A 72089-nucleotide genomic window follows, 5' to 3' on the forward strand; every position below is an offset into this window, starting at 1 on the left:
TCTCCACCTCTATTTGATCTCAAGCACTTCAAACTCTTACCTGTTTCCTTCTCCACTCTAGCCAAATACCAATTAATTTTTTTTTTTTTAAATCAAATTTTTGTATAAGAAACATTACAGTCATCATTCTAGAGAAGACATCAAAAAATAAGATAAAGTACTTATCTCCACAATAACTTTGCACTCCAATCCTGGCCACATAAATCAGTATGCACTAATTCCAAAATATCATCAGAAGAAAAAGTTTTTCTCTTAAAACTAGACTTAGTCATCTTTCCCAATTGACATTGTTTGCACATGACCTTATCTAGTTTACTCAATCTTGGTAACCCTCTTACTTTTTTTTTCTTGTTGATTTGAATCAAATTGTCAAAATCTACATGACACAACCTCTTATATCATAGCCAGACATCTTCATATTGTACAAATAAGCATGTATCTTTCTAGATAGAACAAATTACCTATTGTTTTCTCTCCACTTCCAATTAGGTCACCAATAGCATCATAGATCTTTGCCTTCATGTTTAGAAATTCAACCATGTAACCATAATTGATCAACTGTGCCACACTAAACAAGTTATATGATAGTGACCAATTCAAGAGATAAACAAAAAAAATATAATAAGAGTTCAATTTTCCAATGATTAAGAAGATGGAATCCAAATTATCAGGTGTGTATGAAGCATTAAAGTTGAAGGCGCAACTATGTTCAAAGTGGAAAAGAAACATGGACATGTAAAAGAAAGGATCAAAAATTGGAATAAGGAAGTCTTTGGAGACATAGTCTAAATGAAAGTGGAAACCCAAAATGATATTAAAATTATGTAGGATCAAGTTTAAGAAGAGGGCTACACTGAATGTCTAATAAATTCTAAGAATGTCATTCTAGTCAAGTACCACAATATAACATCTAAAGAGTAAATATTATGAAGGAAAAGATCAACAGATTTATGGTTGAAGGCCGAAATAGTGAATATTTCCATATGATAGCTCTTAAACATAAGGTAACAAATAGAATAAATAACATTCAACGTGATAGAGAAAAGTTAGATAAGGATCAGGATATCAAGGAAGAAATGTTGGGGTATTTTCCAATCTTCTATCAATTGACAATAATTTAAACTCTCTTGATCAAAATGATCTTATCACTTCTATTCCTTCTAGAATTGATGATATTTTGAATAAATCTCTTAGTTATATCCTATCCTCCAAAGTAATTAAGGAAGCAACCTTCTCATTTGAAGGAGAGAAGTCCCCTGGGTTGGGCAGTTTCCCTATGCTCTAAAGTTCTAACTTTGAGGTTGTTGGCTCTTCTCCCTAAAATTATCTATGTCCAACAAATAGGTTTTGTTATTAGAAGAAAAAATTGGGATTCAATCATTACTGTCCATGAGAACATCCACTCACTTGAAGTCTCAAACAAATAGGGTTTTTTAATGAAATTGGATTTGTCAAAATCTTACGATAGATTTGATTGGGGATTTTTGTGCAAAGTTTTAAAGGTTTTTGGTTTTGGTTTCATTCAGAAATTTATTAAATTATTTTTTTCTACTTCATCTACTATTGTGTTGGTGAATGGCATGTCTTCTAATTTCTTCAAAGCTTCATGTAGTATCAAAAAATGTGACACCATTTCTCCTATCTTTTTTATATCATGGTGGAACCTTTGGGCAGATGTATTGGAAGATTTTCTCAGGATGAAAAGATTTAGGGTCTCCAAAAATTTTCTAATTTTTCTCCTTATTCTCGCAAGCAGTTTTTTGATGACACTATCGTGATGCGAATGGATTTTGTTAAAGAGGCAAAAAAATTTAAGATTTCTCTTTCTTCCTATACTTAATTCTATGGGCCAACTTATCGATTGGACCAAAAGTTCCATTTTCTTTATCAATAATCTAGAAGAGAGACAAAAAAGAATACCTAAAATCCTTGATTGTAAGATTGATTTTTTTTCCTTTTTCCTATCTTGGTCTCCCATTAGGGCTCAAGTCTTTTAATTCTTTTTGAAATTCTATTATTGATAAAATTAATAGCAAGTTGACTGGTTAGAAAGGAGCCCTTTTAAGTCAAGCTGGGAAAATCCAACTTTTGAAGTCTATTCAAGCTGGGAAAATCCAACTTTTGAAGTCTATTCACCAAAATCCAAATATACTTAAGGATGTGAATCCTTCTCTTCCTCCTATTAATTAAAATCCAATTTCCTATTTTACTAGATTGAGTATTAATGATAATATGTTCTGCAATCACAATTTTGGTGGAATGTTCTTTGTTTCCTCTAATTTATCTATGAATTTTAAGGGCTTTGAGAGTTCATTTTGGTCTAAAGCTTGGATTAACTCTCTAATTCCTAAAATAAATATCTTTTACTAGTTGTTCTTTCAAAATAAGGCATTGACTACTGATAATTTATGCAAGAAATGCTTTACTCTTCCTAATCGATCATGGGCAATATATATATTTTCGTCATTTTTTAAATCAAATATGTTTTGATTTCTATTCTTTAGCCCAAATAGCCCTATGTGGAAAAATATTACTTATTTTTGCCTTAATGAAATTCATGAATCCTTTTGATGAGTTTGCTATGTCTGCTCATTGCTCGGGATGCTCTATTCAACAACCTTGGAAGAACATTTCAATCCACATTAAGGGTACAGTAGTGTCTCGTTCCATTTGTTAAAACAATTTTCAAGTTTTAAGGTAAGTGTACATTTCAAGCCTCAAGGTCAGTTTGCTTCAGGAAATTTATGTCTTTTCTAGTCTTGGGTCTAACAAATTTTGCCAACTGTAAGCTTATTAGATTTTGTCATTCATATAAATATCATGCAAGTTTATAACCAATCCCTAGAGTCTAGTGAACCATCATTAGTTTTATTATTCATCTCAAAACCCCAATCGATCATTATAGGGATTTTAATGTATTCTAATAATATTTACATGTCGAAGAGATTCGATCTCATTCAAGGGTATCTCTAATGGCCAGTCTGTAGAGACTATTACTATGTGAAAGAATCAAGTTTCTCTAACAGCTAGTCTATAAAGACAAGGGTATCTCGTTCAAGGGTATGTCTAACGACCAATCTATAAAGACATCGAAGATGTGTAGAAATAATAGAAATCTGGTTCCTTATCAAGTGCGATTTCCCTTGCCTTTTATTTGCAAAAATGAAAAATGGTCATTGCATGCCCACTCATCTTGCTTGAAAAAATTAATTAAACATTCTTACCTTGATGTACTTAACTATGGAGAGCCCAATGGAGTATTTATAATATTTCTATCAATCACTTACAATATTAATGTAACCCTAAGAGACAAACAAAAAATCCCTCTAGGATGAGCTGTTATCACTTTGTTGAAGCATGCATTACTAAAAATTAGGTTAAACTTCAATACTAAGTCCTATTGTGTTTAACTCCCCTTAGGAGACCAATAAGATAGCAATTCAGATTGAACAATCAATACAACATTACTATTTAACAAGTATTGAAATGTAACTCATTAAGATTCAATAAATGGGACTATCAATCAAAGTAAACATTTAAGTTTAATCAAAGGAACAAGATAAATGAAAGAAGAATGATATCACCAAAAAATCAAATGAGCATGTCAAATCTCTGTATTGCTTTCAAAATTGTTCACCACAAAAGTTTGTGTTGCTGGTGCATATAGTTAACAACAAAATCCATGATCAGAAGAATCCCTTCTCAATTGACAAAAATATAAAATATGATCGTGAATGTCTCCTTCTCTAATTTTGGGCCACATATAAATAGACACCAAAATAGGGTACAAATCTAAAAAGTTGTGACTCTTTGAAACAATGTGACTTTGCATTAAATTTTTAACATAATGAATATGTTAATCCTCGGGGTATGCTTTGATATTCTTCCTTATGTATTTGATGTTTGTAATTTCCTTCCGCATAGGATTATCATCAATTTATATTATGCTCCTTTGATTTCCCTTTGAATTCTCTCGATAGTTGCTTTATAATAAATAAACCCTACATACACAAAATACCTTAATGAGAGATTTTTAATAAAGTTAATTAAATTAGGGTTTACATTGGATTCATATTTTTTCAAAAATCTCTCTCTCGTATATTAGAAACATTTAACCTTCATTAATGGTTTATGGAGAATATAGCAAGATTTTAATACTGACTTTCCAACTTTAGGGTAAAATACATAATTTTGATAATGAAACATTACACTAAAAATGATTTTGAAAGTACTTAATTTAATATTACAAGAGACATATTTTATTCCATATGCATTTCATACTTCACAAACTTTAGGGTAATAGAAATATCTATCCTCTTTACAAAGAGATGTAAATATAATACATTGAAACAACTCTTCACTTTCAATCATATATTTTTAAAGATTTGCCTTTAAAAACTCATCTCAAGAAATACATTTAAAAATATCCTTTTGTAATACAAAAAATATTTTTAGGGCAAACTTAATTTTTAAGAATAAACATATATTACCCTAAAAATGAATTTCATTATGTCAAATAACTCAAAAAACATTAATGATCCCCTTTAATTTACTTCAAAAACAAAATATTGCAAATATAACTTTCCTATCTAACTACCATTCTCGAAGAATATAATAGAACAATTGGTAAGGGTAGGGAGTAGTTAGGATAAGAAAGAGGATCGGTTCGAGAGGTCAAGTGTTGAACTCCCTCTCCCCTTCCTTTTTCGCTAAAACCAATTTTATGTATTGAAAAGGGAATAATAATAAATGCATTTAAACATTTAAACATTTTCATTTCTAACTTTACCTTTAATGAATTTTACCCTAATAATCTTATGCATGACAAGGGTAAATGCTATTTTTTAATAATAATTTTTAAAATTTTAAAATATAAAATATAAATTCAAATAAAATAATCAAATTTTATCATAAAAAGGTACATCCTTTTCAAATTTGACACTCAAATTTTTGGGTGTCAATAGTGGCTCTAATTGGGGACGTGTGTCCATGCCTGGGCATAGCGAGAATCCAACAATCTCTGGAAGAAGACCACAAAAGCATCAAAAACTTTTAAGAATATGTAAATTTTTAAATAATTAGGGAAAATAAATAAAAACCATTACAGGGAGAAAAATGTTATCATGGGGTCACCCGCTCCACAAAAATAGAGCCCAAGCCTCTCCCATGGGACCCCTACCTAACAAACACCTCTCACGAAGTCTGCCAAAGGCAGGGACTAGTGCTGCATGCGGCCCTTGTTTTCAAAGCCCACTAATGATTCATAATCATTATAGGATGGGATCCCATGAACTAGAAACACCATGGCCCGAGTTCATCATGCCAAATGTGCAGAGATATGGACACTTGCATCTCCAATCACTGAAATTGAGTTCTACGGCTTACTTTGGAAGAATATTAATGGCATTCCTCATCAAACCTAGCAAAGAAAATCCTTTATGAACATATGGTTTGATTGGTAATCATAAGGATCCAGATAAACCATGTTTGTGTGTTATCACGAAAAAAGTGGCTTGGGTATTCTGTCAAACATGGAGAGTTTTACAAACCATTTGACAAATTCTCAATATAGTTTAAAATCTTCAGTATGTGCCGAGCAGAGAATCCCTCCAAAAGAGCACAGAGTAGTTGGGTAGAGATACAATTAAAGATCTATTCATTCATAGCCATTATAGGGGCAGGGCAAGCCAATGAAGCTAGTGTAATTTAAAGATAGGCATGAGACACTTCTATCTAAAATATGTTGTCATCTTTATAAACAAATGGAAAGAGATTATGAAGTTGGAGGCCTGATAAATTAATAAAAGGAGTTTGGCCTTGGAAAATAGGACAGTTCCTCACCATGCCCGATAAAAAAGATTATCTGACACAATGTAAATAAGAAAAATGATTAGGTTGCCAAAGGGAATGAGATTTAATGTTATCTTGATTAGTAATTGCTTCTCTTTCAAGAATCAGTTATCGACAACCGAAAGAGAAAAAGAGATTATTTAAAGAATAATTTCCAATGCAAAGGGTTTTTTTCTAATTTTACGGTGGACAGTCTTGGGGCTGCCACGGAAGACGGGGAGATTTATTTTGGTTTTCTATACTTTGATTAGATTTGCAAAGATAAGATAATCTTGTGGTCATTCTGATATGTATTTAAAATGTAGGAATTTAATATGTCAGATTTTGAAGTTTGGGTATGAATTTCTTAGACTGATGTTGATTATGTAGTCATTTTTGTCACATTTTAAATGCATCTTTTGTATTGTCATTTATTTTTCGTAAAACAAAGAAATACTTTCTTCCATTTTCTCTACAATACAAAGGATTGGCTAGGTAGTCTTATGGCTGCTTATTCATCTTTCTTCTTCCATTCAGTTTTAATTGCATTCATTTCATGTCTATGAATGAATTTCAGAAAACCTTAGTATCTTTAGGTTAAAGATACATCCTATCATTCAATTCATTGTAAATCTTTCAACGAAGGAGTTGTACCTCTCCATTCAGAGGAGAGTTATCAACCAATGATAACTCATCCAATTGTTAGTTATGTTTGTTCTTCCTTCTGGACATTTAAGAGTCAAGTTATTTCATTATTGTTGAAGGACAAATCTATTTACTAACAACATAAATGACACTTACACCCATGTGAAAGGTAGTTCCAACATAGATGTGAACAGGCTTAAGAAACTTGAAGGAGGCTTAATAAATTCTTGTTTGATGGGAAGGGTTTGATGTTGTGACTAGATAAAAAGAAGGCCCAAAAAATAAGGTAGGGAGTTTCATCAAAGTAATAGTTGTAGACTTAGTCATGGATGCCAAGGGAGATGAGTGAGCATGTAAGGAACACTTACCTTTTCCATGAAAAAAGGAAAGGAATTTTTATGAGGATGCAAAGCTCTAAGGGAATGAAAGCCTTAAAATTCAATAGAATGGGTGTCTTTCCTTTGTATTACTAGGTAGAGTTACAAGAACAAGATGCACTGCAAGAGATTCCAATGGTCTTTGAAAGTTGAGGAAGTTTCCTATAAGAAACACAATTACCTTTAGTCCTCTACAAAGATGGAATATAGGGTGAAGCAAATTACATAGTAGGGGTGGGATTAGATGTAGGAATAGAAGCAGTAGGGGCCAAGTGCTATAAGTTTAACTGAAAACTCCCCAATTTTATACATATTATATGCTTTGAATAATAGATCTTCTTGGAGAAGCAAGGGCCCTATTGGAGCATGCTAGACATGACCAAGAAGGAATATCCCATAGGATAATATCTAATATCCTAGATGGTGTATACAATAACCTCATCGTCCATAACTTTAATAAATTATGCATGGCCAAGAGGACCACTCTTATAGATAGTAGCCATGGGATGTTTGAATTCAGGTGGAAGAGGACCAACTTGAGAATAATAACAAATCTTATAGGTACTCTTGTGGGTCCTATAGGGATTGTCAAGGTGGGTGGAATAGATAGTTGATTATGCATAAGGATGGTTTATTTACACTCATCATATCTCTCCTAATAAAGAACATTCTTAAAAAGGACTTCCTCCATGATGAAATTAAATTTGTAAGCAAGATAAATAATAAAATCTAAGATAACTTCCATTAATCCTCATAGGGATGTGTTGTGGGGAAGGCTCTCCATGGTTAAGTACATCAAGGTAAGAATGTTTAATTAATTTTTTTCAAGCAAGATGAGTGGGCATGCAATGACCACTTTTCATTTTTGTAAATAAAAGGCAAGGGATGTTTACAGGGATGAGAAGTTTGAAGGGAGGGTGAGCCTTAGACTTCAACAGAACTAGTGTCTTTCCCTTTTATGTGCTAGGCAGAGTTACAAAAGCAAGATGCACTTCTAGAGAATGTGTGGTTTTTCACTTTATTCTTCAAAGTGACATCCCATTTAGGTGTTTTCTTCAAAATAACATCTCATTTATTATTTGTAAGCACAATATTAATTGAGATAGTTTTAAATAAAATTATAGATATGAATTAGCATAAATATTTGAGTTTGTAGATTTTTTTAGGAGTGAAAAAAAACACTTCTAATTTTTTTACTTCTTCATGTAAGAATTTTTAAATAGGTTCTATAATTTTGTATCATATAAAAAATGTTGTAGGTAAATTTTTTTAAAATTTAGAAGAGTGATGGTGTTCTTTTCTTCTCAATTTAAATGAATGTACAGATAAATTAGTTACTATGCAAATAAGATAACATTTATAAATTAAATTTAAAAAATAATAATTTGATATAAAGTTTGATATAGTAATAGTACACAAACAATACATGAAATGAGCACTTTATTGATATTTCTCTAAAGATAGATATGGCAGGTATACCATGTTGTTTATTAGAATAAGTGAGGAAGTACCCAAACCCTTATAGGTTAGAGTTCAAAACCATTAAAAATGGGGCTTGTAGATCAAGCCACCGAAACACCATGAAACAAGTAGTCTATAATAAGTGCATACAATAAACACCTTAGTAAATTTAGGATACAACTATTAAGGAGAACAAGATTGAACAAATAAAGTAAAATAAGAAGCATTAGAGCTCAAAAAGATAAAATTAAATCAAGTTATACATGTAGTTCAAATCTATTATGCAATCAATGTTGATTGAAGTTTCTTAATTGCAAACTTTTTTTGGTTAGAACTATTATATCTCTCAAATGATTGAAAGTTAAATCTTTGCATTTATCTTCTTCAAGTATGTGAACATGCTATCTTTTATTTGATTTGAATTTTTATTTATATAAGTATCTAATATAGAAATAATATTATTTCAAAAATATTTGATTTGGTAGAAAATCATTTCAAACATGCATATGATATTTCACTAATCAAAATCTTGAACATCAGCAAAAATTGAACATTGACAAACTATGACAACAACCAAAACAAATATCTTGAAATAGTCCTCCACTTGTATTTATTTACTATGTTGAATGTTTTCTTTTAAAATTCATTAATGAACTATCTTTAATAATTATTTTTAGTTTCTCTTCATTTTGAAAACTACGAGTAAGAAAATATGACATTCTTACATTTGATCTATGTATATAAATAACTAACTCTCACATTTATACATGCATAGAGATAATATTTTTTAATATTAAGATATCTAATATAATCTTTAATCAGGGTAAACTTTAAGAAACCTCCTTCCAAGAAAAAATATAAATTATTGGCAAATTTTTCATTATTTTGAAAAATGAAATTATTTCTATTGGCAAATGTCTTATTTTTTTTATTTTGACAATTATTTATGTTGGTGATTATTTTGGAATCATAATTTTTATATAGAAAATATTAGCCAATCTCAAGAAAGTTTATTAATCACCATGGAACATTTTTTACTTGATGGATTATTATGAGGATCATTACATTATATTTTAAATCAATAGTGAAAACTAAATATTGATGACATATCCTTGAAGTAATAATAATTATGATAATTATTGGTGAAATAATTATAATTTCTCCAAAAATATATAATATTTAAGAGAATCTAATATAATCATTTATTGAATATGGTGGCGAAACTTTGAGCTTAAATTTTAAAATAAATTATTAGGTGATTTTAAATATTTTAGAACTAAATTTTATAAAAATGTGACGATTTAAGTTTCCTTAAATTTTAGATTATTAGCCAAAATTTTCTAAAATTAAAAAATTTACGAATATTAGCCACTAAAGATTTCCTTGCTTATAATAAAAAACTATAACACTTCAATAAATTTTGTACTTCAAAACAAATAACAACGATACACTAGAAATGATTAAGCCATATCACAAATTTCTAAAGAGGACACTAACAAAAGTCCAACAATGATTAACTAAAAATACATAAAGTTTTAAATATAAAACCTCATTTATTATTATTATTTTTATTACAATACCAAATATTAACAAAAAAATTTCAAAGATTCTCTGTTGAAACAAACCTTTAAAAAAAGTCTATGCTGTTAACAATTTTTCCTGTGACATTAAAGCCAAATAAAAGCGCCAGCCGTATCATGTATAAAAATATCCCTACTCTACTTTTCACCATGAATCGAAATGGCAGCTTCCCTTACAATATTACTCCCGCCCTGATCAAAGTTACCCTTTTACGGATGTGGATCTGTTGAAGAACTTTCTTCTTCTGCTGCTTCTTCTGTTACAGGAATTCCCACTTCTGCAGTAAAAACAGGGGGCTGTAAATTCTCATCAGATTCATTTTCAACACTGGCTCTGCAAATCGGGCAAGTAGAATGAGAAGAAAACCACATATCAATACAATCCGAATGAAATCTATGGTCACAAACGGGCAGCAGCCTGCCCGTTTCCTCTCCCTGAAATTCACAGAGGCAAACGGCACAGTGTAAACCGTCTTTGAAATTATCCGGGCTGTAGACAAAAACTGGCAGAGCGTCTAATTTGTGCTTACACAGCCCTTCACTCGTCGCCGTAAAAAAGTAATCTTGTTCGTTCCCGGCACTCCGGCTGCCGATTCTCCGTTGATGGCGTGAGCTGTTTGAGTAGAAGCGCATATAAACATAGCGGGCAAAGTAATAATCCCATTTCACAGGCAAGAGTGGAAATTTAAATATGAAATTCAAATTAACTGCAGCTGTCGCTGTCACTGGCCAACTGCAGCTGTCAGTATCCCCGGGGAGAGTTAAAACAACTGTAATAGAAAACGGAAAAGGGACAAACTGCTAGATGGGCCCACACCAGCCACCTAAGCGGTCAAAGCATAGTGTGTGATGTTTAAGGGTGGCCATATATTTGGCAAGCCTTCTAGACTATTACTTTTCCATCGATGGGATTACTTTCTGATCATGTTGCATAATGTTGAAAGGCCCACACTGGTCCTTGATTAAACTGAATGTTGTTGAATGCCAAGAATGCATTTCACGCCGCGTGGAGGTTCTTCTCCGTTGTTCTTCTATATCCGCACTTGTGAGGTGCCTGCCGGATGTGTGGGTGAAATATCTTTCCCTTAAGATTTCTTAATTCTTCTATTTCATGTCCAACGCGCCTTATGATGGGCTGGTCTGAATGACTACCCAGCTTTAAACTCCCCTGGGCCACACATCATCTGTGCTTGGGGCGCAATTGAAGATGTAGTTATTAGTTCCATTTTTTTCAACTACATGTTCCCCAAATTGACTCTTGGAGTTGGGAGTTTCCTTCTATTCACTCCTTTGACTAAATTTAAACTTCTCCCAGATTTCACTTGCTCGGGATTCCCTTCACGAGTGATGCAGATATCTATTAAGAGCGCAAATTGTATGCCTATTGCAGATTTTCTGTTTTGTGAATGTTCCCTAGCTTATAGCCTTATGCATTTTAGTGATTCTCCTGACTGCCTTCCTGACAAAACTGTGAATGCCTTAACCACTGTCTCTACTTGGGTGCATTTTGGAGGCCACTGCCGACTTTCCTTTTATCATTATGAGTTATATCTAGACATCAATCTGGAAAATATATGTTGGTATTGACAACAGATCATTCCCCTTCCCTTTATATTCTTCAACATCTTCTAATTTTCATCTTTCTCTTCACTGGGAATCAATGCGCCCTTTCAGATTTTGAATATCTCCATGCCTTATTTCCAGACTTAGCATATTTTTTAAACTTTTACTTTGTATACTCCGACACAGTTACAGTCCTCCATTAGTCACCTACCAAGGCATGGTTCTCCCTAAGGATTTCAACCTCGAAATTCAAAATCAAGAAACATTTCGAAATTGGAAACTTGCAGGTCAAGTCACAGAACTTGACTCTGAATCCAACTAAATTTAACCACTTCTCAAGCAGAAATAAAAGGGATCCCTGAAAATGAGATCTAGAGCTACAAAGGCAAAACAAACCAGGGGTGAGCGGACAAAAGGTAGGGGTCCCATTTATTATGGGAAATGTGTGGTAAAGATTACAACACTACCATTCAAACATTATATACCGAACATATAACTAGAAGGGAAATGTAATAATTAGAAAATTAAAATCAGATAATTGGTAACCAAGTTATCTTGTTCTATGCTGCTCATTTCAGCAGCTTGATTACTTTGTACTCAATTTATGAGGTGCTTACGAACAACGTGACATAACTTTCAGAGTAATATAATTCAAAAATCCAGCTTAGAACCTACCTACATTTGCTAATTCCGAAATGATAGGACAGTCTCACTTCCAAATGCAAGCACATTTCTCAAAGACCTAATCACATCAGAAAAATAACTCAAATAAAATGCAAGACCTGCCAAAGAATTTAAGTAATCTTATTTTGCCGCAGAAAAACTTTTCGGTATTGGATACGATATTAACTCAGTTGAAGCTGATCTTAGTTAAGGCTCTAAACTTTCATAGGAATATACGTCTTTAATGTAAAGTCAGGGGACAGAATTCTCCCCGCACCCAAAGTAAATAAACAGGCATTGAACTATGATGTTAGATCTAAATATAACTGATATTCTTCCACAAAGATTACATTTGACTGAGAAATTGTACAAAGGTCTGATGAACCCAACCACTAAACAATGGTTTTCAAAAATACCTGAAGAACATTTTAAAAACAAAAGCAAAGGCATAAATATGATAATGGTTTCACAAATTGCAAAAGTTGACATTGGACAAATCCTGTTAATGTGTAGTCATTGATATGTTTGATGTGCCCTGAAGTTACATCAATGAAGATGACGTGGGTTTTAGAGGTTGAGATGAAGTTACAAGAATGGGTAGTCTGTGTAGCCAATAACAGGATCAGGAATGTAGAAAGTTTCCCTATTGTATTTGTTGAGAGGAGCATTCAGCTCAAACCTTCTAGGCAGATCTGGATTTGCAAGAAAAAATCGACCATAAACTACCAGATCTGCTTTACCACTTTCAATTGCCGCATTGCCATCTTCTCTATCATAACCTCCTGCAACAAGAAATGATCCCTGGAATGCCTTCCTCATTGGTAGGAGACTTTTTTCCGTAGGGAAAGACTCTAGGGAAGTTACCATTCTGGGTTCTATATAATGAGCATACAAGATCTTGTATCTATTTAAAGCCTCTGCCATGTGAAGTCCCAGGGCTTCTGGATTTGAGTCTCCAAATCCTAAATTACCTCTAAATGGAGATAACCGGATCCCAACTCGATCTGCTCCTATTTCATTTGCCACCGCTTCAACAACCTCAAGAGCAAATCTGCAACGGTTTTCTAGAGTACCACCATAACAATCAGTGCGGTCGTTTATGCTGTCTTTCAAAAATTGGTCAATAAGTCCATAGGCCCCATGAATTTCAACACCATCAAAACCTGTTGCAGGTCAAAAGAGCAGATCCTAGTTAGCTCTTCTACAGGAAAATCATTAACGCAAACTTGGCCCTGTGTGGTGTCTGCAACTGCAAAGGGTAAATGTCAATTTCCATTTAAATAAAAACCAAACATGTAACATCTTTCCAGCCTTAATAACGAAAACAAATATTAGTGGGCCACGAAAGCACTCTGATTTGAATATTGATTTGTAAAACAATTGACAAATGTTTACCTGCAGCCCTGGCATTTCTAGCAGCAGTGCAGAAGTGCTCAACAATTTGTGGAATTTCATTTGTTGTGAGAGCTCGAGGAGGTGAAAAATCTACAAGGTCCTTCCCATTGGGTACGAGAGTTTGTCCTGACATTTTTTTGCTTGTTGAGGAGATGGGAGGCTGTCCATTGGGTTGATAGTCTGCAATGTGCATTTGCATCCCTATATGTAGTCACCTCTAGGCACTATTGAAAAAAATGAAACATTGAAGTTGGCTGGAAACAGGAATTTTGAAATGATCTAAAATGGATAAAAACTTAGGAGTATTAGCTTGTAAAAGGTAAAAGTGAGCACTTACCCACATGCGAATCCCTTCCAGTATGCCAAATTTGACAGAAGAAAATAGCTCCTTTGTCGTGCACAGCATTCGCAATAGGCTTCCATGCCTCCACCTGCTCCTTGCTCCATATTCCAGGTGTATGTGGATAGCTATTAATACAAGAAAATCATTCATGGGAAATATTTAGATAAGAAAAATTGAATGAATTAATGATTTGCAGTGTTACCCTTGAGCAGTGGGAGAGATGCCAGTGGCTTCTGCAATGAGGAGGCCTCCAGGGCTTGCTCTTTGGGCATAGTAAAGAACTGCATGAGGCTGGGGCATGCAATCATAAGATCTATGTCGAGATAAAGGTGCCAAAACCACCCTGCAAATGCAAATGCCACTCACAATCAATAATTTCAAGGATCTAACATTAATTATAATTATAAAAGATTTCTTAGAGTGACATAAATACCTGTGAGACAAAGTGAAAGGACCCAATTGATAGGGTGTTAACAAGGGGATAGGACAAGTAAGAGATTGAGATATGTTCTCTTCTATCTCTTGATTCTGTTCATAGTTTTCAACCATATTCATGCTACCAGCCCAAATGATGGTTATTAATGTAAATCAAGGACCAGGGTGCAGTTAGTCCCTGTGGAAGAGTACAAAAGTGTATTCAAATTTCAATCAAAATACTCGTCTAACTTTTTTGAAATATAATTACATTTGTGCATAAACTTTACTGAATTCTTTCCTTGAAAACATTTGGATGAGTTGTCTGAAATACTTAGTGTAAGAAGCGTAAGATTTCCACAGTACATATTAGTCATCAAGAATGCCTACAGATATAACTGTGCTTAAGTTTTTGTAGACACATTTCATATTATATTCCATGGTCCATTATTGGGACAGAGAAAAGAATGATCAATAGATCATCTTGATGATAGATCATGAACCATGATCCAAAATGTTTCAAAAAAAATTCAGAAAAGTTATCCAGAATCATTCTTGATCATATTCAACGTAGGTAATTTGAAAAGGATAAAATAACTGCTATTTTTTTAAGTAGAGAGAATGTTGTAACAATTCATATTCATCATATTCTGTTGCACTAGGCAATGTGATCATATGCATCATTCTTAATAACTAAGTATCTATGTTCCACAACATATCCAGGACGGGGACAGCAGAATATATACAGAACAGGAGTGCATGGGTGTGGATGTCTATATATGTGTGTGTAAACTCAGACATTTTCAAGTTAAATTATACATGACATTAAAATTCAAGTTTAGGCAACCGTATAATGGATCAAGCTTGTTGCAACTGTTAATGTTTGTAGCTGCAGGAGACATTTTTCATACCTGTGATGGGCTTTTTTGTTTTCCTTGTTGCTATTAACTTGTTCTCAAGCTTTGTCAGATCGATTATGGTTGTTCTCTTCTTGATCTCTATTTCATTCAGTATGGTCTTTGCCTTAGCTCAAACGAGATTAATGCATCAGCACTCTGTATTCCTTCTTCCTATGCCGTCTATGTTCTTATGGCTTCAGAGATGGAATACTTTTCTTCATTACCGTCTCTGTCATTATGAAGCATTACTGGGTTATAACCCTTGAGGTATTTATCGTATTTTCTGGCAGTTGTATTGCATTCATCTTCCTTTATGATTGACTTATATTGCTTATATTAGAGACTTATTAAAAGGGGAAATATCAGAGCAGTTGATGGAATGCAAATAGACATGCTCTCTAACTGCTGTCAAGTTTTTTATGACTCAACAGATGGTGACTCCTTGTCTACCTTCAGTTATGGTTTTTCATTACCCTGTAAAGCATATTCAGATCAGCTTTCATTTGTGGAGATATGGGACATTATTTTCGGAGCGATGGAAGCTGTTATTTGAGCTGCTCCTTGTTTTTATGATATCTGTCTTCTGTATGTGTGGCTGTGAATTTTACAGACTTTAGAACCATTTGCTCTTTGTATTTTCTTGGTATAGACAGTGATACATGATCTGTGTAAGATCATTTGTAATCTCTGAGATTCACATTGGGTTAATTAAATTGTAGATTCTAAATGCTTGTATTGTTTTCAGCTTCTATTATTGATTGTCATGAGTTAACAATCTCAGAGTTATTTTGATCATCTGTATTATCTTGAGAACTCTGTATTCAGTTTTCAGTGAGAACTCTGTATTCAGTTTTCAGTGTTCAATAAAGAATCTTTTCGGACGTGGCTGGGTTTTTTTTCCTTGGGTAGGAGGGTCTTGCCAAGGAAAATCTCCGTGTCTTTTTGTTCTTATGCTCTGTTTAAGGTATCTGCTGTTGGATTTCTTCTATTCTGGTTCGTAACTTTAACATGGTATCAGAGCCAGATTAGGCAAGATGCATTCTTAATTGTGAATGATTATTTTTAGTAGTTGCTATACCTATGACATTTTCTGCTGAGAACAAGAGAGTATTAATCATGTACTGAGGTCAATCAAAAACTGGAGAACCAAGGTTGTATGTTGAATCAGATCATCATGCTCCTCTATATATTAAAAAAGGGAAAGAGCAGATGCTTTGCTTGGACTTTGGACAAGCTGGGCAGTAATTTCTTTCCCTGTGACTGAGCGTGTTAGTAAAGGAGTTGAAGTTAGTTTGACTATTTTGGCATTGCTGAAAGGAAGAGATGCTTAAAATATCCAAGGAGATCAAAAGCCTCAGACTTGAGCTCCTTGGCGGGAAAGATATGAAGATCGAAATCTGAAAGGGCATTGCTAAATTGATCAATAATAAAGAGATTAGTATTTTACTATGTTACCCCAAGTTTCCGGACGGGAACAGCAGGCGAAGGCAGGACGTGTTTTTGGGATGGCAAAATTTTGCCGATTTTGGGGACGAGGGATGGCAAACGGGGACGGCTATATATATATATATATATATAGGGAAAATCTGAAAATATAAACTATATAGGGAAATTTGCATATATACATTACATTCATATGAAGACATGGATAAACCATGCTATTTAAACATCATCGAACCTTACTTACAACATTTCAACAATCAAACTCAATGCTCAATATGCTATAATGCATTCATAATTTGGAACTATTGTAAATGTAAGATGTAATATTAAAATAATAACATAAAACTTTGATTATACCCAAGAACATAATTTAGAATTCATTTTCAATAGTAACATGAACAATAACCCACCTTCCAAATTGAAACACACTACTATCATTTAATTCTGAAACTACACCTTCAATTCATTGTAAGTGGACTAATATTATTATTAATACAAAAAGGTTCTCTATTCAGTTCTGATCATGATATAGGTTTGTTACAGTAATACGGTATCTTGATGCAACTTAAATATTCACGAATCACAATATCTTCCACGAAGGACTCAGATCAAACCCAGACCAACCTAACACTGATGTAATGCCAGAAAATGACATAAGGACGCATGTTCTAGGTCTATAATGCACTTTTCAGACTTTCCCAGCACCTTGCGAACAGTCTGCTATATAATTATGAGTATGTAGTGCGACTATAACAGCAATATTAATTCTATGATTCCTAACATAATGTTGCCAAATACTAATCAGAGGGCCCTAAATAGCAGGAATTAACTACTAAACAGTAATAAGCATGTTAGGGTGAACTTGGAAGGATGGGCCCACTTTAAAATCAAAAAATATATATTTTCTGAGCATTGATGTTGTCTATAAAATCGAAAACACTCAGTCGTCCCAAGGACTTCCAAGGCACCCCCAACCGTCCCCAGGACGTACGGACGTCCCCGAAAACATTTCCCAAAGTCCCCAAGTTTATGGAACGTTTCTTGGCAATTTTCAAAAAAGGGGATGGAGGGGCGTCCCATACCCATCCCCCCGTCCCCAAGAAGTCCCCACTTCTGAAACGTGGCCTTTTTGGGTGGGGATGCGTCCCCGGGGTATGTAGGTATTTATGATTATACCTTTGGATAGTGATTATGAATTTTATGTAGTTGATTCATGCAATGACACTGAGAATAGTATATCATGTATGCTTTTAGCATTGATCTATATTTATTTCACTCATGGGAGCAGCCATGGTTTGCATCATGTTGAGTGAATCTATGATGCTATCACGTTGAGAGAATCCATGATAAATTTTTGGTTTCCTTCACAATGGGTGTAGCCATCCTTTACAATGGGTGTAGCCATTGTGATTGTCATGCTGAGATACTCCATGACATGAGAATCTGGTAAAATATCTCCTTTGCTAAAAGGGAGTATTAATGTTTGTAGTTGCAGGAGACAGTTTCCATATCTACGATGGGCTTGTTGTTTTCCTTGTTCACATTAACTTGCTCTCAAGCTTTGTCAGATCGATTATGATTGTTCTCTTCTTGATCTCTATTTCATTCAATATGGTCTTTGCCTTAGCTGATATGTGATTAATGAAGCAACACTCTGTATTCTGTTTTCCTGTGTTGTCTTTGTTCTAATAGCTTTGGAGGTGGAATACTTTTATTTATTACTGTCTCTGTCATTATGAAGCATTATCTTATAATCTTTGAGGTATTTATCGCATTTGTTGGCAACAGTCGTGTTGTATTCATCTTCCTTCATGATCGAATTATATGGTTATATTAGAGACTTATTCAAAGGGGAAATAGCAGAGCAGTTGATGGAATAAAAATAGACATGCACTGTAACTGCCACTGAGTAGTTATGACTCAATGGATGGTGACTCCTTGTCTACCTTCAGTTATGGTTTTTCAGTGCCATGTGAAGCATATTTGGATCGGCTTTCTTTTGTGAAGATATGTAACATCACTTTAGGAGCAACGGAAGCTGTTATTTGGGATGCTCCTTGCTTTAACAATATTTGTCTTTTGTATCTGTGTGTTTTGCTTAGACTTTAGAATCTTTTGCTTTGTATTATTCTTGGTATAGACGGTGATGCATGATCTGCGTAAGATAATTTGTAATCTGTGAGATTCACATGGTGTTAGTTAATTTGTACATGCTAAGCAAGTTATGGTTGTATTGTTTTCAGCTTCTATTATCAATTATTATGAGTTAACAATCTCAGAGTTGTTTTGATCATCTATATTAGCCTGAGTTATCGATTCCGATGCCGATGCAGATGCGGATGCGATAATCAGATGCATAGATGCACAATTTTTTGTATTTTTTTTTGGATGTGTCTATATGTGTGTGCGCGCGCACGCATGTAAAGAAATGCAAGAAATATACAAAAATAAACCATTCCATGTATAATATTTCACCATTGATAGTTCAACTTCAAACTTCACAAACATAAATATACAAATTGATATAATTAATTACTAAATTACTCAAATTCAAGATTCCAGTGCAATTTGAATTACAAAATCAAAACTTAGTTCATGATTTAATGCTGATCAATCAAGAGTCAACACTCAAAATTCACTAATCAGATTCAGATTCACTAGGCAAACAAAATGAGAAGAATGAACAAAGAATGGCCCCTTTTAGTCTCATTTTAGGGTTTTGGAGCCAAAAGGAGCAAAAAAAGAATAAAATAAAACAATAAAGCACATGCAAAAAAGTGAGTCATTTTGGTCATTGGAAAAGCATCTGGGCCAGTGGATGCTCTCTGATGCATCCGGATGCTTCCTAAATGTGCCTAGGAAGCTCATTCCAGGCCTGTGGATGCTTGTGGAGGCATTGTGAGCACCTCCACAAGCATCCACTGGTCTAGAATGAGCTTCCTGGGCGCAACCGGGCAGCATCCAAAAACATCCATGCACTAGAATGCATTAGTATCAACATCCGGTGGTTTTGGGAGAGAATCGGTATCTAAGGTATTAGCTTGAGAACTTTGTATTCAGTTTTGAGTATTGAATAAAAGATCTTTTCAGGTGTGACTGGGTTTTTCCCTCGAGTAGGAGGTTTTCCCCGGGATAAATCTGTCTTTTTGTTCTTGTGCTCTCTTTAAGATATTTTCTCTCTGGTTTTGCTATTCTGGTTCATAACATTAACAGCAGCACCTTCTTGATTCATATCTAGCAGCAATATATATTGAAAAATATTAGAAATATGTGATTCCATAGTTCAATGTTTTCATTATGTTGTATAACAAGAGACCCAAAGCCACAAAATAAAAAAATAAAATATTCATTTATTGAAGAATTAATCAAGACCGAGAACGGTAGAGAACTTGGTCTCCAACGTGGTATGCTTTGTCTTCTCTTTTGAAAAATCCAGTACAAGAGTGTCAATCAACAAAATAGGACTAAATTCCAACTTATAGCCATGTTAAGGTCTTGATGGATCCAAGGTTGAAGAAGATCTATAGAAATTTTGATCAACATCATAGCATTTTGTCTACTCTCTCAAATAGACCCAAGGTAAAGTAGTGTCCAACAAAATAGGACCAATTTTTATTTACCAACTGAGGCCTTGGAGAATGAGATGTTTCAGGCAAATAGCCTTGTTGCTTCTAACCCTGGTTATATTCCCTACAAAGGAGTTACAGGTTGAAAGTGATGACTGTCTATAGATTATCCTAGCTAAGGACCCAAAGGTTGATGACATAGCCATTGAAGGATTTAGCTCTAATCTATTGATGTTCCATTGGATGATTCCCACATATATTTAATCTTTTTTGCTTTAAGATTTAGTAATTTGATAGTCCCCCTTTCAATTTGTAATTGTGAGCCATTCAAAAATATTTTCATATGATCATTATGAATATTTTTCATTTCCATCTACGTTTGTACTTCAAAATGTTAATTGTGAAACATTTTAATATGTGGGTTATTTTTTTTTGAAGCTGAATGGTCATTCTATATTTACTATTTAATATTTATATTTATATATATATATATATTTTAAATATTATTTCTTCAATTTTCTATCTTCAATAACCCATCTTCCATTTTTTTAATGGTGTAACAGTATTTGTCCCCACATCCTAGAAACTATGCTCATGGAGTGTCCACTAGTTTTCCTAAGCCAATTGGAAATAAATTTGCAGATTTAACCTAAGTTACCGGTTCAGGTCCAGGGACGGGTTTGGGTACAAGAGCCCAGTACGTGGGTATGTGAAATTTATTTTTCGGGGTTGGGTACATGTGTGTGTGTGTGTGTGTGTGTGTGTGTGTGTGTGTGTGTGTATTATATATTAAAAAAATTTAAAATAGAAATATACAGAATTCTAAAACTAAATCATTTCATAGTATGATGCTTGATCATTGATCTATGATCGTGATTCTAATGAAAATCATTACATTGAATTACTTAATAACAAAATGAAAATGTAGTTCATGAAACATGATTCGATGTTCATCAATCATCATAGGGATTATCAAAAAAAATCATCGTCTATGGAATTCTCAGTGACTGCATATTATGACATTTTAGGGTTCGGAATAAAATATAATTTAAAAAATATTTTAAACTCAAGTTTAGGCCCAATAATTCTAGGTCGTGGGTTCTCACAGGTTCACCCAGGTACTTAATGGCGTCTCCCAGGTACTCAATGGGTGTGTCGGGTTCATGCTGGGTGCGCACAGGTTGTGCGCCCAACACTGTAGCTATTCATGGGTTCTGTGGAATTTTCAGCAGCCGCATATTACAACATTTTAGGGTTAGGAATAAAATATAATTAAAAAATGTTTTTAAATCAAGTTTGGGCCCACTTTTTTAATTCTGGGTCATGGGTTCTCTCAGGTACTCAGTGGGTGAGCCCAGGTTCGTGTTGGGCACGCACCAAGCACAAACCCACAGACAAACCTATACCAAGTTCGCACCCAAACACAGTTTGAGGGCTCAAGGTGCAAACCCGGTAACTTAGGATTTAACCAACAATGAGGTATTAAGAAGTCAATTAATGGCTAAGGCACTTGCTAATTTGTGACAGGTCAGTTGATACTATATAATGGTACAGATACCATGTAATACACAACTACACATAAGCTTGCAAGACAATTAAGTCAAGCAGGGTTAGATTAGTTAAGGGCTTCTGTCCAGCATATCTGCAGTAGTGAGCAATTTCTGCAATCTGCAGATGATCCAAAAAAATCTGGAAAGCCAGAAATACAGAATTACATATAATAGGACTCACGAAAGCCACACACCAAAACAAGGAAGAAGGGGTCTGGGAAATCTGAAAATAAAAAGCATTTATGAAGAAATCTAGGAAAATTCCATTGGTAAAAGCTGAGAGAATTAAATGTCAGATTTACTAATAATATATCAGTTTTTTATCTTCCAAATATCATATTGCACGAAATCCCAAACAAGGCAAACAAATTTCAATGCAATTAGGATGAGTGGATTGTAAGATGGATTTGCAAAATCCAATAAGAAAACAGAAAGAGTTCAAATTTATTTTCTGTTCATTGTGTCATAGTTCATTTACAAATTATTTACATTCAGTTCACACTCCAGCAATATTTGACAAAAAAATTGGAAGAGGCTTTCCTCTTACAAATTATTTATGGTGTGCCATATTAAGGTATCAACTTTACACTACCCATAAACAACCTCCTTCAATGAGCAAAACATGAATATCATCAATAACCATGTAGTTCATATGGTTTTAACTTTAAGCCTTCTAATCTGTAAACATATGATCACAATCATCCTGATGCTGGAATTTCAGGCTCGTCTAAAGAGGGAGATCATTATGAGGGGTTTATTCTTGCAGATCTAGAGATCGAATCATCGAGCACCTTGAGTTGGAACAACTTGGTATATAGATTCTCCATGAGAATCCATCAAAGGTGATTCAAATGAGTTGGGTCCACACCAAAAAGAAAAATCTCACAACAAGAGGTTCAACTCAATATATAAGATAACTTGGAGTTTATTGACAATCTCAATATCATTATGGACTGAGAAGCAACTTTCTATAAAGAAGCTAAGGATATTATAGCGTGGAGACAAGCTACACAAAATGAGTATGATGCTCTCTTGAAAAAGCCACATATGGGAGTTGGTTGCATCTTTCGAAAACAAATATAAAGCGGATGGTTCACTTGACAAACATTAAGCCTGACTTGTTGCAAAAGGTTAGGCTAGAAAAGAGGGCATATATACTATAATGAAACTTTTGCACCTCTAGTAAAATGGACTATTATTCATGCTTTGTTGGCTCTTGCAGCTCAAAATGGGTGGAAAGTTCATCGAATGGATATCAAAACTGCATCCTTGAATGGTGATTTCAAAGAAACAGCATATATGACTCAACCTGAAGGCTAAGCAATCAATGGTAAAGAATACTAGTTATACAAGATTGTAAGATCATTGTATGATTTAAAACAACCCCCCTGCTTTGTATGAAAAACTTATCGAAGATCTCTTGAAGTTGAATCTTGAGCTTTTGAATTTGATGAGGTGATTCTTTTTGTTAAAATTTTGATGGCACTGTTATCCATCTTGTTGTTTATGGGGATAATTTATTTAGCATTGTTAATAATGAGAATTATATTCACAATTGAAGCAAGGGTTTAACTGTAACATGACTGATTTGGACCCATCTTCATTACTACTTCAGTATTGAGGTGATTCAAAAACCAACGAATATCTTCATCACAAAACAAAAATATATTGGTGAACTTCCCATTAAGTTTGGCATGGCTAACAGAAAATCCCATACTCATAGTATTGATATGGAGCAAAATTTGAACCTCATATAGAGCAAAATTTGAGCCTTTCATCAAATGACACTAGTGCATTGGTTGATGCAACTACATATGATCAATTTGTTGGCAGTCCGATTTATGCTAGAACTACTGTTCCAGATGTTTCTTTATTTGTTGGCGTTCTCTCTAGATTAACGCAACAACTTTGAGAAACTTATTGGTTAGCGGCCAAACAGGTTCTTTGATGTCTATAAGGCACTCAAAACTGCAGATTCAACTACTCCAAGACAATACACTTGTCTTTTCTCAAATTTTCAGATTCAGATTATGCAAGTGACTTGGAAGATGGAAAATCTACATTTGGTTTCTTAATACATCTTGCATCTGTTGTCATTTCTCGTTAGTTTAAAAAGCAACCAGTAGCATCCCTATACTCTACAGAAGCCTGAACATAGCGCGGCCTCTGAAGCAACTCAGAAAATCTTATGGCTTCAAAGAATTCCTGAAGTTTTCCAGAAAAAAGAAGTTCTATCCACACCACTCTTTCTTAACAATCAGTCTGCGATCGAAATGGATAAAAATTATGTCTTTCATGATCGAAATGGATAAACAACAAATTTCATTTGACCATATGAAAGATGATAGGTGTAAAGCCCAAATATTGTCCCACTGCAGATCAGCCCTAAGATATTCCTTCCAAAGCACTGGCAGAGAAAAGTTCGTAAAATTACGAGAAACAAGATTTAACTTCAAAGTAAGGGAGCTAGTATTAATGTATTATCGTCGGGTTTTATTTACATTAATTTATTTTTCTGTCTTTTTTTGTTAGGTTTGGCAGTTTTTGTAAGACAGTTTAACTGTTCTATCGCTGCCCTCTCATTTTTATGTATTATTCTTTTTTACAATGAATAATATGCAGTTCCTCTCTGTCATTTCCATTCTACATAAAATCCTGGCCTCACAAAAGAAACCTTCACATACAACTGAAATATGCTGCAGGATATCGTCACAGGATAGTGTGAGAAGCAACAATGGTTCGATATTTATAAACCCTTCCCAAAGTTAATGTTATATAAATATTTCAGCCTCATGAAATCAACGGTCCAAATTGTTTAGCCGCTGCAGGCAAAGTAGTCTTTAATTTTTCACATAGAAAAGCCATTAATTGCCCATCGTTAGTATAGGCTAAAGATCCTAATAGTTGTTTGGACGTTCAGCCCTCACATATAAAAATCAAACGTTCAAATACCAAAAATTAAAATTATGAAGACCGTGAAATATTACCGAGTGACAGAAATGCCAGAGCAAGAGACCAAAACACATAAAAGTATTCACCACAGCGTGAGCTGTCTAAATTAATTTAAAGAGTTCGAGATTTGATACCTCAAACACGGATAGCTTGTAAATATCAGAAAACGTTCGTGTTCATCCGCCACTGTAGCCCCGATTCTGATAATCAACAAATACACATAATACTCAAGTGGGCAATTTAATTTTACAACTATATATTGGATTGGGGATTTGTTTTAACATCATTTCAGTCTATAATTTGAAGATAATGATAAATGTAACCCGTGCTTCAGTTTTTCATAATAATAGAAATGAGAGGGCATCCGGAAAGAAACACTGTTTGAGGAATTTTAATGAAATCTAGGAGGAGAACAACACTCTGAGCGATTAAGCGAAAATCGATTAAACAATCTGTTGTAATTTCTCCAAGTTGACTATTTTATAGTCTGAATTGCAATTTTGCCTCTTCGAACAAGAAGAGACCGCTTACTTCTTACTGGGCTACAACTTCAAGAACTCTTGTAAGGAGGAGCACAAAAATATCGAGGAGGACAGACGATGGTTGATTAATTTCATGCCCACAATGATCTCAAGGGAGCTGAATGAGGAACTAACACAATTAGTTATTGAGAGGAAGTTCGCAAAGTTGTGTTCTTTATGAAAGCCTACAAATCCCCAGGGCCTCATAGATTTTCCCTGGCTTTCTTTCAACATTTTTCGAACGTGGTTAAATTGGATCTACTTCGAGCTGCTCGTGACACTTTCAAAACTGGGAAGCTTCTCAAGCAACTCAATAAAATGTTTATTACCCTGATCCCTAAGGTTAAAGACCGAGGGGCTTCTTTGATTTCAGGCTGATTAGCCTCTATAACACTACTTATAAGATCTTTTCTAAAATTATGGTGAACAAGTTAAAACCGTTGCTACATAAATTCATAGGGAAAACCTGGAATTGGTTTGTTTTGGGGCGCCAAATCCTTGATGCGGCCATAACCACTCACAAGGTGTTTCACTCTATGGAGAAGAGTGGTAATCTGGGTATGGCTTTGAAACTTCACATCTCTAAAGGTTATGATAGGATCAACTGGACCTTCTTGTATGAAGTTATGGTTAAAATTGGTTTTAGTCAAACGGTTATAAGGATGGTTAAATCAATGATAAAAATTATTAATTACTCGGTGTCGATGAATGGTTTGCCTTGGAGGAACTTTGGAGGGGAGAGGGGACTAAGATAGGGTGACCCTATCTCTCCCTACTTGTTTATCACTGTGGCAAAAGTGTTGGGAAGGGCGTTCCTGAGAAAGATGGAAGGGGGGGCGACCTAAGGTATTAAGCCTGCCTCCATGCTTCCACCAGAGGTGATTCAGTAGTTTGTGGATGACACCTTCCTAAGTGGGGAATCCTCTATAGGTGAAGTTAGAGCATGGAAATTCATCCTGGAGGTTTCTATGGTCAATGTAGGACATAAAACTAATTTGGATAAAAGTAAGGTGTTCTTCTTCAACACTCCTTTTGTTACTTAATGGAGGATCTTAAATAGTTTGGGGTGTAATACTGTTGTGCTACCCGATACGTATCTGAGCCTTCCTTTGATAGTGAATGATGTAAGTAACAACTTTTGGAATATCATCCTAGAAAAAATGGAAAAGAAGTTGATTGGGTGGAAAGGTAAAACCCTGAGTAGTGCGGGTAAGCTTCATCGTTTGATTTCATCCCTTCAAGGCTTACCTGTGTATTTCCTATCGTTGTTCAAAGTTACTCAGTGTATGGCGGACAAATTGGAGAAAATACAACGTAACTTCCTTTGGTCAAGAGGAAGTGAGAAGAATAGGTTAAGCTTGGTAAGCTGGGACATGATATGTAAACCTATGAGTAGAGGAGGCTTGGGCATTAGAAGGATATCTAATTTGAATAATGTGCTTCTCACTAAGGTGGGGTGGAACCTGATGAAGGAGGAGGTTGAAATTCTCTCACTACACCTGGAGAAGGGATCTTCCTATGGGATCTAAGATTTGGGGTAATATAGTGAGAAATAGAGCTCTCTTGAAAGAAGGTGTGAGGTGGCTGGTGGGTGATGGTAATTAGATTAATTTCTGAGAGGATCTATAGCTTACTGATAAACCTTTAATAAGAACAAAATATGGGTCCCTTTGGGATCACCTTCAGGAGCAGGTGGGGAATAAGGTTGTTGATTTTATTGGCCTAGGGAGGAAGCAGGAAAAGGTTGATTACAACAGAATGCTTTAGATGGTGGGGAGCTGATTAAAGAGCTAAATGGTCAGCTTGAAGGGTACAAAATCTAGGGAGTAAACTAGAATGATACATTCATTTGGAAGGCTACCTCGACGAGGGAGTTCTCTGTTGGATTTGCTTACAAATTAATGTTTGATAAAGCCGTAGAGCTTAATTATTGGGGAAATATATGGTTTAATCATTTAATCCCAAAGATTAATATATTCTGGTGGACTACCATTCATTAGAAAGTACTCACTATTGATAATCTTATGAAAAGGGGATTTCAATTATCCAATAGATGTATTTGTGCAAGAAAGTGGAGGAGAATATTACCCATATTTTCCTTGATTGTAATTATACTTCTAATATTTGGGGAAGGCTATTACAGAAGTTGGATGTGACTTGGGTGTTTAATAAGGGAATCGAACAATTTATTGAGTGTTGGCAAGGTCCTTTTACCCACCCCCTCCTTGTCAATATGTGGAAGGTAATCTCCGCCCCCCCCCACCCCCCACCATGTCTACTGGGGTATTTGGAAGGAGAGAAATAAAAGGGCATTTAGGAATGAAGAAAGAAGTGAGGAGGTTGTTGTGGACAAGATTTGCAAACTTTTGATCGAGAATATGAAGTGTAGCAGGTGGAGGAAGCTGGCGTTCCCCCCTAATCAGTTGGATATCAAAATTGCCAAATGCTAGAATTTGGAGGAGGGGATAATGGAGACTAATAATTCCAATTTGTTGGCAAGGAAAAGGACATGATGGAAACCCCCGAGAGAGAACTAGGTTAAGCTCAACTTTGACAGTGCTGCTAGAAAGGAGGCATTGGCAAGTGGAGGTATAGTTAGAGATAGTGAGGGTAGGATGCTATTGGCTTATACTAGACAGTTGGGGATAGTGTCCAACATATTGCAGAAGCAATGACTATTTATTAGGGTCTAAAATTGGTGATAGTGTGGGATGGGAAAACGTGGAGATTGAAGGTGACTCAAAAATCATTATAGAGACTATTAAAGGCATCATGAAGGAAGGGTGGGCTATCAAACATATTGTAGAAGACATCATACACTTGTTAGTTGCTTTAAACAGTTTTGAAATGAATCATATTTTTCAAGAGGGAAATGGGGTGGCTTATGGAATGGCAACTTTAGGCCTAAATGTGAAGGGACTAAGATGTGGAGGGAATTTAATGCCTTGCCAAATTTGGTAAGAGATTTAGTGAATAAAGAAATCAAGCATAATGAAATCTTACTAGAGGATCCGTTTAAATTTTAGTGACTTGTTGTTGAGTAGGTAGATAGGACAGAGTCATTATGGATAGATGGCAAGGAGTGGCGGAAAAGGTACTGGTGATAATAAATTTGCGTGGCCTGAAAAAGAAAGAATTTTGAAGTTTGAGATGAAAGAATTTTTAATGATTTTTCTATGCATGTCCTCATATGCTAGGATGAGTAAAAGTTCAAATTTTAAATGGTTTGGGAGTATTGGGAATGATGGAAAAGATTGGAAAAGTGATAGAGGCGGTCAACACGTGACATTTATGTCTAGATGGGACACAACTATTATTAACAATAAAGGCCTTTATGTTTGCTTAAGGGCCATTATTTTTGTACCTAAGTGTGACTGCATTCTTAGTAAGTGACTATAGTTTGTCAATTCTTAGGAGGACCGAGAAGTCATGATTAATGGCATCTCATTTCATATCTCAAAGGAAGTCATCTCTCTAGCAATGGGACTTGCTATGAGGGGAAGGAAATGGCAAAAAGTGACAAGGGTGACTAACAAAGTGAGTCTGCATTGCTTCTTCTTGGAAGGGGTGGAACCTATTTGACACAAAGGAGGATTTATGCGAGAGAAGCTCCCTGAGCCATGAAATGAAATCTATCTGATGTTGATGAAGTACCTAACTCTAGAAGGGACATATGGTGTCTGTTATTACTATCATTTCCCTCTCCTAAACCATTTTTGCCACTGTGACTTTATTTTCATTCTGTTCTTTTTGTTACATGATTTAGTAGATATAATTATTGATGTTAAAGAAAAAATGAGGAAGGGATTTAACTATATCATTTTGCATCAAGAGTTGATTTTCTAGCTATATCAATTTCACCTTGCTTTGGTCCCCTCTAGGATTGTTGAGATTGATATTCTTGCTCACCCAAACCCTCGGCCCCAATATGTCCCCCTTAGGATCACGAGCCCCAAAGCCCCTACCCCACAACCTTTTCCTAGTGGGTCCTCTGTTGAGTTGAAGCCCACCCCCTTGAGAAAAAGGGAAGTTGGATAAAGGGAAAGAGAAGGAACCAAAGGAATCAGAGGACAAGGAGAGAGGTGGTAGGAAGAGGTCGGGGAGGATTGCGAAATCCAATGCTAAAAGGAAGCTAAGATCGGGGGCCTTGTAGGAGGAGAAGTCAGATTCAGAGGACATGGGCCATCCTAAACAAAGGATCAAAGAGAATGCTTCGAATTTTGGTGAGAGCAACATGGAAGAGGAGGAAGTGGAGGTTTCTAATTCTTTAAGGTCTAGCTCGAGAGGAGGGATTAAAGAAAGGAAAGAGATGATGCATGTTTCGGCCACCATTAGGTTGGGATGTGTGGACTTAACTCGGGACTAGTTCCCTAAAACTGTAGATAGAGTGCCCTCCCCTATTATGATATCCTCTCCTATTAGGGTTTCTCCCAAAGATAATGCTAAGCCCCTGATTGTGCAGGATGTCACTAACGTGCAAGTGGAAGGCTACCATTGCAACAAGTAGGAGGTCACTAAGGAGGTCCAAAAGATGGTTGGCAATGAAATGTGGGAAAGAATCCATGCTCTAGAGGAAAGAATGTGTCTCTTGACTAAATTTACTGTCAAGGTGACACATGTTGTTGCTAACACACTATACCTGCTAAAAGATCGAGAGGGTGATTTGTCTAACGAGGACTGTAGGATGTTGTTTGACTTCCTTGCAGAAGATTGGACTAATATCCTCCTAGGGAAGAGAGATGCCAAGAAGTCTTAGGGCTCTTTCCTCCTTTTTTTTTAAGGTCATTTTTATGTTGGTTGTTGAACTTTGTTGGGTTTAAGGTGACAGTGCCTTTGTTTTTATGATTTCTTAATTTTATTGGTTCTAGTACAAGCAGTAGTTGTGTTATGCATATTGATACTCTTTTAGTTGTGATTTTGAACAATGTTTTTGTGTTAAAAGTGGTAGGGGATAATTTTGGTTGGTGGTTCACCTGTTTGATTGTTTAATGGGCCAACCCCCTTGTTTTGGTTGCTTTTTAATTAAAAAACAAGAGACTACATGCATCAAAGTTTCTTTCCTACCAAATAGTTAGAAGAAGAAATAGATAGAAACTAAAACAAGAGCTCAGTTGGAGCATGAGTCCCTATCTATTAGGACAAATAAAAGGAAATAGATTAATAAAATGACTAATTTGCAAGAGGGGTGTAATAACTCGTCAATAGGTAGAATAAAGTATAGTAAATAGAAAAACTAAAACTAAATTTACTTAGAAAATTATGAGTTTAATGTAGTTAAGCACCAAAAGTACCATGATCATTATGGGAAAAAAAAAAGATTTTTAAATGATTTATAAGACTATAAATGTTGATTATATTTTATAGGAAATACTTCATTTTGATTATCTTTAAAATTATAATTTAATATCTTGGTACAATTATTTGATCTAACAATCAATCGTATTATAAGCTATCATTAGCTATTGCAATATTGTGTAAAATATCTTATTATTTATATATGTATATTTTTAAAAGTTTTTAAAAAAAATTATTGCTAGATTTTAAATATAATATCTTTTTAAATTATCAATTTGCATGTACTAATATAACAATGATTAATATAATTTAAAAACTAAAATTAAATTTTATTACAATTTAAAATTTGTTAATATATTAATTGATTATTTGACTAAATTTACTTAATGTATATAAATTTTTTTTTGAAAGAAACAACAAATTGCACTCAAGCTTAAACAAATCTTGTAGAAATAAATATAAGTCTCTAGAAAGTTCTATGAAAAAATGAATTTTTATTATTCCTAATATTGCCAATATGGCCTTTTGATTTATTGAATAAGCCAAGGAAATTATCCTTCATTGAAATCAAACTTTAGAAAACGTATTCATTTTTTCTTGGCATAAATTAATTAGAAGAGGTAGGGACTAATTGTTAACAATAATAATAATAAAATTTCTTGGGGTTTATGTATATTTTTTAAAGTAAAAAATTAGAGAAAAACTAAAGGCGGTGGTGCTACTACTGCATATATTAGAAATAATAAAAATCCTTTTGGCTAGTGAAGCTTCCAAACTGTCGTCGAGGAAATGGTGCTATATTCACCACTGTGAGTGCTTCCATGACAAAATCCTCACTATTGAAGACAATAGTTTATTTGGAACAAATTTCAATTTCAATGAACAATGAATTGAGGCAAAATCTACATGCAAACTACCAATCGCCATACTTCCTTGGTTAGGGACACAAAATACATAATTTATTTTCTCTTGACACCAACAAAGTTTCAAAGGATCAAATATGTTTGTCTACAGATGCAATAACGTAAACAAGTACAACAACATAGGTCAATAAGAAATCTAGTCTATTGCCTATGGATTCACATCGTGTAGGCATCAATTCCAAAGTTAAAGACATGCTCATGTTAACAGAAGTCCCACAAATTTTTAGTTATAGTCATTGTTGATATGGGCAGTCTGGGAAGAATTTATTCTTCAAAACATTGGTACCAAAACAAAATTCACATTTCACACATCTCTTTGGATTTCTATATCTAAATTCGATTCTTTCTAGATAACAAAAATCTGAGGAGGTGCCATAACTAAGGGGAACAATTGTATTTGTACATTTTTCCTGATCAGTGAACAAAACCAAGCTCATCCAATTTAGAAAATGTGGGAGCTTGAAAATAATTTTGTAATTCTGCTCAATTTTCACATTTGTACTATAAAATTTAGTCTTCACAATATTTTATTGTTCTGCTCATAAATCAGAAATAAAAAATAAATCTTGAGAACATTTATGATGTCAGTGATTTGATCATATTAATATGATTTCAATTGGGACATGGTAGCCTATCGACTATGCATTCAAGCCTTTTCAATTGATAGTACAGAAACTTCCAGATCAAAAATGTAAATTGGCAGGTGTAATTGAAGAGTCTTTGAATGCTTTTCAAGTTGCATTTATTTTGTGTGGTAATATATTAAATTTGATAACTATTGTGGTAGGAGCTAGCACAATAGTTGCAAATTGTTCGATGACATTGTTATCAGTTTCTGAAAGAGCATTATGTACACAGAAGGTGTTCCCTTATATGAAGTGCTCAACCTAATATCTTTGACCAATGACGAATTTCTTCTTAAACATGGATGACCATGGCATTTGATCCATTCATCCATTTTCACTGAATAGGGAAAACTCATTTTTGGAATGATCTGCTCAATGATTGCAATGGCTACATGAATTTCCTTGTGCATTAATTACAATAGGACTAAGATGGTAGCAACTCTCCACCTACCCCTCTATGTTTGGTCCCCATTCCCCTTATGAGTTAGGGAGTCCCTTTGCAGTGGGAGAGAGCTATTGACTAGGTACTAGGTTTAGAAGCAATTGATTTTTAGAATTCATGCTATTGAACAGATATTCCACATCCACTAAGTGCCTTACATTAATAGTGAATTGATATATGTCCTATCTTCAATAATGTTTATAAGTGGTCCCACACACATGTTCAATGGAGATAACTAAAACCATCTCTAATAGCATAGAGATTGTAACAAGCACATCAAGGGGCATGGGAAGGAGGATTATAATCAATCTAGCTCCCAAAGGAGCCATGATCCTACTTTCTTACTCTTTGGTAGCGTAAGTGGGGACCAAAATGAACTCTTCACACTACTACGATGGGGGCAATTTATGTCCAGGCCAAGATTTCTAAACCAAGAAAGTCTTTAATTGGTGATCATGGATTTCAAGCTAAAATAACATTTTGTTATGTATGCTCTATTTCACCGATGGAGTCTCTATAATCGAAGTTGTAGGATACATTTAGGACATGTGTGCATCTTCATGTTCTCACTGGAAATATGATAAAACTGGCAAACTAGTTCCCTTGGACAAGTAATTAATGTTATTATTTTCTCTTTATATCAAAAGCTTGCTAAATGTCTCAACACCTCATTTAGCCTAGTAGCATGTAAACGTGAGGAGCACAAAATCATCATCCACCACTTTGGTTATTTTCAAATTGCTCAAGCTCTAAATTGATTTGTTTAATTTGATTCTTTATAATCCCTTCAAAGTTACTGATAATGGAGCTTCCACATTTTTCATGGGTGTCTACCAACACATATTTATAGTAGGCCTTCAACAAATATTCTAAAACTTGTTCTCATTTTTTTTAATCCATGTTTTAAATTGAATGCTATTGAGAAAATAATATCATATTAATTTTTTAATATTGTAAACATGTATCCATGCTCTTTTAATCTATCTATAATTTAAGATTAACATAATTATTCTATCATAGCTTTAAGATAACTTATTAAAATTTATGTCAAAGGCATTCTTATTTGAACTTATCTAATTAAGATGGACAACTCAATCTTCAAACATATGTAACAAAATTGAATTGATCTCAACAATCAAAATTTCAATTATCTAACTCTTTTTTTACCATTGATAGGAGAGAGCATTAATTACTTCTAAAACATGGGTTAATGAATTTGACCATAAAACTACATGTTGGAATCTTGAAACCAATATCACAATTTGATTTTATGACAAAAATATCTCCTACTCATTAATTTATGAGATTAAGGGGTTTTATAATGAATGGCAACCCTTTCATGTTCTTTTTTCTCTCTAGCATCCTGATGATGGATCATGTACTATGATCCAAAACGTTGATGTAAAAAAACTGTACACAATCAAATCCAAAAATTTGTGAGCACATTATTAGTATAGATATCTTAAATAAATATATTTAAAGAAATGTCAATAGATATCCACTACAAAATAATTATAATTTAATTTACTACATCTAAAAATATTTATATTTCCTTTATCTCTATTTATTTAGTTTTTTACTAACTTAAGCTTTTTATTTTAATGGATGATTTATATCTCCAGATATTATAATTTGAACAAATATTTTATGTGCTTTTTAAAAAATTATTTTAAAAAGTATATTCTATTTATAATAAGATTTAAACTGTTGACATGTAGATGGTTGTCAAATTTAATCTAGAAGAATAAAAGTTAACATTAACATGCTCACAACATCCACTCCACCCACTCTACCATTATAGAATGCCTATCAACATTAACAATTATTGAATGTTCTCCAAATTAGATTGCAAGAAAACTGAGCTTAGCCTTAAAGGAAATTTTGTGGGTAAGCACACTTTAGTTGGACTAGTACTAGGATGGATGGGTGAGCTCTTAGGAAGTCTTGATGCTTCACCTTAGTGAGCATCACCTAGATGCAATGAGTGCTAAGTGTTGCATCAACTACAACTACTTACTATTGTTATTAAGTCACACATGGTTATAAAATAAAACTTAAAAGCCACCATGCACTCATTATATACCTTGTTAAATTTTTTGGGTCAAGTGAGCTCTAACCTATTGGAAGGTTATATGTATTTAATTATAAAGATTTTAATACCATATTTTTAATAGGTTCATTTACATAAGATATATTATTTTGAAGTATACAAAATAGTTATTTCTTAAATAAAATGATATTTATAATACTTAATAAAATTTATAAAATTTATTATTTTTTATATATTATCAAGGATGCAATATAAATACAACATCTGCTATAACCTTGTGTGTGTGTGTGTGTGTGTGTGTGTGTGTGTGTGTGTGTGCATGCGCGCGCGCGCGTGTGTTTAATGGTGTTTTGTAATAATCTTTAAAAAAATTAAATGTACTGTACAATTTAAAATGAAAAAATAATATTGCATATAATCGAATATAAGATATAATAAATAATATATTATAGTTCAAAAAGGTACAATTTTAGGCTAAAGGTAGAGATGACATGAAAATTTATCATGTAAATGAGTCATTCATTCAATAATGTGTCCATTCATAAATTTTTTTTTTTTTAATCAAAGCAAAATCATGATAATTTAAGGGTTTTCAATGGTATGCGCCTATCAAATCTGTCTACTCTCATAGAAACTAATATCAAAAGCAGAAAAAGACTTGACATATTGGTTCTAGAAATTGTATTAACTTATCTGTGGCTATCCAATCAAAACACTAACAGTGGTTCTAATTTTTTGTTTAGATGTTTCTTATAGATATATGGTGTAATAAGCACATTGAATAAATACCCTACCATTGATATACTTCTATTTCTAAAGTTTATGACAATCATTAAAAGCTTAGGGTTGTTTGATTCTATAGTCTACCATATTTTTCTCTCATTTTAGTGCCCCATTGACTATATTTCAAAGGTTACATGGCTCAACACATGTAGAATTTCAATAATTCACTTTAGAAACAAGGAAATGAATTATGTGACAACAAACAATGACAAATAAGAATAAAACATGATAAATTTATTTATTTAATCCTATGGTTTCATTTCTCTATTGTGTTTCTCCTAATGAGATATCATTCTCTTCTTGTGGTATTTGAATCTAATTAGAAAACAAAAAATCTACAAAAAGGAAAAAATAAAATGAAATTAAAATTAAAGGAATCCACAAGTGAATGCCATTGTGAGGGCCAAATTAGGGTGGAGCATGGTTTTTGGGTTATTGAGTATTTAAGGTATTACTTTCCTTAGTGAGATAAAAAGATAAAAAAATGCACTTCCTATTTCCGGTGATAGAATTGTGTTTCATTAATGGAGAGATGTGCAGGGCATATCCTTATGTTGATGTATGTCATTTCACCCATGGCTCTCCCTCATCAATAAATGTGAAACAATATCACCAAAAAATTTTAAACAATGAAAACACATGTTTAGTCGTTGAGATTTGTTGGATAGTCTCAAACTTATTTAGTTGCTGCAGTTGAAGGAAGTATAACATGGCTCTCCCTCGTCAATAAATATAAAAAGATATCACCAAAAGTTTACAACAATGATAAGCCAACATGTGATATTGCTATCAATATTTAACTATGTATTTTTTGAGTCAAACCTTGATAGCAAACTAAATAGTTAAATCCTAATAGCAATATCACAATTTGACTTGTTGTGGAAATTATCTCCTACTTATCATAAGCCAACCTATTTAATGGTTGAGATGTGTTGGATAGTACCAAACTCATTGAGTTAGTGTTGTAGTTGAAGGAAATATAATGATTATTAGAACAAAAAATTATATAATTTAATATGTGCTAAAAGATACATTGATTTAAATTACTGTTATAAATATTAAAATGAGTATTTTTTATGCATACAATTATTAAATAAAATCTTGACTATAGATGCACCAACAAGGGATGAAAAAATGGGAAGCAAGAAAATAAAATCAGTCCATCTATTTTAGGATTTAGAGTTAAATCACAATCAACATAATGAAGGGTTTGTTTCATGGCAATCTCAATTCTTTATCTACCTATCAACTCTAGATTACCCAACTAAATAATTGTTTAATATTTCATCTTACTTTGTCCTTGTGAGATTTTAGCTCATTGATGTTTTAGCATATCTAACTTGTTAGTTTTGTGGATCTCTGATAGATAAAACTATTACAATAAATATGGGAGCAATAGATACTCTTACTTGTACCACAATAGTGCAAAGTTGTTCTTCAAATAATGTTGATCTTTGAATTTCTTATATGCAAAATCTCCTTCTTTGTATGTTGCTGATTAATATGGAATGTATGATTTATATAATAATGATCCTATGGATTAGATTGTAGAGGAGAAGTACTGAAAGTATTCTAGTAATGTTTGTTATGTAGATCGCTGGGTTTGAGATGTCGTGAATAGATGTCATTCCCATCGATCTGCATTTGATATATATAAGTGTGCAACAATTATGACCTATAGATTCATGACTCTACATGGCCTTTGGCTATGTAAGGTCATGCCTCTATGGGGCATGACTAATGATTAGTTAATAGTAAATCAATACTACTTAATACAAGCAATTGGCAATGCCATTGACTTACATCACTGCCATCAGTAATAATACAAGGTAGTCTGTCAATTATCTAATCTACCGTCAATAGTATCAATTGCATGTGCATTGAAATAATTAACAACTCATATATATGTGTGTGTGTGTGTGTGGGTGGGGGGGGGGGGAGAGAGAGAGAGAGAGAGAGAGAGAGAGAGAGAGAGAGAGAGAGAGAACAACAGTAATCATTATCAAATAAGTATGATAGATTTTTTCATATGATAGATTACTTCTACATATGATATACATCAACACTCCCTCTTAGCAAGGGAGAAGTAATATACTTTAGATTTCAGAATAGAATATCTTATTACTTTATCTGATCTTAACACTCTGAAATAGTGACTAGTCAAATAAAAAATCACCAAGCTACGAACACTATCATAATGTACATTATGATCTCTAATTGTCCGAAACAATATCTTGAGTAATCATAATGAATATGTTATCTATGATCTCTAATTGCTCGAAGCAATATTAGAGATTTCCATAGTAATAACATAAAAATTCATTACTTAGGATCTCTACTTGTCCGAAACAATATCTAGAGATATCCATGGTACCAAATGAGTTCGTTATCTATGATCTCTAATTGTTCGAAGCCATATCTAGAGATGTCCATGATAACAGGCCTATCATTTGCAAGATCGTCAGCTTTCAAATAATTACCTTCTGAATAAATATGTCCATGACAAATGGTCACCTTTCATTACATTTTTGATGTGACTAAACAACAATAGAAGCATAAACTCACATGAATTAAAAAAAATTAATTCAATATTACAAATTAATCATAGCAAGTTTTTCTTTGAAGTATTTCAACTTCACTTTAGCAAGAGGCTTGGTAAAGATATCAACTGTTTGCTCATTAGTACAGATGTACTCCAGTTGAATGATTCCTCGATTCACCATATCTCAAATGTAGTGGTAAGGAATTTCAATAGTTTGGAGCAATTGTGGAAAACTGGATTGGTCGAAAGCTTGATGCAACTTTGATTATCACAATGAATCACGATGGGCTTCAAAGGTCTTTTGAACAAATATGCTAACAACTTCTATAGCCATACCACTTATCTAGCACCCGAAGAAGATGGTATTTTTCTTCGGTGGAACTTAATGCAATTGAAGTCTATTTTTTGCTGGACCAAGAAACCATACCATATTCTAGACTGAATCAATATCTAGAAGTACTCTTACATTTAGTAGGACTACCTGCCCAATCAGAATCAGAAAATCCATGAAGTTCGATGTTGACTTTATCATATTTAATTCACGTTCCAATAGTACCCTTTAGTTATCTCAAAATGTATTTAGTTTCATGTAGATGTATCTTCTTTGGTGCACACATAAATTGACTCAAGGTGCTAGTAGCATAACATATGTCAGAATAAGTATTCACCAAATACATTAAAGACCCAATAATTTGCCTATAGTAAGTAGAATATGTAGGTTTTGAATTGATCGTATGATCCTTCAACTTGTGTAGATTTACTTCTGTAGGAGCAGCGACTGGTTTACATTTCATCAATCCAAATTTTGTCAAAATGTTGACTATATATTTTCCTTCATTCAGAAGAATATAGTTATCCTATTGCCAAACTTCTAATCCAAGAAAGTAGTGAAGTAGACCTAAGTCTTTTATTTCAAACTCTATTATGAGTTCTTGTTTTCATTTCTTTATGAGATGTTCATCACCTGTTACCAACAAATCATCAACATATAACACAAGTATGATCATATCATCACCATCTATTTTGAACTATAAGTTAGGATCAACTTCATTTTTAGAATATCCTAACATCATTAAATAGTTGCCTATCCTTTCATACCATGCTCTGGGAGCTTGTTTGAGACCATAAAGGGCTTTCTTTAATTTACAAACATGAGTTTTGCTATCCTGAGTGTTGAATCCTTCTAGTTGTTTGATATAAACTTCTTCTTCAATTTTTTCATTAAGGAATGCTATTTTGACATCCAGTTAATGAACCTTCCATCCCTTGGATGCCACAATAGCCAAGATGGTTCTGACTGAAGTATATCTAGCAACTGGAGCAAATGTTTCTTCATAATCAATTCCTTCTTTCTATGAGAAACCTCGTGCTACAAATTTGGCTTTGTACTTTTCAATGTTGCCATCGGATGCATGCTTAATTTTAAATAGCCATTTGCAATAAACAACTAATTTTTTTTTAGGTTTTGTTACAGCATCCTATACATCATTTTTTAGTATAGAGTTATATTCTTCAATCATTGCTTCTTTCCAAGACTAATTTGAAAGTGCTTCTTTAACATTAGAAGGTTCAATTAATAATGCAACATAACCTGATTGATTTCTTGTTCTTTTTCTTTCTCAAATCACTTCATTAGGTTCAACTTGATTTTGTTCTATCATTTTCCTAGCCCAAAGTGGCCTCTTTTTATTGTTGACATTTTCAGAATCTTCATGATTACACATAGTGGAAGAAGATGGTTCAATATCATTCTCCCTCTTAATTTCTACTTGTTGATTTTCATCTACTTTAGGAATAGACTTAGTAATGGATTCATCACTATTTCTAGAAATATTAAAGGCAATATCTTCTTCATTTCACATCTCTACTAATCTCAATTTTTCTTTGACCTGGAATGAAGACCCTGTATCCTTTTGTTGTTTCACTATATCCAATAAGTATCCCTTTCTTTTTGGAAGGTTCTAGTTTTGTTCTTTTCTCTTTAGGAATGTGGATATAAACTAGACATCCCAATATTCTTAGATGACTTAGATTAGGTTTAATGCCCATGAATACTTCTTCTGGAGTGGTGTTCTCTAATACTGATTGTGAACATCTATTTTGAATGTAGATTGTAGTGTTAGATGCTTCAACCTAGAAGGAAGTATGAAGGTTTTGATCATGCATCATTGCTCTAGCAGATTCAACAATTAATCTATTTTCATGTTCAACAACTCCATTCTATTGAGGATTATAAGGTATAGAAAACTCCCTTTTAATCCCAACAGCAATGCAAAAATTCTTTAAAATATCAAAGATGTATTCACCTTCATTGTCTAACCTTAGAATTTTTATTTTATGTCCTGACTGATTTTCAACTAAGGCTTTGAACTCTTTGAATTTTGATAAAAATTCAGCTAATTTTTTCTATTTCAGAAAATAGATCCAAGTTCTTGTAAAGTAATCATCGATAAAAATTACATAGAAGAATCACCCATTAAGAGAAGGTACAGACATAGGATCACAAAGATCAATGTGGATCAGTTCAAGAATGGATTTAGATTTGTGAACTCTTTTAGGAAATGTCTATTTAGTATTTTTGCCTAAAGCACATCCTTTGCAAATACTTAAGTGATTAGTTTTAAGATTAAGTAAACCTTTTACAACTTTTCCTATGGATGACAATGCATGATAGTGAAGGTGACCTGGCCTCCTATGCCAAATTTTGGTGGAAGTTGAAGTTGCATGACTAAGAGCTAGGTTTTGTTTATTACAAAGTTTATAAAGACTTCCATCTCTAAATCCAATGGAAATGGCTTTCTTAATATTAGAGTTCTTAGGCCAAGATGAATTTTGTCCTCTTGGAATGTGATTTTGAATCCTTGATCAACAAGACTAGAAATACAGACTAGGTTTCTCTTTATTCCTGGTACATATAGAACATTTTTGAGTTGAAGGGTAATTCTTGAATTTAGGTAAATTGAACAAGAACCAATTCCTTTGATAGGATGAGTAGAGTTATCTCCAATGGTAACTTCTTCTTAGGATTGTTTAGAGAAAGTTTCAAATTTGTCTTTGAAATCGGTGATGTGCTTGGATGCTCCACTGTCTATGATCCAAGTGTTACGGTTTGAGTTTAATTCACTTGAAAGGGCTAAACAAAAAGAATAGTTTTCTCTTTCTTCTTTCTCTACACCCTCTTCTTTGATTTCTGCTAAGGCTACTTGAATTTTCTTCTTTTCAAGGCAGAAGTTATGAGAGTGACCAATTTTATCACATTTAAAACATCTAACTTTGGACCAATTACGTTGCTTGTATGATTTGTTAGATTCCCTTTTGTTGTATTCAAATTTCCTTGTCTTGTTTGATTTCACATGAAGTGCTTGAATATCTCCCTATTGATTTGTACTTAGTCCTCTTGAGACTAATCTAGATTATTCTTGTGTGCATTTATTCTTTAATAAATCAAATTTAGGGAGTTCAGGTCGAGAGCTTAAACCTTAAATAAATTTTTCCCATGATAGAGGAAGACCTCTTAGTGCTATCATGCTAAGTTCTTTGTCATCAACTTGATTTTCCATTGTTGCAAGTTGATCTTTTAGTTTAGAAATCCTTAGAAAGTATGAAGTTATAGATTCTCCATTTTTCATCTTTATATATAATAGATCTTGCTTAGGGTTAATAATCTATTAGTATTGTTGATTTCAAATGTATCTCAAATAGTGGAGAACATCTCAAATGCAGTCTTCAGACTAGATATGGATGGAAGAATATGATCTTTTATAGAATCTATTATGATTTTCATTGCTTTGTTATTATGTCTTTTCCATGTTACTTTCTTTGTTTCATTTTTAGGCATGGATATGTTTGTTTTGATATATTCCTCTAATTCCATTTCTCTTAATATTATCATTACTCTAATTTTCCATGATGAGAAATTAGATGCACCCTCAAGCCTATCTTCTAGTCTCACTTGATTCACCATTTTAATAATATAATTTAGCTTTTGAAAAAATATGAGATTTTAGATTTTAATTCTGAGTAATAGCTTTTTTTGTCAGAATGGCTCTGATACCATGTTAGTTTTGTGGATCTCTAATAGATAAAACTATTACAATAAATATGGGAACAATCAATACTCTTACTTGTACCATAGTAGTCCAGAGTTGTTCTTCAAATAATGGTAATCTTTGAATTGCTTATAAGAAAAATCTCATTCTCTATATGTTGCTAATTAATATGAAATGTATATTGTATATGATAATTATCCTATAGATTAGATTGCAGAGGAGAAGTACTGAAAGTATTAGTAATGTTTGTTATGTATATCACTGGGTCTAAGATGCCATGAATAGATGTCATTCCCATCAATCTGCATTTGATATATATAAGTGTGCAAATGGCTATGACCCGTAGAGTCATGACTCTATGTGGCCTTTGGCCATGTAGGGTCATGCCTCTATAGGGCATAACTAATGATTAGTTAATAGTAAATCAATACTACTCAATACAAGCAGTCAACAATGCCATTGACTTACATCACTACCATCAGCAATAATACAAGGTAGTATGTCGATTATCTAATTTGTTGTCAATAGTATCAATTGCATGTTCATTGAAATCATTAACAACTCATATCTGTGTGTGTGTGTGTGTGTGTGTGTGTGTGTGTGTGTGTGAGAGAGAGAGAGAGAGAGAGAGAGAGAGAGAGAGAGAGAGAGAGAGAGAGAGAGAGAGAGAGAGAGAGAGAGAGAGAGAGAGCAATAGTAATGATTATTAGATAAGTATGATACATGCTTGCATATGACAGATTACTTCTACAGATGTTATACATCAACATAAATTTTATTTGAGAGGGATGGTTAATTTGAAATTCTTGGCTTGTTGATCGTAACAAAATGTGAGAAACATGTCACTATAGTTGTTGAAGTGATGTTTAATGTAAACATTTTTCCAAATGTTCTCTTCCCATCTTCTCAAATTGTTGTTCCAATTCATGTTTATGCATTACTCACTATTTCAAATTAGAAGCAAATGGAAGACAAAACACAATTACAATGTGTAAAATTTTTGTGAAATTAAAAGTCTTGAAACTAATCTATAACTAGAATTCATATTCCCAACCAAAAAAATTAGAATCACATATGATTTAAGTGAGTGAAACTACCAAAAATTATCAAAAATATGAAAAATCATATCTTTAATATTATCTTCCAAAAATCCACTTCTTTAACCTATACATTGGTAACTCTTTTAAACTAAAATTTAGTTAAAAATACCATTTGTTGATAAAACTCTAATGATGAATAAATTGCAGTTTATTCTTCATTTTAGCTTTAATATTTAATTATCAACCTTGCACCTAATTTTTCATATCCTTAGCAAATAATTTATTAAAATATTTTTAACTACCAAACCATTTTATCCTTTAGTGAAGAACTTTCATTCTCAAACTTTTGTTCATAGCTTTTTGGATCCGATTATTTTCATGGATGTGTTGAAGTTACCTCCAATGTTTAATCTTTATAATTTGAATAATTTATTTAAAAATATATATATTATTTTTCTTCACTCTTGTTACCATTGCAAATCTTTGGTGAAAGTTGGTGAATGAACTTCTATGTTTATTTAAGTAGCTAGTGCTTTTACCACAACGATCTAGTTTACTCTCTTCTATAAATAGTCATCCCATCAATGACATGTGGTCATTTCATGAGAGATTTAGGCTTGGAAGAAAATGGGCAAGTGCTTTCACTTTTACTAAAATTCAGGAATCAAATTGGGAGCATGTTAATGAGTTTTAAATTAGTTTGTACTTTGTTACCTCCATTAAATAATTTTGATAAACTACGTGTAAAGTTTATGAATCCCACAAACTTTTTCATCTTCTCACACATGAAAGAAATGACTATTATGTCTCCAATGTCTATTATTAGTCATTTAATATTATTGAGGTTTAAGATAGAGATTCATTATCTTGATTTTACATAGCATAAGATAGAGAATACACTATCTTAATATAATAAAGTCTAAGATAGACCATTCACTATATTGATTGACACTTAAAATTAATGGCAAAGGTGAGGTAAGTGGGATACCAATATGTCATATAGGATTATTTGTACAAGGGTACTAGTCATCCACTTCTTGATGATTATATAATAACATTGTTGAAAAGGTTCATAACCTTGATGAAAATAAACTTTTTTGTTTTTCCTATTTTTAATTTAAAGATCCACATTTATACCCATGCTCCATCCATTAATATGCAATACATGTTTGAAAGTATATTAACCATATTTATTCAAAAAATGGCAAGTGTTTGGAGCCCAACAAACCACCTATTGTTGCTTACCACTTATATTTCAATTTACTTGAATGAATTTTTCTCATTTTAAAACAAATGTTATTTGACATGCACTATTCAAAAGTAGATGGAGAAAAACTATTTCATTTATAGTTTTGACTACTCTTTCTCAAGTTTTGAATAGCACACAATGATTATTTTATGGATTCTTAATTGTATGGTCGCACATTTATAAGTTTAAAATATGTGTAATCATCTATTTTTCAATGTGCATTAGGTTAATCATGTTCAATACAATACCTATGATGATTTTCCCCTTACAAAACAATATTTGGTGGTTCTAGGAACATTAAAGCCTCATAGAACTAGGGATAAAAAGATCTTTTGGACACATATTTAACAATCAATTTACTATATTTTTCCCTTTGTTGGTCTCTCCATCTCATCCTCCCTAGATCTCCTTATCTCTTTACTAATCTATCTCACCATTGATATCTCTTTCTATCATATCCTATCTATCTCTCCCTCTTTATCTCTCCTTATATATCTTGCTAGATCTACCTCCATATCTAACAAATCACCCTCTCTATCCATCCATCTCTTTCCATTAGCCTCTTTCATATACATTTAAATCTCTACGTCTTTGTTTTTCTCCCACCACATCTCCCTATATATATATATATATATATATATATATATATATATATATATATATATATATATATATATATATATATATATATATATATATATGTATATATATGTATGTATGTATGTATGTATGTATGTATGTATGTATGTATGTATGTGTACACATACATACATACATACATATATATATATGTATATATATATATATGTACGTATATACATATACACACACACATATATGTATATACATATATGTGTGTGTGTGTGTGCGCGCGCTCCCATGTATATATATACATATGTGTGTGTGTGTGTGTGTGTGTATGTATGTATATCTACTTTGTTGTCTATGTGACATAATATTAATTATTGTGACTCATAATAAGCCAAAGTTATATCTTAACAAGTAATATTCTATAGATAATAATGAAATTAGACATAAATTTTTCAATTCAATCACATCAATTTCTACAATATAAATGATATTGAAAGTATAGGTCTATATAACCATATCTATTTCCTCTCTATCTTTATCTCCATTTTTCTTCTTCCACCTCTCCTTACTTATATATCTTGTTATCTCTCTACCCCTATATCTCCACCTTTATGTGTATATCAACCTCTATCTTATCTTTCTATCACCCCTTTTGGTATTGTAATATTTCCTTCATTATATATATTATTAATTAATAACTACCCTCAAAACATAGGTCTAGAGTGAATACTAAGTATTCATGAAGTGCAATGTCCTTATTTTATATATATATATATATATATATATACTTCCAACTGACTGCATTGTGTGATAGCCTAATAAATTAGTTTTTATCTTGTATTTTTTTCTTGTAATCTTTTTATTTAAAAAGAAAATTTAACCCTAGGAAAAATGCATTCAGCCAATTAGAAAAGAGGAATTTTATATTATAAATTGATTTAAAAAATATTATCACTTAAACCTTACACTTGTGAATTCTATTTATCATGTAATTAATTAAAGGAGGTCTAGTGAAAACATTAGTTCTTTGCCTATATAGATAGGGACTAATAAAGCTAAATACTTGGAAGAAGACATAGAGGGAAGGTAAAATAAAATTGAGGGTGGAGTGGAGAAATAACTATAAAGTCAAATAGGTAGAAGAAGAAATAGATGGATACTAAAATAAAATTGAGGGTAGAGTGTAGAAATAACTATGAAGTCAAATAGTGAGAAGAAGAAATAGATGGAAACTAAAATAAAATTGGTAGAGTCCACAAAAAACTATTCATCAAAAAGTTACCAAGAATTCTAAAATAAAAATGAGAACATATTTTAGTGTTTTCCATTTGCCATGCAAAATGAGTTGTACAAATTTGTTAAAAGTAATTTTGTATTATTATTGATACAAAATGAGTATTTGATGTAATTTATTTATTTTAAATATTATAATGAGATATTTATAAAAATAAAGTTATTTTATTTATTTGGGAAGTAAGATTTTATAATTTTCTAAATTAGGGCAAATTAATTGTCAACAAGTAATTCACAAACTATAAATTTACTAATCTTTAACTCTTCAATCTTAATCATATTTTCTTTACACATTCCTTGAGTGATTATACCATAAAAGCCAAAAAAAGAAAAGGAATTGTGAGGTCTACATATCATGCATTACTTATGTGTCTCTACCTAGTTAGAGAGATCCATGAATGATACATTAATATGATTTTGAATATTTTATCATGTTTGGAAAGGAGTGAAATGAGATTAAGTCATTTTGTAGTGAATGCAAATCTTGCACACACAACACCAATAATTAGATATAAAACTAAAATAATTGATTATATTTATAATATGAACCAAATATAAAAATATAAAAAATATTGTTGATTGATTGTTAAAGAATGATGATACTTTGTTGTTGTCATACAATCTTTAATAATAGTAAAATAAAATTTAATATTTTTTTATAAATGACATAACATAAATTAATAAATTCATATTTATAATCAACATCATTAAAACAATTAAATTAAATTATACATCAGAACTAGCTCTTCCAAAAGGAAAAATAAATAGTGAATTGTGATATCTCATTAATGTCAGCTACTCCGTGAGTAGTTAGCTTTGAATTTTTGTGCAGTTAATTTTTTTTGGTTAATTACTTTAATATATTTTGATGTCATACTTGTTCAATGGTTTAAAAATGCATATTTGGTCATTCCTTAAACATTGGTAGGTTCATTATATAATTCACTTTTTGGTGATGAATTTGATAGGATTGCACTAAGAGGTTCTAACATAGTTGCAGAAAGAAGAAAAGATAAGGCTTTTCTATATTGTTGTGTGATGGAAATTGATTTTACTCCCTGCTAAAATTGCTATTCTCCAATAGAACTGTAGAAAATTAAGATTTATATAATCATACAAAATTAAAAAAATTACAAACTATATAAGTTCATTTAATATTGCAATATGATTGGTTAGTTTTATTGGAAAAATGAATTGAATGATTACATTAGTATCATGCCTTTGGCAAGAACTAAAAAACAATTGTTTTTCATCTTATTGTCTGCAAATATTAGGTGCACACTCTTTGATAAAATGTCACCATATATTTCAACCACCCTTTTGTTGCAAAAATTACATGTTTTTTCCTCTCACCCTTCTTTGGGAGTTTTCATTAACCTAGTTTAAATTTCTAGTGGTGAGAGTTGGTCTTTCATTAAGTGTAATTAGGATCTATTTGGTTGCCCAAATTAGAATGGAATTAGCATTTGGAATTCTTAAAAATTTCTAATCCATTGTTTGGGTCCATCAGAATTGGAATTGGGAAAAAATACAATTTGGTAATGCCCATTTACCCCCCAAAACTCAAACTTGGTCTTCCATCTAAATAGGTGGAATTGCTATAATTCTAATTTGTCCAAAATGAGCATTACACAATAATTGAAATGAAGTTATTTTTTAGGTTTGTCTGACCTAGTTTTTTTCCCACTCACTTGGTGTAATGCCTTGCTAAGGGATCCAAAAGAGTTAACCTAAAGTTTTACTAAGTTTTCCAAACATTTTTTTTTGTTTTGAAACAAGAAAGATAAATCATTCACATTAACACATAGTAGTGGAAGCAATAATCATACAATCAACTATAGCATACAATAACATGTTACATTCCTTAAGGATCCTAAGATGTTGAGTCACATTTAAATCTAATCTAATACTAAGTCTAACAACTACCACATCCATACGAAAGAATAATTAAAAGTCCAATGTCCATTTAATATACATTTGTTCCGAATGACTCTTGGCAAATGAAATCTGGAATGCTCAATCATCCACTGTACATATCACAGGGTATGAAGGGCTTAAAAGAATATACATATGTAGAAATAGAAATACATCATCCTCCTCATATCCATAATACAAAGTACAATAAAATAAATGAAACCATCCACCATACATGATACATCCATACAACTATCCATAAAACATAACTAACTAAGTACGCGGTGCCTCCTAACCATCAATAGCATCATTAGACCATTGTGGGTCCTACCCATCCCCCGTGTGTAACATCCTAAATCATCGATAAGATCATTGGTGCTATAGTAATAGGAATTCCACTATTAAACATACTACAACATAATCATAAGGAAATCTAACATACAAGAATATAACATAAGATGATCCTACAAGAAGATAACATCACCTATCACATGCTAATAATTAATATGAGGAAATGCATTAGTAAATAACATCACCTAATCATGATAAACAAGCATCCCAAGAAGCTCCAGCCACAGTGACTACAGACAGATCTCAATGGTAAGAGTAAAAAGCACTACCACCCGATCGCGTGGAACCTAAATGGCCCACTCCCACTGCGCTGAGGAGATAGTCTCAAGTCCCAAACAAGATATCAAACCACATATCACAAATACTCTCTAAGTCCAAGAAATCCTAAAAGCATACTAACTCAAAGGTTCCAACATAGACCGACATCTAGACCTAGAGGCACACAAGACATGTAGGAAACCTACTATGTAAGTAGGCAAGTGTCATCACACGAATCACACTCAAAGTTACCCAAGTAGTCCTTCAGGACTCTCGAGTCCCAAGGAAATCACCAAAAGATAATTATAATAATCACAATAGTTCTCAACGAGCAACCAGAAAGTATCCCAATAATAATACTAATCAAAGACTCCAAAATGGTCAAGTCAAACATGTCACAACATGACATCATCAAGAATAAATAATTCAAAACACCTCAGTCCTCTCAAAGTGACTGGAAATCAAATCAAATATAATTGATCGATGACTCAAAAATGGTTAAGTCAGGTATCTCATAAGCATACAGCTCAGCTTCACACAAAGAAACTAGAGAGCAATAACAATCAATAAATACAAACATATCATAGAGCACACCATCACATTACCATGGTTGGGTTAAAAAGATCAAGATCAATATCAACATGACATCACAAGAATTCAGGTTTTCCAGAAGATATTGTCCTCATACACCATATATTATTCTTCTGCTTGGTGTTTTAATAACTATCAGATTTTTGAAATTCAGAAGTCCATCAGACAATTCCTTTGGTCTAATGGCAAAGGGAATAGAAAGATCCATTCTATTAAGTGGGCTTGGTGCCACACTGACAAGACCCTTGGGGGACTTGGGCTGAAGGATTTAAGAACTCAGGGTATAGCCTTGTCTGCCAAATAGATTTTTCAGTCCATGGAGGGTGATTCTCCTTAGAAAGTGCTTGTTAGGAGCAATATTGAGAGGGGTGTTCCTAGAAAAGCTAAGTCTTGGACTAGCCTCCCCTTTTGTGACCTCATTCTTGGTAATTTTATTGTCATGGTTCAAGGCTCCGTGGTTTTCAGGTCTATTTGGAAGGCTTGGGATCATGTTAGGAAATTCATCACTAACAAGGAGTTTCATTCCAATATTCAACTCCATGGTGAAATATCCATTTGGTGGAATCTCCACCTAAATGGTAAACCTTTGGCCCTTACCCAAGGGTGTTTTGCCAGGCAGTGGGCTAATAAAGGTATTAAACAATTAATGGATCTCTTTGAGTATGATCAAATTATGCCTTGGGATGTTCTTAAGGATAAATATGCTATCCCGAATTCCCATAGAAGAACTTATAACATGATTGTGCAAGCTTCTGTTGGTCTTCCCACTGTTTGTCACACTGATTCTCTCAGGTTCCTGAAGTGCAAATGGCCTGGTGGTATCATTACTACTCTGCTCAAAGCTAAGAATATTTATAAAATCATTGATTGTAATATTGATATTATCAATCATATTAATGCTGTTTAGTACTCTTCTTATGATGCTGATGCTTTGAAAAAGTATTTTGCTATCTTGTGGAAGAATCCTGTGGAACCCAAGATTAGATGTTTCAAATGGTTAGTTTTGTTGGGAAAGCTACCTATAAAGAGATATTTTGTTAATTCTGATATTTGTAACTTGTGTAGAGTTCCCGAAACTAGTAGACATATCCTTCTTGATTGTATTTTTGCTAAAGAAATATGGAAAATGTTTGGCATTGTTTATCCTATTAATGTTAATATTTTTGATATTATTTCTGGTCATATTAATGGTCTTCCTAAAGATACCAATTTATTTTGGAATATATTATCGTCTAACATTCTCTAGCAGATCTGGAAGTGCAGGAACGAGGAAAGGTATCAAGGTAAGCATAGGGATCTTACTAAGTTTTTTCGAAAACTCACTCACTTTAAAATCTTCTTGCAGGTGTAGACTACTATGATGATTGAACGAGACAAAATGAGGAGGTTCCTTCGTGATGGTCATGCTGCTCTTTACTACCTTGAGCTTAAGCATGGGTACCAGTGGTGTAGTACTTTGGATGATCTGCATTTTTTTTAGCAAGCTTGCAATAGATTGAACAAAGATATTAGAGAAAAAGGGAATGCCAGAAAAGAAGAGTTATTTATGTTGGTGCAGATTCAAGGGCATAAACGTATAGTTTGGATGGAAGGTCCCTTAGGCTGGACTGCCTGGGTTGACAATCACTATGATCTTCTCAGCTAGATAGTTTTGCTTTTCCTCCTTTTGTTGCTTTGTATGTTCAGCTGATACTTTCTCTTTTGGGTGAGGCTTGGCCTCCTTGTGTATATTCGTATTGATACTCTGGTGTTTTTTTTTGGTTCTGAAACTCTTATTTCTAATATAAAAAACATGACATCACAAACACATAACCCCCCAACCTTTGGTAACAACCTAAGACTGGTCAAACTAAATCAACCCGAAAAAAACCCAAACATAAACATCACACAGAAGATAAGGTATAAGTTTGCATGTTTTGGTTTGTTTTCAAAATCACATGGTTAAGTTATATATGAGGTTTTAGTTTTTGTTTCAAAGTATATTTCAAGTGTATAAGATTCTCAGTTTAATCTACAAGTCAACCCATTTATTTATTCAACTCAAATATATAAAATTACCCCCATTATTAAGGTCAATTTCTTTAAAATAAACTAAGGGTAAACATTTATTAAAATAATTCTTATCGATTCTAAATAAACTAATTAACCAATTTCATTAAAACAAGATTTATTAATAATAATAAGACCCCCTTCGAACATCTCATTAATTATTAAATGTTAATAATTAATAACAATAATAATATTTAAGTAAATTTAAAACATCATTAATAATTATCATCATTAATTAAACTTAATTAATATTAAAATAAATATAATAAATATTAAAAATACCACCTTTTCATTCATTAATATTATATATATTTTTAAAATTAATAAATATTAAATAAAATTATTAATAAATAATAATATTAATCAACAAATATTAATTTAAAAGTATTAATAAATAATTATAAAACATTTATAAACATTATTAAAAAAATTAAATTAATTACAAACTCAAAATAACATTTAAAATATTTAATAACACACACACACATAAAAGTGAGTCCTCGTGGCTTTATTAATTTAGGTGTTGTATACAATAGTCACTAGTTATTAAACAAGCGGTGCGATTTAAAATCACAATGGCCCCACACACGTATGCACGACTTAAACAGCCGCCATAGAAGGCAAGGGAGTAGGGGGTGGGTAAAACCCGCCCCTCCCCAAATGTTTTTTTTATATTATTAGTTTTTAATAATATTTAAATTACATAAGCTTGTTCAATAATATTTTTTTAAAATATGAGTTTGTTTAATTAAAACAAATACACTTCCACAATTTTATATATATATATATATATAACATTTACAATTTTAGCCTAATAGGAAAAATACATTTAACTAATCAAATTTCAAATTTCAAATTTTCTTTTATTTCAAACCCTTCCCAGATTAATTGCAATTTACTTTTTACCTACAAACGAGTTTTTTTTCGAATTGATCAATTTTCCCTTGATCTTTTTGCACATAGAAGGAATCAACATGCATATTAGGATTTTCCAAAAAAAATCACAAGATTGAAGGATTTGTTGCAATGAAATACAAACAATCAGATTCACAATCACGAAGAAGACATAATTTATTTAAATAATGTAATTATCTGTGCAATTTACAACATAAGAATCTACTTGGATCTTGATGCTAAAATCGTAACACCCGGAAGATTTGCGAGAGAATTCATTTCTATCCAAGAACTTCTCTCTAACAATTTTCCCAAAATTTCCTTTCCAAATTTGCGTCCAAATTCGTCTCCCTAAAAAATGTACCCACGATTGGTGATAAGGAGTTCTCTCCTCAAATCAGAGCACTAATTGTGTGTTCACCCGAGATGACTCCTTGCTAACAAGACTCAACTCCAAATAAACTTTCATTTATCTTTTCCATGCATGTTCATTAAATTATTAAATAATTTTATTTAATTTTCCACTTGACTTTGCTTTCAATTAATTTATTAATTCTCAATCTCATGCGCACGCTTTATGCAATTAAAATATTTTTATTAAATTCACCTATTTTATCTTTTAATTAATTTCTTGTATTTTATTCTCATGCATAAATCATACAAACTTAAAAACTTTTTCATAAATTGATATATTTTCACTTTTAAATTTATTTTCAAAACTTAATTGATAAAATATTTATTAACTTAAATAATAATAATATTTAGCATTTATTTAAAAATGAACTCAAAATATATTATTATTAAATTAAATAAATATCATCGCATTCCAAATTTATACTTATAACTTTTATCTTCAAATTTAATTCTTTTTATTTAATTAATTTTTCAATTAATTAAATATTAAAATGTCATAATAATTTTTCATTAAATTAAATCATTAATTTAATCTTTTAATTAGACTTTATTAATAGAAAATTCACCAAAGACTCATAAAGTAAAATACGAAAACCCGTCATAGAAAAATCATACAAAATTAAACTAAAGGGTTATAATCATGAATTAATGTCATTGGACACATTTAGAGTGTACTCAACTCAGATACTTGTCCTAATTATCAATTAGGACAAATGGCTTAAGTGTTTAGGATTTGGACTTAAGAATTTATCTCCCCTCTCTTACCATTGAGATAATGCGATAGGGTACACTCATCTTGGCAATTCAGGGAAGTCAATACTCGGTAACTGCAACCTACATAAAATCAACGCATGTACAAACACAATATTCTAAGCTAAATAGGCAATGGCAGAAAGTGGTACATCGTGTAGATCCCAACTAGTAGGTGACTACGAATCCCTTCCTTAACCACATCAGAGATGCCATACATAAAGAAAACAAACACACACACCATACACATGCAGTATGGGGTAAGTATCCATAAGAGAACACATATGATAAACATCTAAGTAATCATCATCAATAACTGAAAACACTGTAATAACATCATGCATACATAAAGTATAGAGTACCAAGTAATCTCATCATATATCAACTAAATGTAAAACCATATCTGATAATCTGAAAGTAATGCTACTAAATATAAACATAAAACTAGCCTAAAAGCATTTGGCAATGATAGAAAAAATGCAAACTAGGGGCAGACACTACACTTGGTCAGCCTTATATTTTTTGTAACAACCTTTATTTGAGTCTAAACATCATTCTTAGAATCAATTGGCACTCGTAGTTTGCGGTGGGGTAGCCCCTGTAGATCTCATAGGTTGATAACCATTTCTAGGCATGAGGTGGGAAACTGTAACAAATTACAACTTAGAGAAGGTGTGCGTAGTCATATTAGAGCATGATACCAGTGCCTAACTTGATGAATGAGGTTCACATATTATTAGCAGATATTCTGGCTATTGTGTTGAAGGAAGAGGTTGGAATAGTGTTAGTAAACAATTATCGGGATTGGGTAGGAGCCCTCAAGGACGAAAAGGTCAAAGAAAAAATTTACATTGCTAGAAAGCTCAATAGAGTCATTGCAAAACTCAATGAACCCATATACAATGAAGCAACTAATGGAGATCTAGATGTTGGTAACTCAGTGCATTTAATATTGGTGCATAGTATTTATTTAATGCTCATTGTGACAAGAAAACATCATGCTTTTATTATTTTTATGTAGTTGTTTTGTATGCCTACATTTTATAAGAGAACATAACTTCTAAAACCTTTAGACCAGTAGGCTACATATACTGTGTATGGATTTTCAGCTCAAAACCTACCTTGTGCCATCTAATTATGTTAAATTATCATTAACGTGTGGTGGTTTTGAGCCAATGATGAAATTGGATTTAAAAAATGTTTCAAATCTACTTTTCATAATACCTCTCCTCTAAGTCATGCACATCTATTTTCAGTTGAAACAATTTTTCACCTCATGCCTAAAAATGGTTATTGGCTTGTGTTTCAACCTCATGATTTGTCAAATTATAGTGAGATGTCATTTGAATATTAGTGTCTTCTACACCCAAAAATCCACATGAGATTAACTATGACAAACTAAATCTAGCAAAGGATTGAGCTATATTGGGTTCCTCAAATCTCACTATTTTTCTCATTGGTTTTGTCTAATGGGTTTCATCACGAACTCAAGAAAATTTTTTTGAGGAAGAAGAGGGAAATTGTTCTCCCCCGCTTAACTCTATTGAGTTATCATGACTCTCACTCTTTATTGATGTTTCTTCTTCTGCATCTTCTTCTCCCTAGATGAAAATTGATTTCCCACATCTTTCATTGGTCTATGTTGTGGAATCGACCAAGTGAGTTATCTTGGAGTCTAGGGGTCCACAAAAGTTTTTGCTCTCCCCCATCAAGATTGTTTTTTTGTTTTCTCTTCTGATCTTGGGCGGTGATGAGGAGGCTCGAATCTAGTGTTTATGTTGCCTATATCCATGTGTCTGATTATAGCTTTGGTTTGGGTTCTATAGACATGCTGAGAAAATGAGAGCTTGGTTGGTATTTCATTCTAGAAATGTGCAACCAAATGGATGAAATGTGTATTCTCATAATGAATTCTTGGTGAACCAAACGGTCCCAAACCAAATTCTCAAAATCGTAATCTCAATTTCAAGTTCCAGAATCCCAAATGTAGGATTCTAAATGTCAATTCTCAAATCATATTCTGACAACCAAACAGACCCTTGGGGTTTTGGCATTTCCATTAATTGAGGATCTTAAATAATCTTTATCATCATGATTCTAACTGGGATTAAACTCTTCGACATAATAAATTTATTATTATTTTTTTAATGATAGTGCTTGGGCACTCCTTGATATTTATGTTCCATTTTTTCAACCACATATTATTTATTTTATTCCACATTTTTTTGCATGTGGTTCAACTTTTCATCAACCACTATCTTAGGCCAACAATGCTTATCCATATTTTTCACTTTTTTTAAGTAGCTTGGCAAGTGACTAACTATAGAGGCCTCGATCAGAAAGATACCTGCCTCCACTAGGAGTATCTCATAAGGGACTGTAGACTTGACCTTGAGGTTACTAGAAATAATATACTTTTGGAGTCTTTCCATTTGCCACCATTTGTGATTTGATATGTTACCGACACTACTGATACAATTACTCAATCTTCTTCTTCTCCTCCTCATCAAAGTGTTTCTTATGATACCTTACAAGAAGAGAATGATCATACTATTAACATTGTGGGAACATGTACCTCTACCTAAGAAGAAAGTATCATCTAAATCTCATGATCAACCTAAGCCTAAACCTAACCTTAAGCATGCTAGAGACCTTGATATTTCATTTAATGATTCTAATATTTTCAAGGCTCATGATTGTCTTCTTTATATTAGTACTTTGATCACTAAGTATCCTTCTTATAGTTATCTTGTTGATCCTACTTCCATGGTTAATGTTATCACTGAGGAACATTTGTTTATGAAACAAATATATTGTGACTTTTATGACTCAACTGATACTTAGATTCAAGCTTGCAATGGTTTGTTGTATCCCCCTCAAGGTTTCATTTATTTTACTTTTGAGATCTATGGTAAAGTGGGGAATAGTATCTTTATTGTCATTCCTATTTTGATCAGTTCTTGGTGAAACTTGGTCTACCTAGGTTGACTTCCATGCAGGCCATTGTTTCTCCTATTCATTAGTGCATTATATTTCCTTATGATGCTGAGATTGAGACAATCAATCATAGCATTTATCATCTTTCTAGGCCTAGACATTGTGTTACCCTTGATTTATTTTGGCCTTCTATTCCTACTACACCTCCTACTCATTTGAATTATATTTTTCAATCTTATCAAACTCACAAATGTTGAAAGTTTGCTACATTGAGTATGCCTAGAGATATCTCTTGTGGTCTTTTGCCTACACCTTCTACATCTATTTCTTCCAATTCTTCTATTTCTAATGGTCAACCACCTCTTGCTTCTAATAATCCTTCTAGTGTGATTCCTCCTTTTAGTGTGGTCCATCCTTCTAGTGTGGTTCCCCCTTCTAGTATGGTTCCTCCTTCCAGTGTGGTTCCTCCTTCTAGTTATCAACTTGTTATTGTTCCTCATATTAATCCATGGTTGTTGATCCTTCTTCTCAACATTTTTTTGGTAAGACTAAGCATAATTGACATGGTCATGAATATCAAAAGAATCGCTAGATTCATGCTAAAGATCATATGCATGCTAATTATCAGCCCATGTTTGCAGAGGAAGTTATTGGTCCCAACAAATATTGAGAGGGAGGTGAATTAGTACTGTTCACAAAACCACTTATTCTTCTTATCCTTTCAGCTATGCTTAGTATAACCCAATTTACAAGTAGTAATAAGATAAATGCAATAAAGTAGAAATAAATTAACTCACATACGAAAGCATTCATTAGGTAGACACAAATATTTTACATGTGGAAACCCTCAATGAGAGGGTGAATACTGTGGTTGGGAAAATCTACTCACTAGTCCTTATAATGTATGTAAAGGGGTGCCCTATTAAGAGCTACAAATGCTTCTTCTAGAAGCGTGTCCTATTAGGAATGCATGTAACGTATTAGGGGTACTAGATCTTTGTTACAACTACCTAGTTAAAATATCTCACTAAAATAAGCAACAAGTCTACCTTCTTGGCTCAAAACATCTCCTATTGTAGTACCACTAGCATCACTATCTACTTGAAACACCTTGTTAAAATCAGGAACTTCTAAAACATGTTTCTCAGTAACTTTTTGTTTCAATAGATTAAAATTTTTATCTGCTCCTATAGTCCACTTAAATTCTTTCCTATCCCCTCTCACTATTTCAATCAAGGGTCCACAAATATTGCTAAAACCTCTTATGAACTTTCTATAAAAACTAGCTAGTCCATGAAAAGATCTTACCTCTATTGCACTCCTTGGAGTAGGCCATTCAAGGATAGCCTTCACTTTCTCTAGGTCCATTTTCAAACCCTCTATTGGGACTACAAATCCCAAGTACACCAACTCCTTCTTTACAAAACTGCACTTCTTCAGGTTTATCAACAACTTCTCTTCTCTCAACTTATCAAACACTTGTCAAATATGGATTAAATGCCCCTCCAATGTCTTATAAAGATCAAAATATCATCTAGGTAAACAATGACAAACTTACCCAGAAACTCCTTTATTGCCTCATTCACGAGTCACATGAAAGTGCTCAGTGCATTAGTTAGCCCAAAAGGCATGACTAACCACTTGTATAGTCCTTCTTTGGTCTTGGAAGTAGTTTTCCACTCATAACCTTCTTTGATAGGAATATGATGGTACCCACTCTTTAGATCTATCTTTGTGAAATACTTAGCTCCATTCAAATTGTCCATAATATCATCCATCCTTGGCAATAGAAATCTATACTTGATTATGATCTTGTTAATAGCATAGGAATCTGTGCACATCCTCCATTCTCCATTCTTTTTTGGTGCTAATACTATGGGTACAACATGTGGAATCAAACTCTCTCAAATCAACCCCTTCAGCAATAACTCATGAACTTGTCTATTCAACTCTTCACTTTTTGCTGGTGTCATTCTGTGCACTGCCTTATTTGGTAAACTAGTTCCTGGAACCAAATCTATTTGGTGACTGATCTTCCTCATTTGGGGGCAATCCATTAGGTATATTATCTAATACAATATCAAAAAACTCTCCCAACATATTTGCAAATTCTATAGGCACCTCCTCTAATTCTTCTTCATTGTCTTTTGGAATTATAGTAAAACACATATACTCGCACTTCATACCTTTGATAAACTCTTTTCCATCAACAAAAAATATTTTGGTAGTACTACATACCTTTTCTTCTTTCTCCTTCAACAACTTCAACTTATGTTTCATTCCATCCTTGGTCAGAGTGTAGGTATTTGCTCACCCATCATGTACAACATCCCTATCAAACTGCCATGGTCTACCCAACAACATATGAAATATGTCCATAGGTATGATATCACAAAGTACCTCATCCCGATAACCTCCAATCTTGAGCTTCATTGAGCACTACTCATTGATCATGACCTTGTGGTCATCTTGCACCCAAGTAATATGGTATGGATGTAAGTTTTTCTGCCTCTTTAGCTTCAATTTGGTGGCCATTATTTTTGACACTAGATTGTCAATACTTCCAACATCAATGGTCACATCACAACACTTATCTTCATATCTACACCTTGTGTAAAACAAGTTCATTCTTTGATCAGGTTCATTCTCACCACTCAATAAGGCTCTTCTATTAACTAGGACTTCTCCTCTTTTAACATATTTAGAATGTGATGATCTGGCATCTTCATCAACATGTGCAACTCTGGCTTGGCCTTCTCTCTTCTATCTATCCTTCCTTGGCACTGACTACATTCAAATGCTCTATGCCCTTCTTCTCTATAGTGAAAACATTTCCCACAAAAGCCTCCTCTTCTAGATCCTTTTACTCCACCTCTTCCTCTTTGATCTCTATTGTTCTGGTCATGGAAATGATTGGAATTGTTTCCCCTCTAATTCTAATTGTTGCTTCCAGCCTCATCCTTGTTCTTTTTATCATCATTATGGCTAACATAAGATCGTCCCCCAGATCTTCCGTTGTGACCTCTTCTACTATTCTTGTTGTCAAACTTCTTGGTTAGTTTCTCCTCAACTTTTAGGGAAAACTAGTATGCCTCCTCAATATTGTTCATTCAAAACAAACTCAGCTCATCCTGTATGCTTGGCCTCAATCCATTAAGATAACAAGAGACTTTCTCCTTACCAGCTTTTGCATGGCTGGTTCTAATGAGAACATGGTAGAACTCTTTGGTATACTCTTGAATAGATTTTCCTGCTTGCTTCAACCCTTGCATTTTCTTCAATAGATCAAGCTCATAATCCATGGGAATGAATTGTCACTTCAGTTTAGCTATCATCTATTCCCATTTGGTGATTTTTTCCTTTCCCTTTCTATTTCTCTCAAACTAAACCTCCTACCACCAGATCTTTGCATGTCCCTTTAGTTTTGCCTTTGCAAACTTGACCCTATCATGATCATCAATATGTGGGAACTTCAAACTTAGGTCTTTTTCCAATCTTAGAGATGGCCCTAAAAATCCTTTCTTCCTCTGGGTTTAGAATTGCCTCTGCTTTGACATTTTCTTCTACTTCATCCTCATCCTCACTTTCATCTCTTACGAGAAGATTCATTCCTCTACACATTTGTTCTTCCAATGCTTGCATCTATCTTCAAAGGGCTCTAAAGCCCTTAGGTGTAACACCTACAACTTTTCTACCATGCTATCTTCTTGGAGGCATTTTTTGCACTTCTATTGAAACCCTAGTACAAACTGCCTCATAATCGGCAATCTATCTACATGCTCAGCCCAAGCCATGGTCCTAGTGTGAACTACCTCATAGTCGGCAATCTATCCACACACTCAAGAACTCTAGCTCTAATATCACTTGATGAAGGGTGCTCCCCTTAATGACAGAAACACATAACAAAAACAAAGAAACAACAACAAATGTGAGAACAAAATATGGATTTCTTATTTGCATCACAAATATAGAATTGTAGAATTCACAAGTACAATATGCTAACCCACATGGGCACCTGCATTACAATAATTTGCAAGACAAGTTGTGAACTTTCACCCAGAGTTGTCCTAGACAATGTTCAGACCTTTCTTAAATAGGAAATTTTATGCCACTCAGGAAGGTTCTAGATGCTCAAACTTAACATCTAGGGCCGACATACCCTAAAAATACATATAGATTCAACTAAATATGTATTTGAAAAATTATTTTAGAAATTTTGGTAGCCCAACTTTGGAAGGCCATAGCTCTCAGGCCATTGATCTGATTAGTTGTTATAACCACTTTTTAGAAATGCCAGTTCATGATCTATAGGCTCGATACTATGCAAGTGTCCTTTCATCGAGTTTTTAGACCTCATTCGAGCACACTAAGGCCTCCAATGGTGAGCCTAAAGGTTTTTATACAAATATTTTGATAAAAAATCTGTAATAAATTCTTTGATACTTAATCTAGAGCAATGCAATTTTTATGGTAGGCTTATAATTCTAAAATGACCCTTCATGTAGAAAATGAGAACATTCCAAACTCCTATGAAAAACTTACTAAAAATAGCAAGTTCCCATAAATAGTAACCACCTTTTCTACTAGCCCTTATTAAAATAAAAAATATTGAAATGAAAATATTTTTGGGTGATGCAAGATTGCTCTTACACCCAAGATGCTCCTGAATTAGACACTCGGGGTAATTTGAGAAGTGACTCTATCATGTCTCAGGTGTTTATAGGAAAACCAAGACAATTAACCTCCTTCCTTGCTAGCCATGATGAATCCTCTATTGGCCTCCCTTTTCATTTGACCAGGTATTCCTCATAAGTTGTATTCCTTGTACTTTTTCCAACATGATTGTCTAGCATCTCCTTAATCTCCTTTGTAGCTGAACTAGCTATTGGAATACTCTGCTGTGCTTCTGTAATTTCATCTCCATTGCCTCCATAATACTCTGTCAAATATAAAATGTTAAATATTGGTGAAATATTCAATTCAGCAAGCAACTCCACTTCATATGTAATTTCAGAATCATGCCTTTTCACTATCTTGCACAGTCCAAACTTCTTCATCTTCATCTTATTATATGTTGATCTGATTTCTAGGATCTAGGACTATTACAGAGAATGCTAACCAATTACATAAAGTTAATTTTAAAGCTTTAATAAAACAAAATTAACGTAATTGAAAATAAGAAAGCACAAAATGAGATGATAGAAAGAGAGGTAGAGACACAACACATTTGATTTCGAAGTTCGTCCCGAAAGGACTACTTCTTTGGGTCTAGCTCTAATAGGGGGACCGATCCTATTAACTCCAATAAATCAATACAAATGATTTGTGACAATTCCCTTCAAGCACACACAACAAAATTCCTGTATGTGCAGGAAAAATCACTAAGTCTCCAAATACACAAAATCTCTCTCACCATTTGCATAATTTCTCCCTTGATTTTCATGCCTTCAAAAGACATCCTACCCCCCTTTTTATACAAAATAATTTGCCTAAATTGGTTCAAAACCAATTAATTTAATAATAGGAAATAAAACAAAACACCCCTTTGAAAATTCCCTTTGCCATTTTTACATTTTGGCATTTATACAATTTTGGGGGTAAAATAATTAACCATATAACCTCAAAAGGCTATTTTAAGGTGGGTACGACATTTGGATATGGGTTAAATAAAAATCCATGCCAACTTTTTACACTCAGCTGTGAATGTGAAACAGATGACAATTCTTATTATATTTGCACTGCAAAAATTACAAATCACATATGCATCACACGCTGACAGTTTGATTTTTGATTTTCTCAAAGAGAAAAGAGCATACTCTCTATGCCAGAATGATGTATTGAACTTACATAATCTATGACTCTTACTGCTGCCTACTTCCTCCTATATTGCTACTGACTTCTGCCTTATATAGATAGAGCGTCTAAACTTCATTTTACAAATGATTCAAGTCCGACCATAGGAGGTGGATGCGTGTAAAGCACTTTTGGCAAAAGGAATCCCAAACAGGACCTTCACTAAGGAAAAGGAGGTGAAAACTAATATGGGATAAGGATGCACTGACAACTTTATTACAAGAGCATCTTTTTGACACGAGAAGGCTAACTCGACAGGTGTCAGTTTTACCATGGTTGACAGCCATGTCTCAGTTTTACTCACAAAGGTTGAGATGCCTTCGTCAAGTGACAACCCCACTTGATAGGATTAGAACCCATGACTATGAGGAGAATTGGTTTCCCAATTCATATAGTCTTCTTCGTCGGTGGTTGGTGATTTCGGCCTGTTCTCTTCTTCAAGTTGTTGCAAACTGTCTTCGATGGAATCTTCTTTCCAGAATATGCGTCGAGTCACTCAGATGAATGCAGTAGAAATACTAACATCTGGAGTGCAATTTTTTGGAATGGTTTCAAACTGTGTGAACAACCATAATGGTTTACGTTCTTGCACAAAGGAGGCTAAAGTCCTTAACTCTATAGTGTCTGATTGTGGTTGGGATGGACCATAAGAAGCAAAGATTCCATTGGAGATAGGTGTTGGTGTTCTAGCCAAGAATTGTAAATGAAACAAATAACCATAATTGATGGTTAATGGTTGCTGATTGTGTGCATGCAGGTAAAGGACTAGAAAGAACTCATCAATCCTAGATAGATAATGAAATTGGTTTATGTGTTGATTAGGAATGTGAGTATTGCTAAGGAATTCTATGGGCCATTCATAAGATGAAGCGTATGTGCTTATAGGACCTATTGCAGCAGAAATCTCAGGATTAGCTTCTCGACAAGGATACTCTGCTATCAATGAATTTGTAAGAAGCTGACGGTTGGCTACAAAGTGATACTATCTAAGCTCATCGTAAATGTGCTTAGTGAGCAACTGAGTATCAACAATCCAGGGAGTATTGCACACCATTGGATATGTTTCTTTTCATTTCATTGTCATTCTGACATTGTGCTGATTTACTTGTGCTAGTGCAAGTTCAGGTGCAGGAGCTGGTGGTGCAAAATTGACTTGCACAAATTGATCTGGTTGTTGGAGACGAACCAAGTTTTGATCATGATGATCTTCAGCAAGTTGTCCACGATCCTCTTCAATACTCATTTTGATCTGGTCTTGATGAACCTATTGATCAACCAAATCAGGGTGGAAATAAACACTGTTATAAAGATTAGTAACAATATCAGGAAGAGTTTGAGCAATGGGATTATCTCTGGGACGTATATACTCATTATATTCTTGATCTTCTGTGAGAGCATTCACATGGTATCCTTCACGACTGAGGAAGTCAGCGAGGACATTCTTTACACCTTCTACATACTCTATTTCAAAATCAAAGGTGTCGAGAAACTATGCCCATCGTAACAAGCGGCCTTGAGCAACCTTATGGTTTGATTCCTTCTTAAAGAAACTGGCTAAGTGACGTAAATCACTTCTAAGAAAGAATGACTTATCACCAATAAAGAACTAGAATTTAGTGAAAGCATTGATGACTGCTAACAACTCTTTATGTGTACTGTGGTAATTTAATTCAGAACCCTTAAAAGAACTAGATTCATATCTTACCACTTCTTCTTTGATTTTTCCATCATGTTCAACCTGTTCTAACAACACAACACCCCAAGCTTCATTGCTTGCATCAGTTTGTACAATCTTTTTACTTGAGCCAGGGATTCTTAAAGGCGGGAGTTGCTGACATTGATCCTTTATCTGTTGAATGATTTGATCATGTTTCTCTGTCCATGGTGGTGCATTCTTTCTGAGAAGCTTGTTCAATTCTTTGCGCACTTCTGCTATTTTCTGGAAGTAGCCTGCAATGTAATTTACTAAACCAAGAAATCATTGTAAGGATTTCTTATCTTTTACTTCCACCTTATTGATGGCAGAAAGCAAATGTGTTTGTGGATACAAGTGTCCATTTGGTTCAATCCTTGTTCCAATGAAGATCAAACTTTCTGTGCACCAATGTAACTTTGTTGGATTAAGGCAAAGACCATGGCTTTGACAGATATTGAGGAATTGGTGTAGATGACTCATATGACTTGTATAGTCTTGGCTGAAGATTAGAATGTCATCTATGTAAGGTTGAATAAACTTTGAATAAGGGGAAAATATCCTATCCATGTGACTTTGAAATATGGAAGGAGCAATTTTAATGCCGAAGGGCAATACATTCCATTCATACAAGCCTTGTGGAACAGAGAAGGCTGTCTTGTAACGTTCTGCATTTCAAACTGAGATTTTCCAGAAACCTTTCGTTAAATCAAACTTGCTAAAGATGTTACATCCTTGAATTCTTTGCCAGATGTAATCTTTGCTTGGCAAATGATGTTGATTATTTTCCAGACAGACATTCAAGGGCTTGTAGTTCACAACCAATCTTTTTTCTGTCAGTTCCTTTCCATTTTCATCTTTCTTTGGGACATACATCACATGACAAGAAAAGGGACTTGTACTGGGGCGAATGATCTATTTCTCAAGAAGTTCAACAATATCTTTTTCACATAAAGCTTGCTCATCCTGAGAGAGGATGAAGTAGTTTGCTTTACTTCTGGGAACCATTGTCTGACAGTTCTCATCCTTATTTAAAGGAAGGACACATTCCATTTGTCGTTTATATTTGGTTAAATCCTTGGTTAAGACAGTGGCTGCAAAATCTGCTTGAATATTGGCTAAATCCCCCCAGGTGGAAAGAGATTGCGTGGCTAACCAGACACGTGATTGCGAAGGAATAGGCTTGGATACTGGTGGAAATGACAGTTTAGGAGAATAGGCTCGAAATTCATTAATTTGAGAGACCCGACAAAACTGAAAATCAATGTAAGTACCTTGATGGCCAACAGTGTATGGAGACCATTGCTGGAGGGTCTGACTGCCTATTATACAATCATACTGCTCAATAGGAAATTGGAGAAAAGTTACTATACAAATTTGGGAAGCAAATTGGAGAGGGATGTGTGCTTGAAATATAATAGGATTATTGGAGTGTGTAACAGAGTGAATACTTGTTTGTGTGGGAATCCAACAATCAATAGGAAAAGCTTCTTTTCTGGCTAAGTTACAGTCAGCACCAGAATCTAAAAGAGCACACAACTGATATGCTTTTAACCCTGAAAGTTTAACTGTAAGTAGAAATGCTGGACATGGGTTTTGCATACCTTTTTGATAACCAAAAGCTTGCTTTGGTTCTTCTGTAGAATGTAGATATGAAATATCTTGTTCTGCAAAATTCTCTGTTGTTGCAGTGGTGGCTTTAGTAGCAGTTGTTGTGGCTTGACTTTGTTCAGATTCAAGGAGAAGTTTATTAAAAGCACTTAGAGAACTCGAACTGCTTTCATATTCCCTTAGTTCCTTCTGCACTTGATTAATTTCTTTGAAGATATCAGCTTTGGCCTGGTAGAGGAAGGCAAGGTGCTGAGAAATCCATTCTTTTCGGGAAGCCTTGGCAAAGGCTTGTTGTCCTTGTGGGTTATGGGTATAACCATGTGGAGTGGATGCATGACCAGGTGCATCTTCATCATACAGAGGCAAGATTGCTTCTTGCTCTTGTAGGAGTATTCTATTCCTTTGATCTTCAAGGGATGCTAATTCCTTTTTAATTTGCTCAAATTGATATGGTGTGAGAAAATCTTCTTTTCTCTTGAGCAATTGATTACTCCTGGCTTGAATCCTTTCAAGTTCTTGTTTCAGAGTAAGCTTAAACCAATTTGGATTGATTTGGGTGAGAGACCGACGACGATCGAGAATGCGGTCTGAGTGATGATACATGTTGCAGTAGAAAGAAACTTCTGATTGTTCATCTTCACTGGGTGAGAAGAATTTATCAGATTCATCAGAGGCATGTTCCTGCTCAGATATCCTTAAATGCATCACTTGCATTGTCTCATCATTACTATCTGAGGAACAATCTTCGATACAGAGATCATCTGAATCAGATCCATCAGAAAAAATGGTAACTGGTTCATCGAACATATTGACTAATTGTAGCGCACGAACTCTTTTACCTTTCTTTTGGCGATCAAGACATTTATTTGCATAATGAGATCCTTTACAGATGTAGCATACAGGCTTGAAATCCTTTTTCCTAACCTTTTCCTTTCTTCTCAGAAACACTTTGCGTTTCTTGCCTTTTCTATATCTAGGAAAAGATTTATCATAATCCTTATTTGATCTATAGGTCTTATAGGACTTATGCTTTTTCTTGTGTTTTTCACATCCATAGGATGTTGAGTGACAATGGCAAAGGCCTGATTTTAGGTATGGCAAAACTTCTTTCTTTTTCTTTCTGTTTTGCTTCTCACTACATAAGTCGCTATTGATCTCTTTTATGAACTAACACAATTGAGGAAAGGTAACATCATTAATTGACATTTCTGGTGTGTTCATAATACTGAAGAGAATCTTTTCCCTATAATAAGATTGGAGTTGCAAAGGAAATCCATCAAGAAAAGTATTATACATCCAGACATTATTGTTTGTCTGACCTGATCTATAGAAGTTAGTGTACTCATCACTGCAGTATTCATCTAACTTACTCATGTCACAAATTCTATTTTCTTTGAATTTCTTTAAGGCTGCACACTGTTCATTGTCGTGTTGACCGACAAACATTCTGTACAGTGCACTACTTACTGTGGTGACACTAGCTTGTATCAGATCATCTTTATAGTATGTTGGCAGACTATCCCAAGCACTATGTGCAATGCCAGTCAGGGCATTCAATCCTTTTCTGATTGCTTGATCTGATGTCATATGGGCTGCATAGATGGCATTGTCCATCCATGTCCTTAGTGCATCTAGAGTGGCCTTATTCTTTACTGGATCATATGTATCCAAATTAATGTACGGAGGTACATTTTCATTGAAAGCATAGAGTTGGTCATATGGATCTTGCGATACCATATTGACTTGTTTCCATGTACCAGTCTTTGGATCAAACTCTTGAGGTTTAGGAGGGGGCACATGTAAGACTAAGGCTTTACCAGTATGGAGTGAGTGTAAACGCTGATGGTCAGCCTGCGAGCTTGGAAAGTTGCTAGAGGGACGAGTAGGGGCTGAGCTACTTTGTGGTAAAGCATTGAGCTTATCAGGAATTACATTCTCAACTTGCTTTTTGATAGACGTCAAGGTTTGATGGACACTTTGGGTGTCTGCTAGCTGTTGGGAGCAAACCTAAGTTGTGGTCTGTTCTATAGTTGAGACGTTTTTGGCTATAGTTTGCGTTGTGTTTGTCAAGGTGTGGGCTATGCTAGAGATCTGATGAGTAGTTGCAGAGATGGAAGATAAGCGATTAATACTATCGGCCCACCATGCTTCACTAGAAGTGCAAAAACTCTGATAATTGGAACACAAACTATGAATATCAGATTGCATTTGAGTAGCAAACTGCTGAGAGAGTCGAGACTCCAGGGATTGTAAGGATGCAATTACAGTATGGAAATTAGCATTGATACTGGCAGTAGCTTGCTGAGCGGCAAGTTCCATTTGGACAAGCTTTTGCATTTGATTTTGTTGGACAAGCAAAGCCTTTTCGATGCAAAGGTTGGCATAATTAAGCATCTTGATCTGGGTAGGAGCATCTGGTTGACCAGAGGCTATCACATGTTGAGGCCAGCATGGTATACTGTATTTATCATCAGTAGAGTTTAACAAGAAGTCATGAAAAGTGGGGACTTTTGGGGATTGCAGTCTATCTTTATCAAAAGAGGTCTATTGACCAGAAAGAAACATCCTAACAAATCTAGGTCTAATAAATGAACAATTTGTACATTGCATTTCACCATTATCAAGTTCCATAAACTGTGGATGTTCACAAGGAGCAACTAAAGGATTGGATACTGTAGTGGTAGGTGAATGCGGTGAAATAGTGGATTCAACTAGTGGAGGCACTAGAGGTGTTCTCAGAGGAGGCTTTGATGGTTGGCGAGTAACATGAGGTATCGAAGATGGAGTTATATAAGACATACTCCTAGTCAAAGATTGACGAGCAGGAGTAGATGCGGAGGATGAGGTCTGCGAGGAAGCAAATGAAATTCTAGCATGGTTATAATCTTCCTGTACTTGGGCTATTGTGGTCATATTTCTTGGACCTTCTAACTGCCTTAATGCCTTCATATCTATTATCCATTCTCTAGGCACTTGGATATCCGTTAATTGCAACATGCGAGGTGCAGTGATCTGTGCACCTTTAGCATCTACTTGCCAGAGAAGAGAATATCTATTATGGGACTTATCCACTCTTGGATCTTTTACTACAGGAATAGTTGTATTAAACAAACGACCATAAAGAGCAAACCAAAGGGCATGAGTTCTAGACCCTTTCTTCATGTTCAAGTACTGGGTGCCGAATTGAAACATTAAAACTTTATCTAAATGGTCATCCAATAAACTAACAGAAAAGTTGGGGATGACGTCAAATGCTGTGGCACCAGTGGCCATAGGAGCAGAAATTCCTCCCATTAACATGTCACAGTATCGGTTATGTCTTACATCAAGCAATGTCATCATGACAGTTGCAGGAATTCCTTTCCGATACAAAGGTTCAATTCCGGCCACTATGCTTCCTATGTGTAAGTACTTGTAACCATTCTTTGTCTTAGCTTGTTTGACTAAATTTTGTATATCCTTGCTAGACAGAAGATTAATGAAGCTATGAGGTTGATCGTTTTTGACAACAACTTGTAACTCGATTAACTTGCAGATAGTTTTAGACTTATATGCTAAGGGCCCTAAATCACTATAGATTTCATTCCACTTTTTAACTGGTAACTTAAATCTCTCATTAGGCATAGAATATGCTTCAGATTGTGCAACATCTTTTTCAACATTAACATCTTGAATAGAATCAAAGACGAAGCTCAACCTTACTAATTCTGATGTTTGATCTTTGCAATTGTATATAGTGTCTCTCGTGTTTCTGTCTGGTCTCCAGCGTGAAGTAAGTCCTCGTGTTGAAGTCGTGTGAAGGCGTGTTAAAGGAAGGGAAGGTAGCGCACTTTTGACCTACATACAGAACGTGGTGTGATGGAAAAAGTGGATTTTGTGACAGTGGAGGTCAGTGGTTCCAACCCCAACATCGACCTTTTGTCTTTTAACTCAAACTAGCACTTGTTTAAATGATATATAGAACATTCTTTAAATAGTTCTCAAAGGCCGCCGATAGTGTAATGGCCACCGACCAGATTTTAGGGGCCGGTGGTCAAGGGTTCAAAACCTGACACCACTCTTAATCATTTTAAATTTTTTAAAAAAAATTATTATTATTATTTTTTCCACCTCATCATCTCAAACTTCAATTGAACATATCTTTCACATACAAACTTCATTTTTGATGAAACGAATGTCATTGGAAAGCTCTTGATGAGATCTTCAATTTGAAATCCATTTTTTAACACTTTTGAGATGATTTTATTTTCACCTTTTGATGACCTCTGTACCTAGTTTGACTAAACTTTGACTGGCTATAACTTTTGCGTACGAACTCCTTTTTCATCCGTTCAAATTGCGTTGGATCCAAAATTATAAGAACTTTAAAATGATGTTGATTGTTGGAGTTTTGGAGATACTTAAATTTTTGGTGAAAATATCCCCTGGATCATATGTACCCACTAGAAAATGCTCCTTTCTCAAATGAACCATGACTTCATCTCCAATTTGAAATTCCTTATACCTCCTTTTCACATTTGCCTAAGCCTTATACTATGTATTCATCTTTATGATGAGCTTCCTCACCTCCTCACGGATGTTCTTCAAATGTTTAGCAAACTCTTCTACTTTAGCACTACTTATCTCTCATTTATCCAACATCCTCAATTCAGAAGCATTACTGGAACTACTCCCATATAAATTTGGAATGGTGATTTTCCAGTACTCCCATTGATAGAATTATTATATGAAAATTATACCTATGGTAAAATCATATCCCATCCTTTTGGTAAGTTTCCCAAACTATGATTCCTAGCTTCTATCTATCTGTCAGTCTATGGATAATGTGATGAACTGAACTTCAAATCTGTCTCCAACTTCTTAGACAATGTATCCCAAAAATACCCAAAAAATTTGGTATCTTGATCTGAAACTATACTCTTTGGTAGGCCATGTAGTCTCATCACTTCTTTGAAAAATAATTCTGCCACATGAACAACATCACTAGTCTTCTTGCAAGGAATAAAATGTGCCATCTTTGAAAACCTGTCAACTGCCACAAAAATATAATCATGCCCACACTGTGTCCTCGGTAATCCAAGAACAAAATTCATGTTGACATCCTCACACCACTTCTCTGGGACAAGTAATGGTTGATACAATCCTATATTCTACTTCACTCCTTTTGCCATCTGCATACTCTGCAACTCTGTAGAAACTTCTTCACATCTTGTTGCAACTATGGCCAGTAATAATTCTTAGCAACTAAAGTAATGGTCTTATCTCTGCCAAAATTTACAACCAATCCTCCACTATGCTTCTTCTTGATGAGATTCTCTCTCATTGAACTTTTGAGAATGCACAATTGGCTTCCTTTGAACAACATGCTATCCTAGATCATAGAATCCAACCACTTTGTCCTGTCAAGTGTAAAAGGTTTTGTACAAGCTTTCCTTACTTCACTAAAATTAGGATCATTTGGATATAAAGTACTGAGTTCCTTGAACCCAACCACGTCTATCTGCATTTCTATCATCAAAAGTTGTCTTATACTAAGAGCATCTACAACTTTGTTAGACTTCCCTCTCCTATGTTTCAAAAAAAATGTATAACTCTACAAAAACTTGACCCACTTTAAATTCCTTTGGTTCAATTTTCCTTGGCTATTCAAATATTACATAGCTTGATGATCAACACACAAAAGAAAATCCTTCGGAAGAAGATAGTGTCTCCACTTCTTCAATGCTTGAACTATAGCATAAATTTCCTAATCATAAACAAAATATTTTCTTTTTGCATCATTAAACTTCTCATTGAAATAAGCAATAGGTCTATCTTCTTGGCTCAAAACATCTCCTATTGTAGTACAACTAGCATCACTATCTACTTGAAACACCTTGTTAAAATCAAGAAGTTGTAAAACATATTGCTCAGTAACTTTTTATTTCAACATATTAAAACTTTTATCTGCTCCTATAGTCCACTTAAATTCTTTAATTCCTATCCCCTCTCACTATTTCAATCAAGGGTCCACAAATACTACTAAAACCTCTTATGAACTTCCTATAAAAATTAGTTAGTGCATGAAAAGATCTTACCCCTATCACACTCATTGGAGTAGGCCATTCAAGGATAGCCTTCACTTTCTCTGGGTCCATTTTCAAACCTTCTATTGAGACTAAAAATTTGAGGTACACCAACTCTTTCTTTACAAAACTACACTTCGTCAGGTTTATCAACAACTTCTCTTCTCTCAACTTATCAAAACCTTCTCAAATATGGATCAAATGCCCCTCCAATGTCTTACTAAAGATCAAAATATCATCTAGGTAAATAATGACAAACTTACCCAGAAATTCCTTCAGTACCTCATTCATGAGCCACATGAAAGTGCTCGGTGCATTGGTTAGCCCAAAAGGCATGGCTAACCACTTGTATAGTCCTTCTTTGGTCTTGAAAGTAGTTTTCCATTCATCACTTTCTCTGATACAAATATGATGGTACCCACTCTTCAGATCTATCTTTGTGAAATATTTAGCTCCACTCAAATTGTCCATAATATCATCCATCCTTGGCAATATAAATCTATACTTGATTATGATCTTGTTGATAGTGCAGGAATCTATGCACATCCTCCATTCTCCATTCTTCTTTGGTGCTAATACTGCAGGTACAACACGTAGACTTGGACTCTCTTGAATCAACCCCTTC

General features: G+C 33.8%; 2 protein-coding genes across 2 annotated transcripts; both read right to left on the bottom strand.

The window, feature by feature from the left end:
• Positions 1-9953: 9953 nt before the first annotated feature.
• On the bottom strand, positions 9954-11727 carry LOC149531837 (RING-H2 finger protein ATL2-like). Its single transcript, XM_089811820.1, has one exon. It carries the CDS (start codon positions 10523-10525, stop codon positions 10103-10105), a length of 423 nt encoding a protein of 140 aa, XP_089667946.1. The 5' UTR covers positions 10526-11727; the 3' UTR covers positions 9954-10102.
• Positions 11728-12428: 701 nt separating this feature from the next.
• LOC149531838 (putative 12-oxophytodienoate reductase 11) lies at positions 12429-25507 on the bottom strand. Its single transcript, XM_089811819.1, has 6 exons — positions 24815-25507; positions 14290-14469; positions 14059-14199; positions 13851-13981; positions 13514-13693; positions 12429-13281 (listed from the first exon to the last, which is right to left on the bottom strand). Exons 2-6 carry the CDS (start codon positions 14409-14411, stop codon positions 12704-12706), a joined length of 1152 nt encoding a protein of 383 aa, XP_089667945.1. The 5' UTR covers positions 14412-14469; positions 24815-25507; the 3' UTR covers positions 12429-12703.
• Positions 25508-72089: the final 46582 nt, after the last annotated feature.

Source organism: Cupressus sempervirens, chromosome 11 (assembly GCF_028749045.1).
Source record: "Cupressus sempervirens isolate cs-2001-9-10 chromosome 11, ASM2874904v1, whole genome shotgun sequence".
Taxonomy (NCBI): Eukaryota; Viridiplantae; Streptophyta; class Pinopsida; order Cupressales; family Cupressaceae; genus Cupressus; species Cupressus sempervirens.

Bases quoted from the DNA above. Each gene is read 5' to 3' on its own strand.
- LOC149531837 (XM_089811820.1), bottom strand. From the start codon at position 10,525: ATGCGCTTCTACTCAAACAGCTCACGCCATCAACGGAGAATCGGCAGC.
- LOC149531838 (XM_089811819.1), bottom strand. From the start codon at position 14,411: ATGAATATGGTTGAAAACTATGAACAGAATCAAGAGATAGAAGAGAAC. The intron at 13,982-14,058 runs GTAACACTGCAA...TTGTATTAATAG, and splicing joins ATCTCTCCCACTGCTCAAGG to CTATCCACATACACCTGGAA. The intron at 13,282-13,513 runs GTAAACATTTGT...GACCTGCAACAG, and splicing joins TAGAAATGCCAGGGCTGCAG to GTTTTGATGGTGTTGAAATT.